Here is a 72,089-nt window from a genome sequence, read left to right on the forward strand (position 1 = left end):
TCAGAAGACCTGTCCAGAGGACAAGTTGTTTCTGGCAAGTATGTCCTGGGTAGGTTATCAAGTTCCAAGCCACCAGGCAAGGGAAGATAGATGGGGCTGCAATTTCTAAGGAAGAAGAAAGGATATCATTGTCCCAGAGGCATATAGAATGGACTCAGGGTGAAAGTGAAATCAGGAATGACCCCCTAAAATCCTCACCAAATGTGGCCCCTTAAAGTTCCCCAGAAGTTCTATCTGGGGTGCCACATATGCTACCAAAATTTGGGATGCCATACGATTTCACCATATGCTTACTAATAAATCCCCAATATTAATAAGCCCAAGAGGGTTCTTGCCTAATATTTAGAGAAGAATTTTAAATACCGGCACAGATAAATGAGGCATCATGGTACATTTTAAGCTTTATTTAGTGTGAAAGATGCACAGGACAGTGAAAGCTTTATTAAGAGAGAGAGGTAAACCTGGGTTCATACCGAGCACCAGGAACCAGCCATGTGGAGGAGCATCTAGGCCAGGAAGCCTAGAGCACATGGCAAGCTAGACAGGACATTAGGATTACAAATCTGACTTTTTGATGGGTTTTGTCCCTGCCTTCTGATTGTTAACTCCTGCTCTGTTTTTTTACTTTCCTCAAAGAACTGAATGACTCAGACCCACACAATGCAGCAAGTCTACCTCTCTTGGCAGGAGGTTTCTGGCTTAAATAAATCTTGCTTTTCACTCTGCTTTGTCCACATGGAAATTCTTATTTCAGGTGGGATGTGAGACAAAGATCTGAGATAATCTTTTCTCTGCCACCCTTTCACCCATAACAATACTTCCTGGGACAACTGGCTTTTAGTTTCATTCCTGCCCTTCAGCTTGCTCCTCTAAAGCAGGGTGCTGAAAATCTGCAAATTAGATTTCTAGGTTTCTTTATTTGCTGGTTTCCAGTTCGATTCTGCCAAAGCACATCTAGTGGAAAGACTAGAAGGCAGAAGGGAGAGAAAAGTCATCTTTTCTCATTTTCTCTCTCTGGATCTGGCAGTAACAGCAGGCAATCTTGGCAATGAATCCAGTCACGGGGTAGTGGGCAGCCTCAGTAACAATGCAGATTCTTAGCCTCGTGAAAGATAACTGTAATAACAGTTTATTAGCAGCAGGAGCAGCAACCACCAAAGCCCCTGGAAACTTCAGCAGTATAGACCCTGTGAATTCTGGGTACCACCTCTGGTCTTTCTAAACCCCCATGGGTTTTATTCCTTCTGTTTGAAATGCCTAGCATAATTCTGTTTATGTTCTTAGAAACCAATAACTAAGTGGCTTAATACTAACTTTTGATGATAATATTAACACATGAATATAATCAGCAAAATGCAATGCAGTTAAACAGATCTGTTGTTTAATCCTGGCACTATTACCTAGTAGCAATGTTATTTTGTTCATGTAACTTAACCAAACCTCAGTTTCCCTCACATGAATATAACACAGATTAAATGATATAATATTGTATAAGTGATATAATGTATGTACTGTACCTGGTACTTAGGCAGTTTTTCAACTTAAGCTGTTACCCTCTCCTGGCACATGCCCAAGCATGGTGTGGGTACATTAACATAAAAAGACTCCACAGATTTTTACTTTATAAAACTTATCTCAAGAACTAGGATATAACATAAATGGATTTTATGATGAAGTCAGCTATTCAGGGGGAAATTAACTAGTTGCTGTCAAGGAGGGCGATTAGTAAAATGGTTTCATCTTAAGCTCCAGGTGCTATCTTAGGCTCTGGCCCTGTCACCATGTGGTGCAATAAGCTTTGATCCTAAGCTTAGCCTGGCTTACTAGAAGTCTGATGATCAAATGGCCCAACCACAAGTGTCAGCTCCACCCCACCCTAACAGGATTTGCTGCTCCCACTTCCTTACCTCTGCAAAGCTATATAAGACCTATTCTAGCATAGGCTTGCTGTTCTCTCATGCATGGGAAGGCAGCCTGTCAGGTTTCGCCACCCAACAATAAACCTCCCTTACTCTGATGTCTGGTGTGTTTTCTGGTGATCTTTCATTGGTGCCAAAACCCAGGACCAGACTCTCCCATCGACCTTGCTCTCCCCTTGGGGATCTGAGCTGCTTTGGGATTCCGGACTTCTGCCAACCACAAAACTCACCCCTGGCCTCCCTTCACTATTGAATGCTCTGTGATTCCCATCTACACGCTGGCCCTTCAAAATCCTGAGGTAAGATGGGTCGGGCGGAGGATCCTCTCTTCGTGACTTTCTACGGGTTGTAGTTCTACGTGACTTTGTCCCCGAAGTCCTGGTACCAGGCACCACAGCTCCTACAGCCTTGTACCTATACAGACTCTGTGTCCCAGGCAACAGTGGCTATGGGTGACAACTCAATCCCCTATTTCTCTTCTACAGGCTTCATGCCCTGGGCTCCAGTGGATGTGGGTGATGACCCCACTCCCCACTCCCATACTCTCCTGGTCAGATGGCCATGATTTTGGGCACAGAAATGATTTTGACTCCACGGGTTGCCATGGGAACTTCCTCATCTTGCGTTCCTTCCATCCCTCCTCTCAGCTGTCTCCTAGCTTGACAGCTAGTCCAAATGGCTGCTTAACGGCACATTATTCAGGATATTTACCACTTCTGTGAACATTCAGAAAAGTGGAAGGAGATTCCCTATGTCCAATCCTTCACCTGTCTCTGTTTTAAACCTTCCCTCTGACCTCATGTTCTCCTTTTAGCTTCCAAGTTTCCCACTAAACAGCCAAAACCCCTTTCTTCTACATTTGCTGGTCTCACTGTCTCACTCACTGTATCCCTTCTCATGCCTGGGAATTCTAAGCTCCTGCTCACCCTTATCTCAGAACAGCCCTTTTCCATATCTATTCACCCTGCCTTTATCTATAATCCTTTCTAACACCCTCCACCCAGAGAAGCAAATGAGAGTTTGGGAACCGGGCCTTCTCCATGCCCTCAACCTCTGGCCCAGTCTGCCAACTAGTCTTCTTCCTTCCCCCCTCATTATCTGATTTTACCACAAGAATAGCAAGGGAGTAGCAATTCCATCCTTTTGAGCTCACAGTTTACTGTAAACAAGTCGCCTATTCCCACCCTTCAGGCGGCTCTTTGTTCTATCCTGAGCAAGCCAGGCAGGATAAAAGATTAAAAATGAAGTATTTTGATGGGTGTTGTTCCCACCATGTAACTGAATGTCAAGCTGACCTCACCAGGTCTCAATTCCTATAAACTCGATTTCCTGATCCCATTAGTAGGTATTTCCTAGATATTTCATTCCTTAGCTCTGGGTTAAAGTCCAATTATCCCATTTGCAGACAGGCAGTTTTTCAATCTAGACTCACATTAGATACATCCCCACATGGCCTGAACTTGTGTAGACAAGTTTCAGCATATCTCTGGTATCCCCTATCTTCCTTCTTAAGTTCCCTCTTTTGGGTCACTTCTGTTTGGTCCTTCTATGTGGTACATACCACAGAGGCATAGCTCAAAAATAAAAGCCACCAAAGGGGGGAAAAATTAACTCTAGAAATGTCTAAAAATAAATGCAGAAACTCTAAAGCAAGAATAAGGAAGACAATATGATGCCCCCAAAAGAAGATAACAACATTTCAATATTAGAATGTAAAGAGGAAGAGACTGATCAAATGACTGAAATGGAATTCAAAAATTAATCACAGGATTACTCAAAAGCAATCAGAAGCAAATCCATGAACTAAAGAAAACCATACATGACATTAATGAAAAATTTCCCTATTAAACAGAGATTTTAAAGAGAAATCAAAATGAAATATTAGAAATGAAGAATTTGGGGGCCGGTGCTGTGGTGTATTGGCTAAGCTTCCACCTGCGGCATCAGTATCCCATATGGATGCCAGTCAAAGTCTCGGCTGCTCCTCTTCTGATCCAGCTCTCTACTACAGCCTGGGAAAGCAGTAGAAGATGTTGCTAGTGCTTGGGCCCCTGTACCCATGTGGAAGACCCAGAAGAAGCTCCTGGCTTCGGATCAACCCAGCTGTGGATGTTGCAGCCATTTGGGGAGTGAACCAGAGGATGGAAGACCTTTTTCTCTGTCTCTCCCTCTCTCTGTCTGTATCTCTCAAATAAATAGATAAAATCTTTTAAAAAATGAAGAATTCAACAGATCAAATAAAAATGCAGTGGAAATCCTTAACAACAGACCTGTTGAGACAGAAGAAAGAATATCTGAGCTAGAAGACAAATCTTTGGAAATCTTTCAGTCAGACAAAAAAAAGAAATTAGAAAACTTAAAAATAGTGTTGGAGATTTATGGGACACTATCAAACAACCCAAAATATGGGTCCTAGGAGTTCCTGAAGGTGTAGAAAGACAGAATGGACTAGAAGGCCTATTTAGTGAAATACAGAAAAATTCCCCAATTTGGAGAAAAAAAGGGACATCCAAGTACAGGGAACACCTTGAATTCTTAAAAGACATGACCAGAAAAGATCTTCACCATGACACATTATAGTCAAACCTTCCACAGTAAAACATAAAGAAAAGATTCTAAAATGTGCACTAGAGAAATGCCAGGTTACTTTCAGAGGATTTACATTTAGACTGACAGATGACTTTTCATCAGAAACCCTAGAGGCTACAAGAGAATGGGGAGACATAGTCCAAGTCTTAAGAGAAAAAAACTGTCAACCCAGAATACTGCACCCTGCAAAGCTCTCATTTATGAATGAAAGTGAAATAAAGACCTTCCATAACAAACAGAAATTGAAAGAATTTGTCTGTAACCACTCATCCAGCATTACAAAAGATGCTTAAGGATGTGCTACACATAGAAACACAAAATGATAGCCATCATTATGAAAGAATGTGAAGGGTACAGGGGCCCAGGGACATAGGCCATCTTCCACTGCTTTCCCAAGCCATAGCAGAGAGCTAGATTGGAAGTGCAGTAGCCAGGCCTCGAACCGGCACCTATATGGAATGCTATACCACAGTGCCATCCCCCCCCCCCCCATGATTAATATTACAGTGATTTTTAGATTCTTTTCTGAAGATCTGAGTTTGCATCTCTCTTTTTTTTTTTTCTCTTCAAACTGGAAGAACCTACTTCAGTATTTGCAGATGTGGGGGTGACAAATTCTCTTAGTTTTTTCTGAATATAGAATTCTGAATTGACAGGTTTCTTCTTTAGTACTTTTGTATTTTTAATTTTACAGGCAGAGTTAGACAGTGGGAGAGACAGAAAGAAAGGTCTTCCTTCTGTTGTTTCACCCCCAAAATGGCCGCTACGGTCAGTGCTGCGCTGATCAAAAGCCAGGAGCCAGGTGCTTCTTCTTGGTCTCCCACGTGGGTGCAGGCGCCCAAGCACTTGGGCCATCCTCCACTGCCCTCCCGGGCCACAGCAGAGAGCTGGACTGGAAGAGGAGCAACCGAATCTAGAACATGGCATTCCATATGGGATGCTGGTGCTGCAGGCAGAGGATTAGCCAAGTGAGCCATGGCGCCAGCCCACTTTAGTACTTTAAATATACTGTTTTACTATTGTCTGGCTTCACTTATTTTTTTAAAAGATTATATATACGTATATATCTAATAAGAGTCTTTACATGATATCAAAAATGATAGAACTAAAGATAGAAACAGATAATTCCACAATAAGTATGGCTGTGGATTTTACACTCCTTTCTCAGCAGTTGGTCATTGAACTGTGAAGACAAAGGATCTCAATAACTCTACAAACTACTTTTTGAAATTTAGAGAACAATACATTTGGGAAGTGGTGATGGTGATATGAAGGAGGATAGAAGCACAGCAGTGGTGACAAGTAATCAAATTTAGATATACTGGGAAAATCACTCAAAATTTCCAGAGCTTGAGTATCAATCAGCAACATAAGGATAATAAGAATCTACCTCATTGAATTATTGTGGGATTAAATGAGATAACATATATGTTACTTAGAATACTCTATGACTCACAGTAAGCAAACAGTTTACTTAGCAGTTAATTTTACTATGAGAATATGGGAAAATCATTCATTCAGAAAAAAATTTTATGGAGCTTCTATGTGCCAGGACCTACCTAGATTACACACAGAGAATACAATTATGAGTACAAGGTTCATCAAGGAGCTTACAGCTTATAGATGAAATGGAAAACAAACACTGCACTTCACTACAGTACCTATAGGAGTATGAATGTGAAGTAACAATAATAATTGGACATAAAAGCTACTATGTTTATATATTAAAATGTTTTCCAGTAAGACACAACTGTCACTTTCTTATAATTTCTGAACCCCTTTGCAGAGTCAGGTTACCCAACAGCAGCTTTCTAAGTCAAGATAAAATTAGAGATGAAATGTATATGCAGGACTATTACCCATTTTTAAATTGGCTTATCCTCCCACTACTCAGTTTTACGAGTCCTAAGGTACTCAACACCATTAACCATAAGGGAAATACAAATCAAAACCACTATAACATACTAACTCACACTCAGTAGGATGGCTATAATCAAAAATTAAAAGATAACAAATGTTGGTGAGGGTATGAAGAGAACCCTTGTACATTGTTGATGGAACTGTAGATTGGTACAGTCAGTATGGAAAACAGTATGAAGATCTCTAAAGACACTAAAAATAGAATATCATATGATCTGGCAATCCCTCTTCAGGGCGTATACCAAGGGGAAATGAAATTACTACCTCATAAAGATATCTAGTTCATTCTGATATTCACTGCAGCATTACACACAGTAGGCAAGATACTGAAATAATCTAAACTTCCTATTAGTGGATGAATGAATAAAGAAACTCTGGAATATACATATAGGGGATTATTATTCAACCCCCCAAAAGAATATCTTGCCAGTTGCCACAACATGGATGAGCTTAAGGACCTTATGATAAATGAAATAAGCCAGACACAGAAAGAAAAATATTCCATGATTTTACTTGTATGTGGAATCTACTTTTAAAAACTTATTTATTTATGATGCAGAGTGACAGAGAGCGAAACACACTCACATCCACCCACCCACCCATCCCCGCACACACACACGGCAGGTGGGTAGGGAGAGGACATTCCATGTACTGGTTCACTTCTCAAATATCCGCAACAGCCAGAGCTTGGCCAGACTAGAGCCAGGAGCCAGAAATTCCATCTAGGTATCCAATATAGGTGGCAGGGTCTCAAGCACTGAGCCATCATCTATCACTTCCCTAGATGCACACTATTGGGAATCTAGATTAGACATGGTGTAACTAGGACTTGAATCAGCACTCTGATATGGGATGCTTGTATCTCAAGTTGTAGTTTAACTCACTGTACCTCAATGACACCCCTCTTCTTTTTAAAGATCATTTTGACTATTCTGAGTTTACTGGAATTCTATATGAATTTTAGAATGAGTTTCTTAATTTCTACAAGGAAGTCAACTACAATTCTCATAGAAATTGTAAAAAGCCTGCAGGTCAATGTGGAGAGAATTGAAATCTTAACCATAAAATGTCTTTCCATTCATTCAGATTTTCACTAACTTCTTTCAGTGACATCTTACAGTTTTCAGTATACAATTCTTGTACTTCCTAATTCGTCAAAGGTACTCATAACTATTTTTGACACTATTATAAATGAACTTTATTTCTTAATTTTTTGATTCATTTTTGTATAGAAATACAACTGACTCTTAAACATTGCTCTTGTATCTGAAATTTTCTCAAATTCATTCATTAGCCCTACTAGATTTATTTGAGAATTTAAAATTTTTTCAGTATTTAGGATCACGTCATCTTCAGAGAAAATTTTACTTCTTCCTTTTCCAATTTGTTTGCCTTTCATCTCTTGTCTTTGTCTATTACTTTGGCTAGAACTTTTGGAACACTGTTGAACAAAAATTGTGAAAAAATGTGTGTTTTGATATTAGAGGGGAAAGCTTTCAGTATTTTACCATCAAGTATAATGCTACTTCGAATTCTCCACAAATGCCTTTTATTGTACTGAGAAAATTTCTTACTTTTCTAGTTTGTTGAATTTTTATTTATCATTAAAGAGTAACAGAGTTTGTCAAAAGATTTTATGCAGGCCGACGCCACGTCTCACTTGGCTAATCTTGCGCCTGCGGCGCCGGCACCCTGGGTTCTAGTCCCAGTTGCTCCTCTTCCAGTCCATCTCTCTGCTATGACCCAGGAAGGCAGTGGAGGATGGCCCAACTTCTTGGGCCCTGCACCCGCGTGGGAGACCAGGAGGAAGCACCTGGCTCCTGGCTTTGGATTGGCGCAGCGCGTCAACTGTAGTGGCCACTTGTGGGGTGAACCAATGGAAGGAAGACCTTTCTGTCTGTCTCTCTCTCTCATTGCCTAACTCTGCCTGTCAAAAAAAAAAAAAAAAAGATTTTATGCATTAAGATGATCATGTGAGTTCCCTCCTTCATTCCATAAGCATGATGTATGACATTCATTGATTTTTCATTTGGTGGAACACTCTTTCATTCTTAGCATTAATCCCACATGGTCATGATGTGGAATCTTAAAATGTTCCTGGACTCATATTACTAGTATTTTGTTAAGGCTTTTTGCATCTGTATTCATAAAGGATATTGGTCAATAGTTTTATTTTCTTATGCTGTCTTTACCATTGATAAAATAGTAGTTGTTGGCTTTAAAGAATGATTAGAAACTATCCTTGCCTCTTATTTTTGAAGAATTGGTGTCAATTGTACTTTAAATGATTCATAAATTTACAAGTGAAGCCATTTTGTCTGTGATTAGTTTTTCTTGGAAGATTTTTAATGATTGATTCAACCTCTTTATTTGCTATAGGTATATTCATATTTTCTCTTTCTTATTCAGGTAGTTTTATATCCAATACTGGAGCACCCAAATACATAAAGTAAATACTAATGGACCTAAAGGGAGAAATAGACTCCGACACCATAATAGTAGGGGACTTCAACACTCCACTTTCAAAATGTACAGATTATCCAGACAGAAAACCAACAAACAGTAGAGTTAAACTTTACTATAGATCACTTGAACCTAACAGACACAATAGAATATTCTACCTAATTGCTGCAAAATACACATTCTTTTCAATAGCACATGGAACATTCTTCAGGATAGATCATAATAGTACTCATAAAACAAGTCTCAACAAATTTAAAAGAAAAGAAATAATGCAAGGGTGGGGAACCCTTTTTCTCCCAAGGGTCATTTGGATGTTTATAACACTATTTGTGTTCCAGAAAAAATTACTGAATCTCATCTGCAGTTGCCTTGGCAGGACCAGATGAAATGATTTTGCAGGCCTTAAATGGCCTTCAGGCCAAATTTTTCACACCCCTGAATTAAAGAGCATCTTTTCTGACTAAAAAGCAATAAAACTAGAAATCAATAAAAATAAAAATTATATAAATACATAGAAATTAAATTACTTTTGAATAATCAATGGGTCAAGAAAAAATTAAGGAGGGATTTAAAAATTTCTTGAAAAAATGAAAATAGACACACAACATATTACAATCTTTGGGATACAACAAAAGCAGAACTAAGAGGGAAAATTACAGCAACCAAAGCCTGCATCAAAAAAGCAGAAAGATCTGAATCAACCAACTTCTCACCACATCTCAAGGAACTAGAAAAGCAAGAGCAAATCAAATCCAGAATTAAAAGGAAGAAAGAAAGAATAAAACTCAAGAGCATAAATAAATTACATAAATAAAATATTTAAAAATCAATTAAATGAAGAGCTTGTTCTTTGAAAAGGTAAACCAAATTGACAAACCCTTACCTACGCTAAGAAAAAAAGGGAGAGATTAAAATACTTAAAATCAGAGTTAAAAAGAGAGATGTTATGACTGATGCCACAGAAACACAAAGGATTGTTAGATATTATTATCAACAAGCATATGGCAACAAACTTGATAGTGTCGCTCCCCCTCTTCGTGGAGGAGCAACACAGGACCCTGCGCTGTTCTTTCGTCTGCTCGGCCCTCCCCGGGCTTGCTGCTGGTTCTTCCCGGGTTGGCTACTATCCCTTCCACCTCCGTGGAAGGGCAGTTCCCCCTGGCCGCATTCCCCACTTCCGCAGGGGAGCGGCACACCACCGGCCGGTTCTCTCGGGGGCTGCACGGGTTCCCTCAGATGTTCCCCATAGATGTTCCTCGTGCATGCCGTCTCTCTCCTCCTTTATAGTCCTCCTCCGCCAATCCCAACTCGGCTGAGTACGCTGCTCTCCAATCAGGAGCAAGTCCTACAGTTAATTGGTTGAACTGGAGGCAGCTGTGCGGAAGCTGTTTACTTCTCTCCCAGCGCCATATTGTGGGAGAGCAGATGCACAGAACAAGTCTTAATTCGAGTAACTTAGTCTAGTCCGGATTGCTCCCCACAGATCCCCCTTTCTTTTTATTTTTTGGCGTTGATACGCGCCTGTCTTCGGTGTCCCGCAGCACACACTCTGCTGTACTTGCTAGAGTTGCCACAGGCTCTTACAAGTCCTATCAATCAGGAAAACCGAATCCGGGTCCTCTCTTCGCCATGTTGTGAGGAGGTTTTTAGGCGCTGATGCGTGCCTGTGTTCAGTGCCCTGCAGCGCATACTCTGCTCTGCTAGAACTGCCTGCAGGTGTTTACAAAACCTATCAGGCAAACCGAATCCAAGCCTTCTCATTGCCTTATTGTGGGGGAGACTTATTAGTGTTGGTTCGTGCCTATCTTCGGTGACCTGCAGCTCATACTCTGGTCGAGCTTTGCTGGCGCTTACCGCCTTAAATCGGGCAGACCGAATCCAAGCCTCCTAATTGGCATGTTGAGGGGAGGCCTTATTTTTCTCTATTTCTCTATCTCCGGGCATTTCTATTTCTCCCATTTTACTTCTGTCTGCCAACATTCCTATTTCTCTTTTACTTCTAAACTTCTGTTTCTCTTATCCCCGCAGCTTCCCGCTCTCATTCCATTTCTAAACTTCTGTTTTCTCTTATCCCCGCGGCTTCCCGGCGCCTCGCCCTGCCGGCAGCTTCACGGCTCCGCGCAGCTTCCCGGCGCCTCGCCCCGCCAGCGGGCTCCGCCCCGAGGCTGCTTCTCCGCGCCTCACCGGCTCTGAGCCGCTTCAGCCCGCGCCTCATCTGCGCGGCTTCCCGGCTTTGCGCGGTCCGCGGTCTCCACGCTTAACCCTTTCGCGTCTGAACCACGGCCTACGCCAGCCCCGTTCCCTATCTACTCACGCCCCGTGCTCTCTCTGCACGCGGCGGCTTCCGCGAGTAACACAGCGTAGCTTGCGTCTCCGCCACTAGGATTCAATCTAAGTTCCCCGGGCTAGCCTGGCGAATTCAACCCAGCGTACGTCTCCGCCCCACGGTTTGGCTTCCCGTCCTTTGCTCCCCGGGCTAATCAGACGGATCCCAACCTGGCTCACGTTTCAGCTTCTGGCTTCAACTTTTCGCCCCCTATTCCCGGGCTAACTTGAGAACCCCAAAGTGGCTTTCGTTTCCGCCTCGGCCTGCCCCCCGCGGCTTCAATTTCCCTAACATTTTTCTCTACCCGGTATGTTTCCCCAAACTTTCCTCCAACGATATTCCTCCCTCATTTCTCCTGGCCTCTCCCCACAGTCCACGTCCGAGTCTGTTTGTTCTAGCTTTCACTTTCGCTTTCGACCTTAGAGATTTCTCCCAGCTTCCCCCCGTAGTCCGAATCCGAGTCTATGCCTAGGCTTTCAATAGCTTCTTCCGGCTCCTTTTTCGTCCGGCTTTTCCCTAGGCTGTTTGCTAGTCTCTCTCTCCGGTATTTTCCTGCTTCTTCCCGTTTCTTCCCTCCTAAGTTTGCTATCCGTCCTAAGTTTCCTATCCGAGTCAGGTTTCCTATCCGAGTCAGGTTTCCTATCCGAGTCACGGCACCATTATGTCGCTCCCCCTCTTCGTGGAGGAACGACACAGGACCCTGCGCTGTTCTTTCGTCTGCTCGGCCCTCCCCGGGTTTGCTGCTGGTTCTTCCCGGGTTGGCTACTATCCCTTCCACCTCCGTGGAAGGGCAGTTCCCCCTGGCCGCATTCCCCACTTCCGCAGGGGAGCGGCACACCACCGGCCGGTTCTCTCGGGGGCTGCACGGGTTCCCTCAGATGTTCCCCATAGATGTTCCTCGTGCATGCCGTCTCTCTCCTCCTTTATAGTCCTCCTCCGCCAATCCCAACTCGGCTGAGTACGCTGCTCTCCAATCAGGAGCAAGTCCTACAGTTAATTGGTTGAACTGGAGGCAGCTGTGCGGAAGCTGTTTACTTCTCTCCCAGCGCCATATTGTGGGAGAGCAGATGCACAGAACAAGTCTTAATTCGAGTAACTTAGTCTAGTCCGGATTGCTCCCCACAGATAGCATAGAAGTGGACAAATTCCTGGATGGATAGACCTTACCAAGAATGAATCATGAAGAAACAGAATACTTAGACAGATCAATAATGGAGACTAAATTATAGGTGAATAAGAGTAAGAAGTTTGGCCAGTGCCACGGCTCAATAGGCTAATCCTCCACCTGAGACGCTGGCACCCCAGGTTCTAGTCCCGGTTGGGGCGCCGGATTCTGTCCCGGTTGCCCCTCTTCCAGTCCAGCTCTCTGCTGTGGCCTGGGAGTGCAGTGGAGGATGGCCCAGGTCCTTGGGCCCTGCACCCGCATGGGAGACCAGGAGAAGCACCTGGCTCCTGGCTTTGGATCAGCGCAGTGCGTCGGATGCAGCACACCGACCAGAGCGGCCATTGTGGGATGAACCAATGGAAAAGGAAGACCTTTCTCTCTCTCTCTCTCTCTTACTGTCTACTCTGCCTGTAAAAAAAAAAAAAGAGTAAGAAGTTAAGAAGCTCTAGAGCCTGTTGCACAGTAGGGTGATTATGGATAATGTGAATGCACTGTGTATTTCTCTATCTTTAAAAGCAGGAAGATAGGATTTTGAATGTTTTCACCATAAATAAATATTGAAAATTTAAGAGATTGATGTATTTACTCTGACTGTATATTAACACAATGTATGTGTGTATCAGAGCATCACATTGTATCCCATAAATATGTACAATATTTATGTCTTTTAAAAATTAAATGAGATAAATAAAAGTTATAATATTCAGATATCTTCAGATAAATATTAATAACATCCTTTGAAACAAATCTACTTGAGACTTTAATGATGCTGTTAAAAACACTTTTTCCATTTTTTCCATAACATTTAATTCTCTATGATGATAAGCATGATATATTTTAATATTCCAGAAATAAATATGGAAAGTATCGACATTTCTGTTCCACCCTTTACTAAAAGTTGGGAAACAGCATTCTACAGTTCTTTAGATTTCACATAGTCATATGCCAAATCAAAAACAAAACATTGTCCAAATTGCATTGCCTGGGCACCCTTCCAGGCCATTGCAATGTTCATATTCCTACCCCAAAGTCATAGAAAAACAAAGTCTACCTGCTTATCTTTCCAAGTGGTTTCTGGCAACTTGCTTTTGCTTTTTTTTTTTCTTCCTACTTTGCTACTGCTTTTTTTTTTCTTTTTTCACTTGGTTAGCTTCTTTCACTTTTTATTTAATATATAAACATTATAAAAATTCTTTGATGATTTTGAAGCGCATTCCATACTAGTTTCTGAGAGCTTCAGGGCTGTGGTACGGCAATCTCCATGTCTCACTGAACTCCCTGGTAGCAGTTAGAAGAACTTCATTCTTACTGCCTGAGGTTGTTGAGACATCTTGCATACAAGATTTCACTGCAGTTTCCCACCCATCCAATTTTAACTGTTCAGGAGGAAATGTACTCCCGTTGTTAAGAGAGGACACAGCTGGCATTTTGGAAGTCATGTATCTTTGCAGAGCCGCTCATTATAAACTCCTTCTCTCCCTGTGAAGGGTAAATGGCACAAAAAGCTGGCAAAAGGCCTTAAAGTGATACCAACGCTCATTCTTAGGAAAGCAAGTATTTAAGAAAACCCCCTCAATCTCAGCACTGACCACAGTATGATGAAGACAGTTCAATTTATAGAGCTCTAGCTAGTGAATGGGTGAGCTGGGCTGGTCCTTTATGTAACTGACCTTGGTAAGATGGAACATGGAGTGAAAATCTGACAATTATTAATGATGCTTTTCTCATTTTTAAAGATTTACTTATTTATTTGAAAGAGAGAGAGAGAGAGAGAGACAGAGACAGAGACAGAGAGAAAGATTTTCTATCCCCTGATGCATTCCTCAGATGGCTACAATGGCCTGGGCTGGACCAAGCCAAAGTCAGAAACCAGGAACTTCATCCAGGCCTCCCATGTGGGTGCAGGAGCCCAAGAACTTGGGTCATCTTTCACTGTTTTCCCAGGAACATTAGTAGGGAGCTGGACTGGAAGTGGAACGGCCAGACTAGAACCAGCATCCATAAGGGATGCCAGCATCGCAGTTAGCAGCTTTACGTACTAAGCCACAATGCTGGCTCCTGTTTTTCTCATTTTTAAAAACTTTATACTTTAGATAATAAATTGTTTGATCACGTGAATAAAGTTCTCATAACCTTACTCTTAGTCCTTCTGCCTCCTCAAACCCTACTTCCTCTGTATACAACTCAAGTAGCAAGAGATTTTTACTTCAAAGTGGAATGGACTACCTTATGGCTTGCTCATTGTTATGGCTGAGAATAATCAAAGAGAACAGGTTAAAAAAAGAGAGAGGAGGATAGAAGGAGAAGAAATAGAGAAAAGGGAGAAGACAATGAAGAGGTGGAAGAAGAAGAGCAAGAGGAAGAGGAAGAAGAGGAGGCTGAGGATGAGGAGGAAGAAGGGGAGAAGGAGGAGGATATAGGCTGAGGAGGAGGAGAGAAAGAAGAAGAGGAAGAACTAGATTAAAGACAGGAGAAAGCTATTGAAACACTGAGGATGATGGGTGAGGATTCCCGAGAGATTAGCTAACAGGCAAAGCTACTTTCTGTTAACAGTTGCAAGGGCAACTGACAAGTCTGCAATAGGAAGCTGGAAATCTTGGCAGGAGGCTACTGTTAGCAGACAGAGAAATTGGAAAAGACTTCAATGGTCTTGTAGGGTTGGAGAGACAAAATTGGGGACTGGAAGGGCCAGGATCCCAGTAAGAACAGAAGGCTGGAGAATTGAGCTTTCTCCTCAAAACATTTACCAAATTGTGCAGTGAATGTCTATATTATTTGAGAGGCAAAATATCAAAACTCAACAATATATTGCTTATAAAAGACAAATCTTAAATATAAGGACAAAGATGGGTTGAAAGAAAAAAGATGAGCAAAAACACATTATTCAAATACAAACTCAAAAGAACACTAGAACAGTTCTAATAACAAATACAATTGATTTTAAAGTATGAAGTGTAGTGAGAGATTAAGCCTTTCCTCTTTTAATCCCTCAGTGTTTGCAAACATTTCCAGAGTAGAGCATGCTAAAATTCCTTTGGTTGCAACTTGTCACTTCTTCCCATTTAGCTGCAAACAGCCAATTCCTGATCGGCACTGATCTTGACATGGGGGAGCTAGGCAGAATCAGTTGGGAATAAATGAGCTGGAAGGTTTTCCCACAACCTCTGTCTCTTGCAGCCTTGCATTTTAACTCCACCCTTTTACATGTCAATCCAGTATGCTCACTTTCCCACCATGTACCTGAGTCTCATCTGGGACTGGGAAGGAAGAGACACCACCACGATGAATACGTGGAAGTTAAACTCCATGTGAGAGTGCTATAAAAACTCCCAGAAAACCTCACTCACAGTAAACTCCACCCAAACTCCACCTCATTTGTATATTCAATTAGGGGACCACCCTTCTACTCCACAAAGGGAACTGCTAGATGGGGGAGGTGCCTTTTGGTCTCATTGCTTTGGCCCTTTTCTTGCCTTCTCTCACACACTCTCTGGCCCTCTTATGGTGAGTCTCTCTCCCTGTGGGGTTGCCATCACTTACACATGAATGTATACTCACTCTCTATAAAAATCCTGCTCTTGTGGCTGGTGTAGCAGGTAAGTCTCTACCTGTGGTGCCAGCAATCCATATGGGCACAGATTCAAGTCCTGGCTGCTCCTCTTCCAATCCAGCTCCCTGCTATTGTGCCTGGGAAAGCTGTGGAAGATGGTCCAAGTACTTGGATCCCTGCATTCATGTGAGAGATTTGAAAGAAGCTCTTGGCTCCTGACTTCGGATCAGCCCAGCTCCGGCCTTGGGAGCCATTTGGGGCATGAATCAGTGGATGGAAGATTTCTTTCTTTCTTTCTCTCTCTCTCTCTAACTCTGCCTTTCACAATAAATAAATAAATCTTAAAAAAAAAATCCTGCTCTCACTGTGTACCTTACTTATGCCTCCACTTTGAATTCTTACTGCACACAAAGGCAAGAACTTAAACACCAGGAAACATATATCCATAACATTCTCAGTATCTTGTTTGCCTTCTTTCTCTGGTGCTGTATCCCAAGGGTGGAGACAGCTATTTTCCTTCCTTCCTTCCTTTCTCCCAAACACAACACTGAGGCTGGTAACACATATTTGCTCCAATGTGGGGAACGTGAAATGATATTACTACCCCTAAAAGAAAACGGATTTAAATTGGGTAACAGACCTCAAATATTTCTTGGTTTCTTTGTTGTTTTTTACCAAAGCGGACCCCATCATAATCATATCTTTCCCAAGCCCTGGGTTGCCAGCTACTTGTTGCTATCTCATTTTCTCTTTCCTCTGGATTTCAGAACCTTAATGTCCCTCAGTATGCCAAGAGAAAAACTAAAAATTTCTTGTTATGTCATTTTACAGAACATTTTTTCTGTCCCTTTGATTCAAGCCCACCCTTCCAAACTTGTGGGTCAGATGGCTGTGGAGATTTGATAGACCTGTTTGTATGTGTAAAGTGCTATCCCGATAATCAACAGTTTTTCATATAATAACACAATCTTAGGATGTAGTTATAGCCTCTGCCTTAAAAGAACATCCCTTTGTTTCCTGTGACAATTATAACATAGATGCCAAAAGAAATGGAGACAGAACGTGTAGGAGTAAAATTTCTCCTGAGGTAGTATGATGGGATCTACAGCACAGGATTTGTAGCAAAAGTCTTGCCTTCTGTGAGATACTGGGGACACATGAAAGGATAGATAAAACTGGGAAGCAGGGAGGGAGGTCAGGTATGTTGAGATGCACAGAGTATCTGATGATATTTGCTATGAGCTTCATATTACTGCTATGCAAAGGGGGTAACCCCACTGTAAAGAAATTTGGAAGAGCAAACTGAACTCATAGTGAAAGTTGTAAACTAAGAAGCCAATGGTTGAAACTGAAAATGTAAATGTCAAAAAAAATTTCAATTTGAGCAATACTGAAAGTAAAGTTTCAGAGTTTAACTTGGAAGTTTTCTAGTTTAGGAGCCAAGCAGTGAAGGTGAGAGGTAGAGGAACAGTTGGAAAATGGAGACAGGCAGGGGAGGAGAGTTGTGTGTGAGGGAATTCCAATCTGAGTTGGAAGCAAAAGTAGAGATAGATAGATAGATAGATATATAGATAGATAGAACAAGAACATAAAATGCATAATTGCTGGTTACATTTTAAGCAACACCGGGGAGAAAGCAGAAAGCAACACTGCCAGGATTGTAACTCTTCTGGCTCTCTATACATGCTCAAAAACTTGATAAAATTGCACCGCCCAGAACTGCCTTCTAAGGCCATTCGGTTCTCTGCCAAATTTGGGTAATAAAAACAATCTGCAGGCTCTCTGGAAACAAAGTTGATGCTATTTAGGCAAGGAAGAAATTGAAACAGGATCCAAGGTAAGAATGAAAGCAATACTCTGGGTTTTGCAAAAGAAAATCTTGGGAAGCATGGAAAACTGTTGGTTTTTTAATTTTTACAAAATAAATCATTAGGCTGTTTTGTTATTATTAGTACCAAAAATAGAAGTTGATGATAATATTTTCTACTAGTTTGTAATTCTATTTTGTTTTCCTTTTATGATTTGTAAAATTATTAATGATTGCTTAGATAGACTATAATTGTCTATAATAAATGTTCCCTTCCCCTACACAATACCCCTAATGCTTATTCAAGGCAATCCTACTCACAATTGTTTACAAGTGGTTTTCAGTAAAAGGGAGATAAATAGAATAACTGAGAATTGTCACTCCCTCAAAAATAAACTATTTGTGAAAATGTAAGGAAGTGACAATATAAATGAGTAGTTTTAAAAACTCATTAATTTTGCTGCTATGCTTCATTTAGAGACTTGACTTTGAAGATTGTTTTCTTTCTTTACTCCTTGCTGTCCGCCTCATGGCATTTTTTCTCCTTTGGGTTTTTCTTTGCCTCATCTTATCACAGGTGAAAATATGTCTCCAGACTATTTTAACAAAGAAAACAGCATCACATCTGAAAGTACATACTGTGACTGCAATACGAGCTGTAGATTTGAGGGTGGCGTGTCCAGGGCTAGGTGCTGCTGGATTTTCTTCTCACTTTTGCCTCTGTGCTTGAATCACCCTTGGATGCCACCGTGGTCCTATGCTGTTCCCAGCATCCCTATCTACAGCTGCCCACATTTCTCTATCCAGTACTTGACCCTCCTCTTTTGATTTCCTTTCAGAAGTAGCACAACTCTATTTTTCAAAGTTTGAGGGCTTCAAGTGAATCACACAGCTGGATGATATCCTTAAACAAGCATGCTTAGCTAACAAGCATCACTCTCTTCAGCTGAAATTTCATATTTTCTCTATTCTTCTAAGAATGTGGGTTATGCTTCTGATCTCTGGTGACTTTTTAATTGATTTTCTCAATAATCTAAATGTTATCTCCTATCATTGTATAACTACCCTTTATCCTTTCCCATTTTCAGAATTCTGTCAGAACTTTCACTTAGGGATGAAATAATCAAGGATGAAAATAAAGGAAGGCATTTAGCATTGGAAGCTTCCATTTCTGTCCAGGTTCTGCCAAAGACTGAAAAACAGAACATGCAATTGATTGGGTCCTTACAACTAAGTCCCAAGAATGTACATAAACTTCAATTATGAAAAGTTCAGTTGTACCATGGAATTAAATCCTTACAGGGAAATAGCACATGGGAAGCAGCACTACAAGAAGAACAAATATATGCCAAGGAATACTATTATCAGTAAATATAGCAGCACAAGTCTATTCTAGAGATTTTTATATGGCATTAAATCACTATAAATATTGTGTGGGTAGCATTAGAGAAGAAAACATAGACAACAAGGATTATTTATGCTAATAAATCTGATTATATGTGGTCTTTTTTTAGAGATATGAGTGTGACTGTGCCAAAATCAATATATATTTTATTCAACAAGTTGAAATTTTGGCAAGCATAGTGGGAGTGAAGAGTGTCAGAATTCTCTTTCTTTGCATCTCAATTTGCAGCAAGGATATTTAGACTAGAACCCGGTGTGTGGAGCCGCAGGCGGAGGATTAGCCTATTGAGCCATGGGGCCGGCTTTTTTTTTTTTTTCTTTTATTTAGAAAGACTGAGATCAATAATTAATTCCTTGGACAGCAGAAAGAAACCCTAATCCCATCAACATCAACAACAGGATAATTGACTCAGGGACTTCAGGAAAATGTGGTAGAAACTCTAATCTCTTTGGTTTCCCTCTGGGTTCCTGGAGCTGATATCTGCATGCAAAAGGAACTTTTTAGGAGATTCAATTTAGAGGACAAAGTTCATTATGGCAAGGAATAAGGAGGTATGTATGGAAGGATCTGAGGCACTTCCCCCGGTAGAAGTCTCCTGGTGCATGCTGCCCTCACTGTTGGTGGACTACACTGTACCAATGAAGGTGTTTTTGTTTTATTTTGTATTTTTTAAAGGGAAGAATTTAATATAGCATAAAAAAACATTTCTAGGGGCAGACGGGACTCAAATCCATTATTGGTCATTGACCAGCTATGTGATTTGGGATCCCACTTATCTTTTCTGAGCCTAATTTTTTTTTCCTCTGCTATAAAATGTGAAAAAAAAACAAAACAGCAGCAACAATAAATTAAGAGAGAGATCTTCCTTCCATCCCCTAGTTCACTCACTAAATGCCTACAGGAACCAGCACTGGTGCCAGGAACTCCATCTGCGTCTCCCACATGGTTCCAGAGACCCAACCACTTAAGCCATCTGCTACTTCTCAGGGTACATTAGCAGGAAGATGAACTGGAAGTACCAGGTACAAAAACTGGCACTGTGATATGAGATGTGGGTGTCCTTAACCCACTGTGCCATGACACCTGCATCAGTAGCTTCTTTCTAAAGAGGGGACTATGTACTTTTTTCACTTGTTATTTCACTTGGGGACTTTTTATACCCAAACATGCAGGCATCCCAAGCAGAGGCTTAACCCATTGCTTGCCCCCAGCTTCCTGCATTTTCTCCCATAAGAAAAAAAGATTCACATTACCTGAATGTATGTATAGTAATATTTTTAATAAAGGGGGTACATATTTTTTCCTTACTCACTCTAGAAACAAATGGTTTGTGAAACTATAATCCTAATTGTCACTATGTAGTAGTCATTTAATATAGTAAGTTGGATGCTACTAACACAAGAGAACATAGCTGTTTTATCAAGAGGGTACCTGTAATGCTTACACCTGACTGTTCAATTATTATTAACTCCCATTATCTCAATCACAATTTCTCCTTAGTGTCATGAAGCCCATGAGAGCAGACTCAAAACACTTAGCATTAAAGTTATTTGCATTGAGACATGAGACTTGGTTAAAAAAAAAAGAAAGAAAACACATTTTCAGTCTTATCTTTAAGAGATATTTTCAACAGAATCTTTTCACTTTTTAATTTTCACCCCAAGTACAGTTACTCATTAACCAAGGCTAAGCCAAGTAAAAATCTCACATAAAGTTGGTGAAGTCAGCAGTTTGGGAGTAGATGGAACAGCCCATGGAGTAGGAAAGGTGGGAGACAAAGTCTTCTCATATGAGGATGGTCAAGTTTCCATACCTTTTTTTTAAAAATAAGATTTACTGATTGATTGATTGATTGATTGATTTGAAAGGTAGAGAGACTGAGAGAGATCTTCCATCCACTGATTAATTTCCCAAATGGCCACAGGCCAAAGCCAAGAGTCTTGGCCTGGGTCTCCCACATGGATGGCAGGGGCCCAAGAACTTGGGCCATCTTCCACTGTCCTCACAGGCACACTAGCAGGTTTTGGATTGGATGTGGAGTAGCCAGGACTCAAACCAGTGCTCCAATATGGGATATCAGTGTCACAAGCAGAGATTTAACCCTCTGTACCACAATGCCTGCCCCATCTTCTTCTGATTCCTTGTTCATTTCTAAAGCTGCCTTCAAAAGAAGCTTCTTAGCTTCCAGGATTAATTCCAGAAGTATCTAGTAACATTCTTATGCAATGAAAATAGAACTTAGGCACACTTTTATCACTAGCTCTAAACATGTATGTGTGGTAACTGGATTAAGTTTCTTCTTATTAATACGTGTTTGAGAAATATGTCATACCCAAATCAGCATGCATGCTTCTCTACAAATGAACAAATGTAAAGGCATACATTGCCTTCTACCTTAAAGAATACTTTCAAAATCCAAAGTTTTGCTTTATGAACATCTCATACTTCTCTTAAAAAATAAATCAGCTGATATAATTTAGTAATTTAGGATTCTGCAAATACTAAATTGTTTAAATCATATTAGGCTTTGGAATCTGAGTTCTATTCCCAGAGTCAACGTTGACATTAGTAAGCAAGGTATCACCTTCAGTTAAGCAATCAGTTGTGCCTGTATTGTTGCCAATTACAAATAATTCTCACACTTGGCATACTATTTATCTTGAATTATGCAATCATTCAACTTTTCCATAATACGTGAACACACATGAAATACTATCTTTTAATGAATAAATACATTGGCATAACCTTGCAAATTGCTTTACTTCATGCTCTAGGATATAGGGTTTGTTTGTTTTTTAAACAGACTTACAAAGGTAGGTCTAAAGCAGTGAACTGAAGCAAAACAGATTATAGATTTTTTTGTTCACTTGTGTGAACTGAAACATGACGCAATGTAGCCTGACACCTGCTTTTCCCTTCAGTATTTCTTTTTTTTTTTTTTTTTTTTTTTTTGACAGGCAGAGTGGACAGTGAGAGAGAGAGACAGAGAGAGAAAGGTCTTCCTTTGCCGCTGGTTCACCCTCCAATGGCCGCCGCTGCAGCCGGCGCACCGCGCTGATCCTGGCAGGAGCCAGGAGCCAGGTGCTTTTCCTGGTCTCCCATGGGGTGCAGGGCCCAAGCACCTGGGCCATCCTCCACTGCACTCCCTGGCCACAGCAGAGAGCTGGCCTGGAAGAGGGGCAACCGGGACAGAATCCGGCGCCCCAACCGGGACTAGAACCTGGTGTGCCGGCGCCGCAAGGTGGAGGATTAGCCTATTGAGCCACGGCGCCGGCTCCCTTCAGTATTTCTTTAGGAGAGGTTTGCATATGGTGAAATTTCCTCCACTGATTCGTCCCCTGTTGCCTTCTATAAAGTTCTGTGCTAGAATTCTTTTTTCGGTGATTCAGTTTAATCACATTTCTACAGCCATTCTCACTGTATCCTCAGCTGTCTTAAAGGCCAGAAGGAAACATGTCAAGGCTGCATCTCTTGCACCCAGCCAAAAATGTGAGCAGCTTCATTGGTTTCTGCAGATAGGACACTGCATTGTGTAGGAATGTCCCCAAAGAGGTATGAAAGTCCAGGCATGACACATAAGGAAAGCACCAAAAGGTTCCTGGATCAACTGGAACTGTACTTCTCTGCATACACTGGCTTTCTTTGTTGTTGTTTAGTATTTTGAAGAAACACCGGCAGGACAGAAGAAAGAGCAATCACAGCGACTGCTCTGTGAGCTGAAAGATCTGAAATCAGGCCCTGGTTCTACCAGGTGCCCACTCACTATCTGTGTGACTTCAGATAAGGTCCTTCCTCCTCTGTAAAATACAGAGATTTAGGCTGCCTTTGAGGTTTTTAATAGTACTCAAAGGACTGCGGAGCTGCTTCGGTGGTTCTCAATTATCTGATGTTAATTCCACAGGTTCTGGGGCTATTCTAACACCATAAATATCCATCCCTGAGCCCACTCAGATCTTCTGGGGTTTTCTTTTTATTTTTTTTTTTGAGGGGGCAGAGGCACATAGCATAGTGGTTAAGATGTCCATGACCCCCAAAACAAAAAAAGATGCCCACATCCTACATTGGCTCCCAGGTGGGCATTTGGAGAGAATGAAACAACCCAATGGAAGTCTGTCTATCTTTCTCCTTCTCTCTCTTTTGTTGTGATTTACTGGAATTCTGGGATAAGAAATGGTGAGAATTAGGATCTTTCAACAATTCTGGAACGTTCTCAGTCATTGTATATTCAAATATTATTCCTTCGTACTCTGGCATGTCCTTCCATAATTCCAAATAGATTCCAGATTCACATTAAACTCTCTCAGTATGTCCTCCAAATATCTTACCCCCCACCTTTTTTTTTGACAGGCAGAGTGGACAGTGAGAGAGAGAGACAGAGAGAAAGGTCTTCCTTTTGCTGTTGGTTCACCCTCCAATGGCTGCCGCGGCCAGCGCACCGCGCTGATTCGAAGGCAGGAGCCAGGTGCTTCTCCTGGTCTCCCATGGGGTGCAGGGCCCAAGCACTTGGGCCATCCTCCACTGCACTCCCAGGCCATAGCAGAGAGCTGGCCTGGAAGAGGGGCAACCGGGACAGAATCCGGCTCCCCGACCGGGACTAGAACCCGGTGTGCCGACACCATTAGGCGGAGAATTATCCTATTGAGTTGCAGTGCCGGCCACCACCTCTACATGGTTCTGGGTGGTATTCTAAAGAAAATCTTCAGACATGTTTTCTAAATCACTGAACACTGTCACCTTTCCGATGTTTAATTGATCCACTGAATTATTTTGTGATTTTCTTATTGTAAATTTTGATACTAGGTATGACTGAATTGCCCTTAGGCTATGTAATAACATTTAAAACTTTTAGAGTTATTCACTCTAAACCCTGAAATTTAAAAAAGAATGTAAGTAAATAAACATTTGGTATAAGTTGTTTGAAAATAATTCTTAATGCATCATGGAAAATTGAATTATTTGTATAAAGGGAACAGATTTCATGTATTTCAAATATAGCTTTAAGAACATAATGATTGGGCTGGCACTATGGCGCAGAGGGTTAAAGCCCTGGCCTGTAGCGCTGGCATCCCATATGGGCACCCGTTCAAGTCCCCGCTGCTCCACTTCTGATCCAGCTCTCTGCTATGGCCTGGGAAAGCAGTAGAAGATGGCCTGGGTCCTTGGGCCCCTGCACCCACATGGGATACCTGGAAGAAGCTCTTGGCTCCTGGCTTCGAATCAGCTTAGCTGTGGCCATTATGGTCATTTGGGGAGTGAACTACCTCTCTTGAACTCTGTTTTTCAAATAAATAAAATAAATCTTTCTTTAAAAAAGAACATAATGATACTTCCAACCATCCCTTTCTTCTCACCCTCTCCCCTCCTTCCTTTCTTACTTTTCTTTAGATTTTCTTCAATGACCAAGTTTCTTATTTTTTTAAGGTTTATTTCTTTATTTGAAAGTCAGAGTTAGAGAGAGAGAGAGAAACAGAGAAAAGAGATTTTCTATTTGCTAGTTCACTCCCTAGATGGCCACAATAGCCAGGGCTGGGCCAGCACAAAGCCAGAAGCTTCTTCCAGGTCTCCCATGTGCATAGCAGGAGCCCAAACACTTGGGCCATCTCCCACTGCTTTTACCAGGGAGTTGGATTAGAAGTGGAGCGTCCAGGATTTGAACTGACTTGCTATGCCACAATAGTGGCCCCTGGATAACATACTTTCAATTTATAATCATAAGATTAATCCTCCACTAAATAATTCAACAAGTCATAAACAGACCACTGTTCCTAAGGAGTATAGGCAAAGGCTACAAACAATAATATCTCAAGATGACAATTCCACTCAACACATTACTTTTTTGTACTCCCTGTATTAGTTACCACAAATTAGAGAAAAGATATTTGTCTCTTTAGGACAGTCTTATTTCACTAAGCATAATGATCTCCAATTGCATCCATTTTCTTGTGAAAAACAACACTTCATTCTTTTTATGACAAAGCATTATTCCATCATGTATATATAAAACATTTTCTTTATCCATTCATCAGTTGATGGACATCTGGGTTGATTTCATATCTTATGTATTCTATGAACTAAGCTGGTATAAACATGGGTGTATAGATAATTCTTTGATATGCTGATTTCATTTTCTTTAGGTAAATCCCTGAGAGTGGGATGACTGGGTCATTTGGTAGGTCACTATTCAGATTCCTCAGGAATCTCCATACTGTCTTCCATAATGATTGTACTAGTTTACATTCCCACTAACAGTGTATTAGAGTACCTTTTTCTCCACATCCTCGCAAGTATTTGTTATTTTTTTATTTTTGGATGATAGCCATTCTAACTGGGTGAGGGGATCCACTGCATTTTAATTTCAATAGTATGTTTTTAATTCCCAGAAATTCTATCTGGATCATCTCAAAGATAGTTGTTCCCCATTTTCTATCATTTTAAGAACCTATCTAAACATATTATGATCAATTATTTAAGATGACATTTCTGATTGTTCTAAGACATGAAGCCTTGGGTTGGTTTCTATTACCTGTTCCTTCTGTGGACTCTCACTATGGTGTCTCATATTCTTGCTTGTTTATAAATTTGGATTGTAAAGTATTTATTTGCCCTGGAAATTTTTCAAAGGGAATACTTGATGATTTGGGTTGCAGCTGAGTTCTTCAAGATAAGATTTGTGTTTTCCTTTCTCATTTGTCTTAGGACACTACCACTATAAAACCACTTTATAGTTATTCTCAATTTCGATCATTTGGAGGCATCAGGAAGTATGATTTCAAACTGTAAATCTATGGAGGAAGCTAACTTGTCATGAGAAGATAAATTTTCAGAGAAAGTGTTTCCTTCCATCCAGGGCTGGAGTGGGAATAAACAAGCTTCCTATTTATTTTTTTCTGTAAGTGGGGCTCGTTTATCTCAGTCACTTTTCCATTGTGAATTTAGTCCTTTGGGAGTCTAGGTTGATGCAGCAGTTCCCATATCTTCTCCATTTTCATGCCAGCTCAACAATGTGATTGTTTTTTGAAATATTTCATTTAGTACTTTTGTTTCAGCATATTCTTTTTTGACAGGCAGAGTTAGACAGTGAGAGAGAGAGAGACAGAGAGAGAAAGGTCTTCCTTTTTCCGTTGGTTTACCCCCCAAGTGGCCACTACGGCCGGCGCACTGCACTGATCCGAAGCCAGGAGCCAGGTGCCCCCTCCTGGTCTCCCGCGCGGGTGCAGGGCCCAAGTACTCGGGCCATCCTCCACTGCCCTCCCGGGCCACAGCAGAGAGCTGGACTGGAAGAGGAGCAACTGGGACAGAATCTGGCGCACTGACCGGAACTAGAACCCGGGGTGCCGGTGCCGCCGGCGGAGGATTAGCCTAGTGAGCCGCGGTGCCAGCCTGTTTCAGTATTTTTACAGGACAGTTTTTCATGGTAACCTAATACATTATTACATTGAAAACAGACTCTCTTGATTAATTGACTTAATAATAAGCAAATGTAAATTTTAAATTATAAACATTTATACTAATAAAGGAATTAATTTTGTTATTTTTTAAAAAGATTTATTTTATTTATTTGAAAGAGTTACAGAGAGAAGTAGAGACACAAAGAGAGGTCTTCCATCTGATGGTTCACTCCCTAGATGGTCACAATGGCCAGAGCTGCGCCGATCCAAAGCCAGGAGCTTCTTTCAGGTCTCCCACATGGCTGCAGGGCCCAAGATCTTGGGCCATCTTCTACTGCTTTTCCAGGCCATAGCAAAGAGCTACATCTGAAGAGGAGCAGCTGGGACTAGAACCGGCACCCATATGGAATTCCAGTGCTTCAGGCCAGGACTTCAACCCCCTGTGCCACAGCACTGGCCCCAATTTTGTTATTTTTTAAATCTACTATTGCTCTTTGTAATTTTTTTTTCAGAAAAGGATTCTACTTCATAAAAAGGTTTTTTAAACTCCTTCCTCCAGCCATAAAGGTAATAATTTCTTCTTTTGATGTTGCTATATCTGTTCAGTAGCCAGACTGCCACAAGTGGTGTAGCAACTGGGCCACAGTCTAGTAACCTCTCTTCTAGGATCAAATTATGGCATGCACCTAATGCCATGCCTTCAAACTTTAATTTACCTAGTAGCAAAATCTCTTCTTTTAAAAAGATTCTATGTTATTTATTTGAAAAGCAGAGAGACATAGAAAGAGGGAGAAATAGAGAAAGAAAGAGATCTTCCATTTGCTAGTTCACTGCCCAAATGGCCACCAAGGCCAGGGTCAGGTGCTAGACCAGGCTGTATGGACCGTGAATGATATTATAAATATCCAAATGGCTCTTGGCAGAAAAAAAAAGGTTCCCCATATCTGCCCTAGAAGCATAGACCATAGACCATCCAGAAAATCAGTCGCTTTTTTTTTTTAAAAAAAGATTTTCAATTTGAAAGAGTTACACAGAGAGAGGAGAGGAAGAGAGAGAGAGAGGTCTTCCATCCAATGGTTCACTCCCCAATTGGCCGCAACGGCCAGAGCTGCACCGATCCGAAGCCAGGAGCCAGGAGCTTCTTCCGGGTCCCCCATGCAGGTGCAGAGGCCCAAGGACTTGGGCCATCTTCTACTGATTCCCCAGGCCATAGCAGAGCTGGATTGGAAGTGGAGCAGCTGGGTCTCAAACCAGTGCCCATATGGGATGCAGGCGCTTCAAGCCAGGGCATTAACTTGCTGTGCCACAGCGCCAACCCCTGATCAGCAGCTTTAAATGCATCAGAAAGTACATTAGCCCAAGTAGAAAACCTGGGTTCTGTGAGGCTAAGCCATATAAAAACTGTCAATTGTTACTGCAAGTTCAGTCCTATCAATGGCGCCAAGTCAAAATAACAAAGGACAATGTTTGAGGATAAAGGAAACAAAATTTATTCTATTGACAGAATGAGGAGGCAGCAGACAGACCTATCAAGAACTACCATCCTCCAGAGTAAGGACAGTTCATGGTTTTTAAGGAGTTCAGACAGGGAAGCTGTGCTTGGAAAAACATGACAAATAACCGGTGCTGTGGCACAGGTTAATCCTCTGCCTGTGGTGTCGGCATCCCATTTGAGCACCAGTTCTAGTCCTGGCTGTTCTTCTTCAGATCCAGCTCTCTGCTATTGGCCAGGGACAGCAGTGGAAAATGGTCCAACTGCTTGGGCCAATGCACCAACCTAGGAGACCCAGAAGAAGCTCCTGACTCCTGGCTTCGGGTTGGCTCAGCTCTGGCCTTTGCAGCCATTTGGGGAGTGAACCAACAGAGCAACGACCTTTCTCTCTGTCTCTCCCTCTCACTGTCTGTAACTCTACCTCTCAAATAAAGAAAATATATAAAAAAAAATTAGAGATGGGGCCCAGGAATAAATATCCAAACACTGAAACTGATTGTGGATCCAACAACAGGATGTTTTTCATAAATCTCAAACATCAGTGCAGTTTCTTGAGGAACAAGCTTAAGGAGAACTGATGGCTTGGTCTTAACATGGGTGAAACATAACAGCACCTTCTGCAAGGTGAGGAGCTGTACACTCTTTTGCTAGAATCTGAAAGAAGCAAAGGATTGTGTGAAGAGATTCTATGTTTCATTAACCATAATGAGGCTCATTCAGTTTATGATTAGTAAGGTTTATTGTGCCCTTAGTCACCTGCATTCATTATACCCTGTTAGTCTATAGGTCAAAGGTGATGAAGTAATGCCTATTTCAGACAGGCCACCCCAAAGCTCCAACTCCACTGCTCTTTAGATCTTTGTTGCTCAGGGAAGGTCCCCACATCTGTCCAGTGGTTGACATTACCTAATTTACAGGGACTTTCCAAAAACTGATCCAAATTACATACCACTGAGCTTTTGATAATTTCTGAGAAAGAAAAATGAGTAAGACATAGTCATCTAGCAGTTCCCAAGGAGCTAGCAGTCCAGTGGAGGAAACAAACAGTGTTGGATATAGTTAAGTTCCTATAGGAGGAAGCAATAAAATCTGTTGATTTTGAATTGTTATGGACATAATAACATTTTAATTGGGCTCGAGAGAGGAAATACCTAGAAGTGGAATGGAAAGAGGCATCGGCAGCAAGGAAAACAGCCAAAAAAGGTAAGGAAGTGTGAAAGTGCATGGCGAACTGAGGAACAAGGCAATCTTGTGGGTCTAAAATGTAGTGTGGAGAGAGGGGAAAGGTTTGAAAGGCTGACAGGGCAGGAGGTGGCAATATTTTAAAAAGATTTGGGGGGGCCAGCGCTGTGGCGTGGCAGGTAAAGTCACTGCCTGCAGTGCTAGCATTCCATATGGGCACTGATTCAAGCACCAGCTGCTCCACTTCCGATCCAGCTCTCTGCTATGGCCCGGCAAAGCCTAAGCCCTTGGGCCTCTGCACTCACATGGGAGACCCATGGGTGTTAAATGAAGATTGCCTATTTACAGCCAGTCTCATGTGCAAAATCTTCAATGGCAGGTAGTTGAAGACTCCTATTCTTTGTTTGTTTAAAGATTTCTATTTATCTGAGAGGTAGAGTTACAGTCAATGAGAGGGAGAGATGGAGAGATAGGTCTTCCATTTGCTGGTTCAATCCCCAAATGGCCACTATGGCAGGCGCTGTGCCGATCCGAAGCCAGGATCCAGGAGCTTCTTCCTGGTCTCCCATGTGGGTGCAGGGGCCCAAGCACTTGGGCCATCCTCCACTGCCTTCCTGGGCCACAGCAGAGAGCTGGACTGGAAGAGGAGCAATCAGGACTAGAACCCGACGTCCATATGGGATGCCAGCACCACAGGCGGAGGATTAACCAAGTGAGCCACAGCACTGGCCCCCAGAGAAAATGTTTCAAATAATGCTCTGCACAAGTAGATACCAAGTACTGAGGTAACACTAATATGCTGGTTTTATTTTGTCTAAGACTAATTATGCCTTATGGAAAAAGTTTTCAAGGTCATTTTTAAAAAGTTGGATTTTCAGATAAATCTAGGAAATATTCTAGTCTATATCCTATGTCATGGAGAGTCAGAGCTCACATTAATTTAGCAAAGTTTTTGACAATCCTTCATTGAAGAATCATGAATACCTTTAACTGATTTTTAAAATAATTATGTGATATCATGACCTCTCCCAGTATTTCACAGATTAGCTTCCCAGAACATTTGGAAGAACTCTGCTCCATACCAACAATACCTATTATAGTTGAATAACGTACACAAGAAGCTGAACCTACCATATTTATGATGGAGTCATTGACATGGAGAAAGCTGGAAGTTGTTTTAGAATTATATAAGTGAAAAGTGTAATCAAGAAATATTTTCAAATCCCATTCGGAAAAACAAAACATCTTTTAAATAACCTACACTAATGTTGGGCTAGTTCTGGCCTCACGGCACTTTGTCTGCGCTATTATAATTGACGGGCTAACTTAAGGGTGGGTAATGTTCAGCCCATGGGGAGCATAAGGCCCACGAAATCATTTGCTTGGGCCCCGCCAAGGCAACTACAAGTAGGACTCAAAATTCAATAAATTGACAGCAGGCTAATTTTTAAGTTGATAATTTTGTTTGTCCTGTAAATGATGTTGTAAATATCCAAATGGCCTTTGGCAGAAAAAAGATTCCCCACTAATCTTTGTTCTCTCTTCTTTGCTTCCTTCTGGATGATGTTTCACACAGTCATAAAATCATATTCATAAAACACATGCTAAATGATGTTTAAAACTTTCTGTAAAAGCTTTCAGAAGATTCCTGTCATGTATAGGATAAAATTCAAACTCCTCACTGCAGCATTTGCAGCTCTCTCCATGTTGGTTCCAGGGTAAAATATGGTGAAACTTCACTCATCTAAATTAGGTTAAAAATGTAGCCTGGATAAACATTTAGGAAGAAAAACTCTCCATTTTATTCCATATACTAAAATAGTAATGAATCAATCAAGTATAATAAATACAATAATATCTTGAATAATAAAATCTTAGAAAATAGCAGAAGTAAATTTATTTATAATCTTGGAGAAGCAAAGAACTTTTGTAGCAGGACGTAAAACCCAGAAATCCTAAAAGAAAACTTGAATAAATTTTTCCACATAATATTTGAAAACGTATGCTTTGGTATGCTATTAAAAAGCCTAATGACAAACAACACTGTAGAAAAAGCTATATCACATATCTTAGCCAAGTATTTAATTTCTTTTTTTTTGTTTGTTTTTATTTCATAAATTATTTTTATTTTTTTTTAACTTTTATTTAATGAATATAAATTTCCAAAGTACGATTTATGGATTACAATAGCTTCCCCCACATACTGTCCCTCCCACCCACTACCCTCCCCTTTCCCACTCCCTCTCCCCTTCCATTCACATCAAGATTCATTTTCGATTAACTTAATATACAGAAGATCAGCTTAGTATACATTAAGTAAGGATTTCAACAGTTTGCTCTCACACAGAAACATAAAGTGAAAAATAATAGATGATTTTTTTTAAGTGATGATGAAATCAGAGCAGACCTATTGTCATGTTTAATCCCAGTGAGAGTCAAGTTGGGAGTTGATAATTTCTTTTTTTTTTTTTTTTTTTTTTACAGAGGATCAGTTTAGTATACATTAAGTAAAGATTTCAACAGTTTGCACCCCCATGAAAACACAAAGTGAAATATATTGTTTGAGTACTCGTTATAGCATTAAATCTCAATGCACAGCACATTAAGGACAGAGATCCTACATGAGGAGTAAGTGCACAGTGACTCCTGTTGTTGACTTTACCAATTGACACTCCTGTCTATGGCATCAGTAGTCTCCCTATGCTCCGGTCATGAGTTTCCAAGGCTATGGAAGCCCTCTGAGTTCTCCGATTCTTATCTTGTTTAGACAAGGTCATAGTCAAAGTGGAAGTTCTCTCCTCCCTTCAGAGAAAGGTACCTCCTTCTTTGAAGACCTGTTCTTTCCACTGGGATCTCACTCACAGAGATCTTTTGCCAGAGTGTCTTGGCTTTCCATGCCTGAAATACTCTCATGGGCTTTTCAGCCAGATCCGAATGCCTTTAGGGCTGATTCTGAGACCAGAGTGCTATTTAGGACATCTGCCATTCTATGAGTCTGCTGAGTATCTCACTTCCCATGTTGGATCACTCTCCCCTTTATTTATTCCATCGGTTAGTGTTAGCAGGTACTAGACTTGTTTATGTGCTCCCTTTGACTCTTAGTCCTTTCATTATGATCAATTATGAACTGAAATTGATCACTTGGAATAGTGAGATGGCATTGGTACATGCCACCTTGATGGGATTAAATTGGAATCCCCTGGTATGTTTTTAACTCTACCATTTGGGGCAAGTCAGCTTGAGCATGTCCCAAATTATACATCTCTTCCCTCTCTTATTCCCACTCTTATGTTTAACAGGGATCACATTTCAGTTAATTTTTAACACTTAAGAATAACTGTGTATTAATTACAGAATTAAACCAGTCATATTAAGTAGAACAGACAAAAAAACTACTAAGAGGGATAATGTATTAAGTTGTTCATTAACAGTCAGGGCTATGCTGATCAAGTCACTGTTTCCCATAGAGTCCGTTTCACTTCAGGAGGTTTCCTTTTTGGTGTTCAGTCAGTTGTCACCGATCAGGGAGAACATATGGTATTTGTCCCTTTGGGACTGGCTTATTTCACTCAGCATGATGTGTTCCAGATTCCTCCATTTTGTTGCAAATGACTGGATTTCGTTGTTTCTTACTGCGGTATAGTATTCTAAAGAGTACATATCCCATAATTTCTTTATGCAGTCTATCGTTGATGGGCATTTAGGTCGGTTCCAGATCTTAGCTACTGTGAATTGAGCTGCAATAAACATTAGGCTGCAGACCGCTTTTTTGTTTGCCAATTTAAATTCCTTTGGGTAGATTCCAAGGAGTGGGATGGCTGGGTCGAACGGTAGGGTTATATTCAGGTTTCTGAGGAATCTCCAGACTGACTTCCATAGTGGCTTGACCAGTTTGCATTCCCACCAACAGTGGGTTAGTGTCCCTTTTTCCCCACATCCTCGCCAGCATCTGTTGTTGGTAGATTTCTGAATGTGAGCCATTCTAACCGGGGTGAGGTGAAACCTCATTGTGGTTTTGATTTGCATTTCCCTGATTATAATTTCTTTTTTTTAAAATGACTTGGCCAGCCCAGCTCAACAGGCTAATCCTCCGCCAAGCAGCGCTGGCACACCAGGTTCTAATCCCGGTCAGGGCGCCGGATTCTGTCCCGGTTGCCCCTCTTCCAGGCCAGCTCTCTGCTGTGGCTTGGGAAGGCAGTGGAGGATGGCCCAAGTGCTTAGGCCCTGCACCCGCATGGGAGACCAGGAGAAGCACCTCGCTCCTGCCTTCGGATCAACGCAGTGCGCCGGCCGCAGCGCGCCGGCCGCGGCGGCCATTGGAGGGTGAACCAATGGCAAAAGGAAGACCTTTCTCTCTGTCTCGCGCTCTCTCTCTCCTCACTGTCCACTTTGCCTGTCCAAAAAAAAAAAAAAAGACTTAAAATTCTTTAAACTTTCTGAAGAAAGGCAATTAAAATGGTCTATGACTTTATATCCTCTATATTGTATAAAAAGCACTACATAGAGCCCATGTCATAAAATTTTTATTAAAAAATTAATGATTAACCAAATCTAAATCCTTAAAAATGCTACCACAAAAATAACCTGAAAGCTCTGTTTAGAATTTGGGGATATGCTGCCATACATTCTAATCCATTCAATGAGCTCTATTTGCGTTACCATATTCATCACATGCTGTCACCCAATGTTGCTTAATCTGTGTGTATGCATATAAATAGAATTGTAATGAAACTGCATTAACTACTACCAAGTATTTCCTGAGGGAAACCGTAGAATATCAGACAGTCCTTCAGATTTGTAACTTAGGTAAGTATCATAATCAGTGTGCAATAATTTTTGCTGCATCTCATTGCGGAAAAATAGCAAAAAGAAACCAGTGATATTGATATTGTCATGTACTAAAACATTTCTGATATAAAAATAGGGGAGTAAGCAATAAGTATTAGTCTGACAACTGGTAAAAACAGTGTTTGTGTTTATCAAGGTAAAATAAGATAAAATTTACCTTCTAATAAATCCTTTAATCCAAGAACTCCATGGTTCTCTCTTATCCTGCTAGAAGAGCTGATTGAGAAGATGTTTTAAGAGATTTAAATTATAACAACACCTGGAACAATTTTTAATATAGCAAAACAAAAGACCAATGCTTTTTTAAAAAAAAGGTAATAATTACTGATAGAATTTCAAGCAATACCAGAGAAGATTTAAGACTGGAGGGGAGGAGTGGATATTTAGCTTAGTGGTTAAGATGGACTTAAGCCCATTTCAGAATGCCTAGGTTCAGTGCTCAGCTCCAGCTCTTGACCCTGCCTTCTTGCTTGTCTGGACCCTGAGAGCAGCAGTGATGATTCTAATGGTTGGATTCCTGCAACACATGGAGACCTGGGCTGGGTTCTCAGTTCCCAGTTTTTGCCTGGCCTACCTCTGGCCATTGCAGGAATGTAGGTGTTCCTTTGTCTTATTGTATATGCTTGTCTAATTTCCCCTAAAGTGCAATACCAATATTTATTTGTTTTATACTGTAGTATAACAAAACAATCTCAGGATTCCTGTACCAATAGTACCATTAACAATAAATTCAGGGGCCAGTGCTATGGTGTAGTGGGTAAAGCCGACAACTACAATGCCAGCATCCTGTATGGGCATCATTTCGAGCCCTGGCTTCTCTACTTCTGATCCAGCTCTCTGCTATGACCTGGGAGAGCAGCAGAAGATGGTCCAAGTCCTTGAGCCCCTGCACCCACATGGGAGATCCAGAAGCAGCTCCCGACTTCTGCCTTAGGATAGGTATAGCTCTGGCCATTGCTGCCATCTGGGGAGTGAACCAGTGGATGGAAGACCTCTCTGTCTCTCTCTCTACCTCTGCCTCTCTGTAACTCTGTCTTTTAAATAATTAAATAAATAAATAAATCTTTAAGAAAATAAATTTACTTAGTAAAGTTTTAAGTTTTTTTTGCGGTTCTTCTTGTCCTATAACTATATGCTAGTATGAATATAGCCAGAATACTATGCTCAAATTTTACCAAAATAATTATTTTCTTTATTGGGTTATGTTATCAATTTCATACTGAGCTAGCCACAGGTTTTATTCTGTTTTCAAATTGGAACAATTGAACTAATATTATATTTTAATCCTGCAGAAACCTAAAAGATGACTAAAACGAAGTATGCAACCATCGAAAATTCCCGAGCAAGGCCAAATGGCACATCAGGCAATGGCTTGGTAAAACCTGCCAAGCTGAGAAGTAAGGACTTAAGCATTCCTGAGTGTTTTACATGTTTTTAAAATTTGTTATCAAATCTTTTTCTAATATTCATAATGCTACCTTACCCAAACTTATATGTAGGAGCTGAAATAAAAAGGGATGGCCCAAAGGGCACAATATGTCAGCACTTACCAGTTTTGAACAGACTATATACAATGCAACTTTTACTTATTTGATATATCATGGGACAGAAATAGCTTAGATAACGTGACCTTTAAATAGTGATACATTTGAATGTAACTTTTTATATCAGTCCCTTTGCTCTATATATCTCCTGCCACCAAATCCCCAACACTTTTTCTCTGGTTAACTAACAAAATTCTACACTGACTTATTTTCATTTAACAAACATTTATTAAGGCGGAGGATTAGCCTATTGAGCCACGGCGCCAGCCATGCCAGTGGTCTTTCTCTCTCACTGTCCACTCTGCCTATCAAAAAAAAAAAAAAAAAAAAGACCACTGGCATATCAAGTACATGGTCTTGCGACTTGATAAAGGCAATAATAACAAATGAATATATCTGAATAATCCAGGCTCCAAATAAAGCAGAACTAACCAAATAATGCTTAAGTCTGTTCAGTTGCAAACCCAAAGAGTTTATAATAGGATGAATGGTAAACAACATCAAATAGTAGCTATAGCTCTGAGGTGAAAGGGCTATATACATCATTGACTCTTCAACCTATCCTAGGATGGAATGATATAAATTTATACTTATATTTTTCATATAGGAAAAGTAAAACAAAAGTAATAGAGCCCTAGTGGACTGAAGACAATATGGAGGATGAGGAATGACACATTCTGAGTCTCTGGCTCACCAACACTGTTGCTTGGTAGCCAGAGAAAACACCATGGTTTCCTTGTTAACTGTGGTTCTTTAATTTCCAGGAAATAATAGTTATGTTAGTTCTTTGAAAATGCTCTGGCAGAAACACCGATTCAATGGAAGTGACTGCACATCCCCAAACTCTTTCTCAAAAAATAATGCATTTTCTTTGTGTCTCAGGAAATGTGAGCTCTCCATAGGTACTGGAATGAAAGTAAGCCGGAGTTTATGCCAGATTTTCTGGTATTCATGCAAAAGTTAACAAGCAATCTCTCCTTTAGGGTTCAGTGACCCTAATGGGTTACCTATACCATTAGAAGACAGTGATGAAGATAATATCCAAATCATTTATATGATTTTCGAAGAATATTGAGTCAGTTTAATACTACTTCTCAAAATTCAAAGTACTAGAAATATTATATCTTATTTTTCTAAATAAATTTCTCTCTGAGCCCTCAATCAACAAGGCAAGAAAGTACACTTAATCCCTTCTCCTCCCTTAGGGTACATCATCTTTGGCTCACAAAGCCTCAAATCTAAATATCCAAGTACTACAGGCATAAATATGTCAGTTACACATTAGTTCTCGTCATCCTGAAGGCATTTCACCTCTGGTTCCACAAGGGTACAGGACTTCATGATAGGCAGGAAAGCTCCCTCCAAACTCATTCCCTTCCCAGTTTCCAGCAAGCTCCTCTGTAGTGGTCAGATTCTTTTCTTCTCCTCTCCTCTCGCCCACATCCATAAACAAAGTTCTCTTCCCCAAACAACCCATCTTCTTTCATTCATGGATCTAGTCAGGAGTTACAATATGGAAGCCTTGGGATAGATTCATTTAGAAGTACTTTTTTTTTTTTTGACTGAACAGTACTATTGCTATTTTTGTAGCTGAAGCAAATTTCTAAAATTAAGAAATTTTAAATAAAAAATCTACATATATGGTTTCTGTCAAAAAATGTAAAGATCATTGAAATGCTAGGCCCATATCCCTGCATGGTAACAGCTGATCAAAACTAAGCAGCAGTCAGCTTCTATAGCTTGAATTCATCCATGGAAGATACATGGTTATAGTGCAGTGGTTTTGACTATCCAGTGGACAGTAGGGAACCACTAAAAATGTTTAACTGGGTAATGATGAGATATTTTTACCTTGTACAGAGATTGCATTGGTGATGGTGTGAAGACAGAGGGGGCAAAAGAAGAAAATGGTTAGAGGTCTACTTCATTTATTGAGGGGAACAGTGATGAAGGCCTGACCTAAGACAACAGAAAGGAGAGGAAAGAGTAGACCTCAGATACATTTGAAAGGTGAAGTCAGTGGGAATAAACTGAATAAACTGAGGGATGGAAATAGAGGGGAAAATTGAAAAATGCACATTTGCTATTAGGAGTATATTTTGGTTTGCAGTAGGTCATCCAGGTAGAGATGTCCAGTATTTGGGAGGATATATATAGATATGGAAAGAAATGCTTTAAAATAGCTGATTTTTTTTTTAAGATTCACCTATTTGTTTGAAAGGCAGCTACAGAGAGATCTTCCAGCCACTAGTTAACTGCCAAAATGACTGCAACCACTGGACCTAGGCTGATCCAAAACCAGGAGCCAGGAGATTATTCCAGGTCTCCCACATGGGTACAGGGGTCCAAGTACTTGGGCCACCTTCTGCTGCTTTCCCAGGCACATTAACAGAGAGCTAGATTGGAAGTAGAGCATCTGTGTCTTATACCAGCACCCATACGGGATGCCAGCACCACAGGCAGTGGCTTTACCTGCTATACCACAGCACCAGCCCAAGAAAGCTGATTCTAAACACCCTATGGAGCAAGGGTAACAGGCAGAAAGCTCAAAGAAAAAGATCAAAGATTGACTTAGAATTTGGGGAGTTGTGAGCCTCTAAAAATATAGTTGAAGTTATGAGAAAGCAAGATTTCCTAAAAAGGGAGTCTAGTGGGAGAGGAGAAGTCAAAGGACAAAACCTTGAGCAACATTAACCTTTTAGGAACAGAGGAGAAGTAAGAGACTGAGACGGATTAATCAGAGAGAAACAAAAACAGCCTACGGGGACTGGTTGCTACCCTGAAGTCAGCCACCACACACACATCAAGGGCAGTCAGCAGTGAGAAGGAATCTTGGTGAATTAGGGGTCTGAAGAGGAAATGAAGGTGCAGTGATTCACATCCGTAGTTTCTGTCCGGCATATCAGAACGATTTCCAGGCCCCGCCCCTTTTACTCACCAGAAATGCCTGAGCAAATATACGCTGCGGTCACGGTCAGAGTGGCTGTGATAACCTCCTTCAAAGCCATCCAGAGCCTCTGCGCTCAACAGATAGCGGGCAAGAAACAGGAAGTAATTAGCGGCCTTCAGATAAACTTGAGCTGGCTCTCTGAACCCAGGGGAGTGCTCTCCCCATCTCCATGACAGCTTTGTTTTTTCCATTCCAAAACACAAATTTCAGCGGTGAGACATCAAAGTATACTTTTTTCCAGTATAGTCTTTTCAATACTTTGTATGTAGTCATCCTCCCCATGAAATATTTATATGCAGTGTTTTTCCCACTAGATTTTAGTCCCTACTCCTATTATCTGTAACTGCCTTCTTAATTCCTTAACCCCTTAAAATCATAGTTCTAGATGGTACAGCAATGTTAGGGAGTTCAAAGCTGGATGTGAATACAACTAAGTGGTCTTCCTCTGTTAAGATAGTTAAAGATACTCACAGTCAGCTGCTCTTCTGAACTGAAGCAAGAAATGAATAATTCAGGGATTGGCGCTGTGTCGAAGTAGGTTAAACCTCCTGCCTGTGGCGCTGGCATCCCATGTGGGCGCTGGTTTTAGTCCTACTGCTCCTCTTCAGATCCAGCTCTCTGCTATGGTCTGGGAAAGCAGTAGAAGATGGCCCAAGTGTTTGGGCCCCTGCACCCATGTGGGAGACTGGGTGCAGCTCCTGGCTTCGAGTCAGCTCAGTTCCAGCCACTACAACATTTTGGGGAGTGAACCAGCAGACGGAAGACCTTTCTTTCTGTATCTCCTTCTCTCTGTTCCTAACTTTACCTCTCAAATAAATAAAATATTTTTTAAGAAAATAAATGGATAATTCAAAATAGCTGATAATAGTTCATTCCACTTGACTTTAAAACATATTATCAGGAAGGTAAATCTTCTGGAGGAGCTTAAAAGTCATACAATCGATCTCAAAATCAAAAGTAATTCTTTTCTTTTCTTACTGTGAATGTTTAAAATTTGACTATATTATATAAATTTTTTGGTAATTCATTTACTATAATGTTGAAAATAGATCCTATGACTCATGTGTTAAGATTTTCGGAATTACTAAGTATCAAATTTAGTTTACTATTTGAGACTTAAATTTTTCTGGCTAAATGAAATAAGAATTAGTGAATTAATAACTTCTTACAAATAATAGTCATTTTAGAAAATGAATATTATGTTTTCATTTAATTTCCATTAACTTTCAAAAAATATTTTAAAAGCAAAGTGATAGAGAGAGAGGGAGAGACAAAAAAAAAGAAAGCGATCTTCTATCTGCTAGTTCACTCCTCAAATACCCACAAGGGCCAGGGCTGGGGCAGGCTGAAGTCAGAAGACCACAGTTCCATCCAGGTCTCCCACATGGGTGGCACGGACCCAAGTACTTGGGCCATCATTTGCTACCTTCTCAGGTGCATTTGTAGGAATCTGGATCAGAAGTGGAGTAGCCAGGGACGTAGCCAGGGACGGGAAATAGCATTCCCATATAGGATGTGAGCATCTCAATTGGTGGCTTAACTTCCTGTGCCACAACATCTGTCCCTATTTATTTATCTTTATTTATTTGAAAGGCAGAGAAAGAGAGAGATCTTCCATCTGCTGGGTTACTACCAAAAAATCCCATAACTGCTAGGGCTGCGCCATGCCAAAGCCAGGAGCCTGTAACTCCACAGGTCTCCAATGGGCATCAGGGACTCAAATACTTCAGCCATTATCTGCAGCCTCCCAGGATGCATATTAACAGGTAGCTGGAATGGAAGCAGAGCAGCCAGGACTTGAACCATGCTCTTGATATGGGACATGGGTATCCTTAACCCGCTGTCCCTGATTGGCTTTGTTACTTCATATAATTTAACTTGAATTTGCATTTTATCAGTTCCTCAAATCACAATATAGCATTTTCTAAGATGGAAACAGAATAAAAAGAACACCTTGAGCAAATGTCATGACCACAAAGAATCTCAAATGATCATCTATAAAATGGGGATAATAATGCCTACTATTAGCCTAGTGTTTGGCTCACCTTGGATACTTAGTATATGGTTGTTATTTTAATGTCAATAAGCTTAATAGACTATCCCTCCAAAGTGTACCCTACAAAAGTAGGAAAGGTATCAGATTTCATGTAACTATAATAGTTCCTCCTCAAAGATTGATACATGTTGGATGTAGGCACATCATCACTCATGTGGAATTCTGAAAACCAACATTTTTTTTCTAGAGACCCAAAATTTTTTAGAACTCATTTGACATCAAAACATGGCCTAGGCCGGCGCCACGGCTCACTGGGCTGGTCCTCTGCCTTGCGGCGCCGGCACACTGGGTTCTAGTCCCGGTCAGGGCACCGGATTCTGTCCCGGTTGCCCCTCTCCCAGGCCAGCTCTCTGCTGTGGCCAGAGAGTGCAGTGGAGGATGGCCCAAGTGCTTGGGCCCTGCGCCCCATGGGAGACCAGGAAAGGTACCTGGCTCCTGCCATCGGATCAGCGTGGTGTGCCGGCCGCAGCGCGCTGGCTGCGGCAGCCATTGGAGGGTGAACCAATGGCAGAGAAAGACCTTTCTCTCTCTCTCTCTCTCTCTCTCTCTCTCACTGTCCACTCTGCCTGTCAAAAAAAAAAAAAAAAAAAATGGCCTGAACTCATTTGTCAGTTAAATCCTGACCTGAACTAAAATGAAGTCTATTCTGCTTTGTGTGAGTTTTCCTATGTTTCACTATAAAAGCAATTAATTTTTAATCATTTATTGTTATTTTAGTTGTACCTAGTTATGGAGTGGTACACTCAGGGTTTGTAAAAAGATGGATGGACAGAAGGAAGCAGTATCACATTTTTCTCAATTGTTTATAGGGTCCCAACAGAAGGCTGCAGAAGAAGTCTGCCAAATATACAATATGAAGCTACGCTCTGGCCTTACCATAGAAAAGAAGGCCTGTTACTTTAGGAGAGGAATCACCAAAAAGCCAGGTAAGGGTAAAGGTACATTTCCTAGCAATAGTGATGGGCATCTATTTACCTTCAATTACCACAAATAAATATGTAATTTTCCCCCTCACCTGAATTTTCTTTCTGTAAAGGAATAAGGATGATGAATTGTTATTTGGCCATTTTATAAAGGGCATATAAAGAATTTTTACTAGCATGTGAGAATTGGTTATATTATGATGTTAAATGAAAAAAAGGATAAAAATTATATATAGATAAGTTTAAAATATTTTAAATTGGTTTTAAAAATTCAATGTAAATTAAAATGTTAACAGGGGTTGTGTTTTGAGTGTTGAGACTATAAACGCTTAGTTTTCTTCTTCCTGGTCTGCTCTGCTGAGTTGTATTGTAGAGGCGTTACTGATCCCATCAGACCATGAGTGGTTAAAACCCTGTAGTCAGTAGCATTGTCAGCAAGCAGTCTTGGCAGAGACACATCAAAAGGACGTGGGTGCAGAGTGGGAACTGACAGTTCACTTCTACCCAACCCCTATTCTGCAGATGGAAAATTCCAAGTCGAAGCTTTGCGGGGACCGTCCTTCACTGAAGCAGGCAGGACTGAAGAATACTTGGAACATACGGGAACACAGGCTGCTCTAAGTAGTTTCCTAGGTGTGACTGGTCACAAGGGTGGTGTGGAGGTTTAGAGGGAGGTAAGACGCAGACTCCTGGTAGCCCCAAGTCTGTGTCTTCATATGTGTCAGAAATTTCTACCCACTGTAACTGATGTGCACAGTTAGTGTGTTATCTTAGGTGTAAGATAGCCAATCACAACAGTGCACATGCATTCTGTAGTCATACACCATTGTTAACTGGAAGTGCTTGCTTTGTATTAGAATTCTATATATATTATTCCTGGTGAAAATATATTATTCTTTGAGTTAAAAAATATTATTCCTCCAAAATGCCAACATTTTGACCATGAAGGGAAGGAAGAGCTATTATATTTTTCAAAATATAATTTTAACACAATGTATCTTAAAGAGTGTTTAAAATGGTTTTAAATATCACAACTTATTTCTGCAAAGTTCCAAATTGATAGTGACTACCAAGAAGTGGAGAGATAATCATAATAAAACCTGGATAAGAATTGCATGTTACAAAATCCAGGCATTTTTCCTAATATAATATCTTAGGTTCCCAAAAGCAGTACTACTGTTTCTCACTGTTTTAAAATCATTTTTCAGAAGTTCACATACAAATTCAATGTTTAACATTGCTCTTACTATTTTGTGTATTACTGTTCTTAGCATTATAGAATTCTATAATATAAAGAAAGCACTTCTTTTTTCTAGGCTTCATATTGGTAGCCCTTCAATTTGCTCCAGTTTCTCCCAACATACTTTAAAAATATTAACATTTTCTATGTGTGCTGTGAGCTCTGCTCTAAAAATGTCCCTGTTCTTTAGCCCAAGGATAGACTGAGGCTCACACTTGTATTTCCCTGAACTACTGGAAGTCTCTGAGTGATTCCACCCCTTCTAGATGGGCATCATATGCCTATAATCTATCAAACAGAGCCCTTCTTACCCATAGTCCCTAATCCCGGGGAACCAGGATTTAAAGATTTCCTCAGCCAATGCCTGTCACTTTTCCAGCTTCTTTCTTCCCACCAAACCCCAGAAGCACATTAACATGGTTTCCCAGGGCCTTCACTCAAACTAGTACCTTTAATCTCATTCAGGTTCACACTTCAGCCAAAATAAAAATCTTATGAGGAAGCATTTCAAAACATAGTTCGTGAAAATAACTGTTCATGGGAACTACTATTTGGAATTCTTATGACGGTAATTTCATTTGTTACAGAATATCCTGCCTCTCTGAGCACATACAACGATAAATCAGTTACTTTTACTTTGGTGGATAAAAGTTATGTGATCAATGTTGGAGACAAGGGGAAGAAACAAAAGAAAGGTAGACTATTTCTTTTGTCTATAATGATGTAATGATGACAAGTAAAAATAAATAAATAGTTAAATAAATAAATCAATGCCAAGCCATAAATAAGACAATAACTCAGACACAGCAAATGGATTTTCATGCTCTGTGCTAACTCGAAGGCACTGGCAATGGACACCTGAACATCACTATGTTGAGAAGGCTTCATAAGCTTAATCAAGGCTCATGAGGGAAGAACACTGATCCTGAGAAGTGGCATCTCTTGTGAAATATAAAAGGAGGGACCATATATTTGCTATCACTTAAATTATTCACTATATCTTTCCGGTCTTATCAATGCATAACCTTTGTAGAAGAATATGCCAGGGATAGCAGCAGCATTTTAAATGTTTTAGTAATAGTTTCGTTGCAGAAGTCATCAGAGCATACTCATATCTTAACACCTTTCTCAAGATCATAAAAGTTTTGCTTTTATTGATATGTAATAAAAGGGAAGACAGTCTGTTGTTTGATACTTATCTCCTAGAACTGAAACTTTTTGAAAAAATTGCTTCTCATCCAAATGATCTGATGCGTTCTCTTTCAGACAAGGTGTTACTGCGTTACTATGAGTCCCCGTACTCCTCAAGTGAATCAGGTAATTTGGAGGCTGGGTAGCTACGGGGCTCGAATTCTTAAGTTGATGTAAATATGAATGAAAATGCTCCATGAGGAAAGAAGGCAGTCTCAAAATGACCCCTCCAATTCAGGCTCGTGGTAAAATCTTAAATTCTTAGAAGATATTACTCAATCCCATCAATTTTATAGTTTAACAGGACAAAGGTTTACTTATATGTAATAAAGATCCTAAATAATGGTGGCTTAAACTAGATGAAACTTGATTTCTGTCTTAGCCATGGCTGGAGTGGCAGTTCTGCTGACAAGTTGTGTAGGGATCTAGGTCTTTTTGTCTTGTAATTTTGCCAACATCTGTATGAATCAAGATGACCTGCCACCATGACAATGTCCAGTCAGCAGGACGAAGGCAGGTGTGGGGGTGTGTGTGTGTGTGTGTGTGTATACACTTTTCCCTTTAAAACACAGCCTGAAAATTGTATATGATATTTCCACTTCACATTGGTCAGAGCTTAGTCCTAATATTATACTCAGTCACAAGATGGCAGGATGGGAAATGTTCTATTATTGCATGAGAAGGGGAGGTGGATATGGGCCATGGGGGCAACAACTATTAATGGCTTTCCACAAAGAAACCAAAGCTGATGTCCAGAAAGTGTCTTAAAGAATCACAATTCTCTATTTAAAAAGCATCTCTAGGGGCCAGCAATGTGGCATAGTGGGTTAAGACACTCCCTGTGATGCCAGCATCCATGGGTGCTTGTTCAAGTCCCAGCTGCTCCATTTCCTATCCTGTTCCCTACTAATATACCTCAAAAAGCAGTTGAAAATTGCTCCAATGCTTGGGACCATACCATCCATGTGGTAGGCCTGTATGAAGGTCCTAGCTCCTGCCTTTGGCCTGGCCCAGCCTTGGCTATTGAGGCCATCTGGGGTGTGAATCAGCATATGGAAGAGCTCTCTCTCTATGTCTCTCCTTCTCTCTCTGTGACACTGTCTTACAAATAAATAAATAATTTTTTTAAAAAAAAGAAAGCTTATTTTAAAAAAACTAACTTCTCTCATTCAAGGGATTTAGAAGTACCCACTACTTATCTAATAATGTCTCCTTAATTTCATTTGGGTGCAAATATTTCTGAGATTTCTTGATGAATGAAGTGGTTTTCACATGACATCTTAAATTCATTTTCTGGGTGTTAAATTCATTTAAATTAAGAGGAGTTACAAGTCTTACTTTTATAATTTGCAGATAAAATAATATCTACCATGTACAAGTAGATTTTTTAAGTATATATTATGGAATCATTAAATCTAGCTAATTAGCAAATGCATTACCTCACATAGTTTTTATTTTAATTGTAAGGTGATGGCGTTGATGGTAAGATGTTAATGGTAAACATGAGTCCAACAAATGACGCACATCTCTTGCTGCATGCCAACAAGAAGAAGCACTCCGTAGAGGTAACAGAAACATGATTATGTAACTGCCTTGAATGACTTCATTCATTTGTGTAGATTTCAGTGTTCGGGGACTTTTTTTCTGTTTGGTATTGTACATAAAACATAAGCAGTTACTACTAAGGACTTGCTTCTGAAGGAGGGAAAGGAGGAAAGTATAATATATAGTCTTGCTACTAAAACTCTGATTTCCTTCACCAGCACAGAATCCCTGAGAGCTTGTTAGAAATGTAGAATTATGGCTCCCCAATGACTGAATCAGAATTAGCATTTTAACAGATGTCCAGGAGATTCATATGCACATTAAAGTTTGATAAACACTGCTGTGTAGAATGATCTGAAATCCTTTCTATTTAGCTTTAGGAACTACTATGTTCTTCCAGGAAGCGTTTCTTCATGAAATACAATTTCCTTAGGCAAATACAAAAATAATTTTAGATTCCAAGTCTGAAAAAAAGGAGGGCCATAAACATTTCTACATCCAAGAATTTGGCTAGCCAACAATCTACATTCTGATCACAATATTCACTGTACATTCTTAGTAATTGGCAGCATTATACTGGTCATAAGGACAAATTATAAATATCTTAAAGAACAAACAAGCCAAAAGTAGATGCAAGGAAGAAAACACAACAGCATAATATAGATGATAAATTATATAAATAAGTGGGCCAGTGCTGTGGTGTAGTGGGTAAAGCCACCATCCGCAGTGTCGGCGTCCCCTATGGGTGCCAGTTTGAGTCCCAGCTGCTCCACATCCAAACCAGCTCTCTGCTATGGCCTAGGAAAGCAGAAGAAGATGGCCCAAGTCCTTGGGCCCCTACACCCACATGGGAGACCCAAAAGAAGCTCCTGGCTCCTGGCTTCAGATTGGCTCAGTTCCGGCCATTGCAGCCACTTGTGGAGTGAACCAGCAGATTGAAAATATCTCTCTCTTCCTCTGCCTCTCTGTAACTCTGCCTTTCAAATAAGTAAATATATCTTTTTTTAAAAAAGTATATAAACAAAATTATAAAGCTAACTAATATCGCTGTGTAAGGCATTGTTAACATATATAGTGGATGGTTACCAGAATTTTCATTAACATACTATTCCTAAGTGTACATAACAGAATGTCTGGTATATGTAACTACTGAATAATAAGAGCTAATATTGAGCTCTATTTATTGCATATAAGGTGCATGCTAAATGTTTTCCAATGAGTATCTCATTAATTCTCACGGTAACTCCTTGATGGAGTTATATTGGAGAGCTATTGCTGCATAATAAACCATCCTCAAAACATAGTGCTTTAAAATAATGATCAGTCATATTACTCATATATATATATATATATATATATAGAGAGAGAGAGAGAGAGAGTAAGCTGAAAATTGATTGAATTAGAAAAACTGGATAGACTAAAAAGTGAAGACTTGAGAGTTAAAGCAACATGCTCACGTTCTCAGAGAGAGTATGCAACAAAAGAGAACAAATCCAGGATTGCTAAAAACAGACCCAGTCATTTGAAGCCATACTACCCTTCTAAGTATACTATCAGTGAATCAAATCAAATCCTGCCCTCTACCCTTTGCCTTTGAATCATTTCTTCTTCCCTCCCCTCCTTTACTCAGTAAGCAGACCTGCTAGAAATACCATAAACAATTATTCCCAATTATAGGATCTGAACAGGAAGGGGGAGTTGACTCTGGATTCCCACTTACATACTGATGGCTGTTTCTTCAGTTTCACAGGTATGAAAACAGATTATCAGACCTAGCTTTCTTTGTCGTTCACAAGGAGTCTTCGGAATGTGTTTCATTCGAATGTAAAAGCCATCGCGGAACATATTTAGGAGTAAAAGATAATCACCTTGGCCTAATACAAGGAAAGAATCCAGGCAGTGAGAATATTCTGTTTAAGCTCTCTTAGACGTAATGTAATAGAAAACTGGATCCTAGCTTCAGTAGCCTACATACTACCACTGGAGGAGGAGTAAGAGATAAAGAAACACACAATATCTAAGAAGAATGAAGAGTACTTCGAATGATGTGGAATGGTTTCTTTATTATGTGTGGAATTTTTTCTAATCCTTTAGTTCTGTGTTTATATCCCTGTGTATCACTATATATTCAATACAAGTATGATAGTATTAAATAGGGTATTGAGGGGTGGGTGTTAGGAAACAGCAGTTACGTTGACACTTGCAATACCCACATCCCATATCAGAATCCCTGGGTTTGAGTCTCAGCTCTGCTTCTGATCCAGCTTTCTGCTAATTCACACCCTGAGAGGCAGCAGGTAATAGCTCAATTACTTTGGTGTCCGCCACCCACATGGGACACATGGATTGAGTTTCAGTCTCCTGCCTTCAGCTGGGCCCAGCCCTGGCTGTTGCATGCATTTGTGGAGTGAAACATTAAATGGAAGATACCTCTCTCTCTTCCTCTTCCTATTCCTACATCTCTTCCTTCTCCTCCTCCTTTTCTCCTCCTCTTCTCTGCCTCCTCCTCCTTGTTCTTTTCTCTCTCTTTCTCTGTCTTACTTTCTCTTTTCAAGTAAATAGTATATTGATAAAGAAATTTGCCAAAGAGATATAGATTGACCTTTATTTTTTTTCTACCTTGAGTCCATGAAGAATTTTACATTTAGAGCTGACACCTCCAGGAAAAAGCAAGGTTCATAGCTGAAGTCTCTCTTTATATAGGGGTCCATTTTAAAGAGCTATATAAGGATATCACTGTCCTTGGTTCCAAACAATAGATTCAAACACTAAAGCTGCTACTAAAAAGATTATATGCAGCACAGCTTGACCATTTCTCAACTAGAATAAGACACTAAGTTAGTTTATAGATGTTCTAAGTAACACTCCGATTAACAGTTTCTAGCTTTCAAGGATTTGCAGAACTTCAAATGTCTACATGTCTAGGTAGGTATTATAAATGTATGAAAAAGTAAGGATAATTGAAAAATTATGAAAAATAAATCCAGCTTTATAAAGTGATAATTTTACCTCTTATTGTTTCAGTTTAGATCATGATTTTATACACTGAGTTAACTTTAAGCAAACCATTCTTAGAATAGGAAGTGAAATAAACTTTAATTCACAAATATCATTGAAACTATTAGAATAGCTAACATATAAAAACTTTTTATAAAGAGTACTGAACCACAACACATATTAGGGCATACAAGCAGCAAGGGATCAAAGTAAAATGGTGAGGCCAGAAGTCCCCTAACCTACTACAGCTCAGATGAGATACATAATTAATACTAATGTTTCAATAATTGGATATCCCTCATGTTTGTAGAATATCATGTCCCTGTGATGCTGGTTTCCAGGGATCTATGACTTTATATTCATCATTCCAATCAAAATTTGTTCTAATCCTTGTACAACACATCTCTTATTTTTAAAAATGTATTTTATGGGGGCTGGCATTGTGGCATAGTGGGTTAAGCCACCACCTGCGATGCCAGCATTCCATATGAGCACTGTTTCAAGTCCCAGCTGCTCTACTTCAACCCAGCTTCTTTCTAATGAGCCTGGGAAAACAGTGGAATATAGTTCAAGTACATGGGCCCTTGTTTCCCACATGGGAGACCTGAATGGAGTTCCAGGTTCCTGGCTTCCAGTTAGCCCAGCCTAAGTCCACAACAGTCCCAGGCCAGGCCAGAGGCTAAAAAGCAAGGAACCAGGAACCTAATCCAGGTCTCCCATGTGAATCAGGTGGATGGCAGGAACCCAACCACTTGAGCCGTCACTGCTGCCTTCCAGGATCTGAGCCAGAGCCAGGACTTGAAACAAGGTACACTGGGACCCGCACTGTGGCATAGCAGGTAAAGCCACCACCTGGAGTGCCAGCATCCCATATGGGCGCTGTTTAGAGTCCTGGCTGCTCTGTTTCCAATTCAGCTCTCTGCTATAACCTGGGAAAGCAATGGGAAAAAGCCTGGGAAAGCAATGGATGATGGCCCAGGTCCTTGGGCCCCTTCACCTGCATTGGAGATCCAGAAGAAACTCCTGGTTCCTGGGTTTGGATCGGCTCAGCTCCAGCCGTTGCGACCATTTGGAGAGTGAAGAGCAGATGGAAGACTTTCTCTCTCTCTCTCTTTCTCTCTTTCTCTGCTTCTACCTCTCTCTAACTCTGACTTTCAAGTAAATAGATAAAATCTAAGAAAAGAAATGAAATGAAATGAAACGAAATGAAAAGAAAAGAAAACGAGGTACTCTGATATGGGATGCTGGCACCTTCACTCATGTGTTAACTGTTACAACAAACGCTTGCCTCATACAGATCTTTTGTTCCCAGCTTCTTGGTGACTCTGCTCACTGTAGAATATTCATTTAACTTCTGTCCCTTCTTCAGTTCTTTTGACCAACTTTCTCCTTAATATGTATTTTGTATCTACTGAGCTTCATTTTCATTTAGTCAGACCTCTAGAGGGCCAATAACCAGGTTCTGCTTTGTCTACATAACATTGTTAATGTTACATAAACTACCGATGGCAATAGTTTTCAGTAAATATCTTTGTGTTTTACTCTTACTAAGGTAGCAAAATCTATACTCAACCATATCATAGCTTTTCAACTACTAAAGGAATAATTTTTGCTTAGGTAAAACTTTATTTTAAAGCAATTTCTATAATAATTTTAATAGACAACATTTAACTGACAAATGTAATAACAAGAAACTGAGGAAACAGGATATTTTCTGAAAGTATAGGTTTTCAAATTCCTAACTGGTTGTGACTTATTGCATATATTTGTTGCTGGTCTCTAAGATAAAAGTGCTTAGAATTATTATACAAGATTGCACAATTATATAAAACTACTTTGCCAACAACTTTACTATAAAGACATAAATAAAGGAGAACCTGTATTATCTCCTCTGAAAAACACTAAATATTGATTATGCCTCTGCACTGTATATTAAAATGATTATTATTAAGTAACTAAATATATTCATTATATTTTTATATTCTTGAATAAAAAGTATTTTTCAAAATTATGTGTGGCCATAATTTTTATCATAAAATCACTCAATATTCTGAAATCCTTAAGTGAAAATAAGCATACTTCAATCTATCAATGTTGGTATCTAGAGTATATTAGTTTTCTGATATTTTGGTGATTCAAAACTAAGTACAATTATCCAGAGAAGGTACAGTATCATTTCTTTGGTTGGTTGGTTTTTATATTTTGGTGTTCATTCCCCTGGTGCCCATAATGGTGGCTGGCATAAAGAAAGTTTTAGTGATTTTACCCAACATCAGCCAGCCAACATCTGCCCACATCAGAATTTAACTTGAGACTTCTGAGTCATTTAGACATATTTCAACTCAACTATCTTACTGTGTTTAATTTTCCTTTTTTTAAAAAAAATATTTTCCATCATCATTCTACTAAGTGTTACTTGATTTAAATGCTTAAGTGTATAGTGGCATTTTGCCACTTCCTTGCATGTGTTTGATAATCCATTACATACATTATTGGAAGAAATTTGTCACTGGTCACATCGTAGTCACCTTAATTTCTTTGAGCACATTGTAAGAGGTTCACACAACAAAATTGTTGAAAGACATGTTTCTCAGAACACATTACCAACATTAAGCAATACATTACCAGATTTAGCATTTAGACCTGCTCTTGGGAACAGTATTGTGGCATAGCAGGTAAAGCTGCCACTGGCAATGCCAATATCCCATATGGGCACCAGTTCAAGTGGCCACTCCACTTCTGACCCAGCTCCCTGCTAATTTGTCTGGGAAAGCAGCACAGGATGACACAGTGCTTGGGCCCCTGTATGCATGTGGAAACCTAGAAGAAGCTCCTGGCTCCTGGCTTTGACTTGTTCCAGAACTGGCCATTGCAGCCATATAGGGAGTGAACCAATGAAGAAGATCTCTCCTCTCCTCCCCTCTCTTCCCCTCCCCTCCCCTCCTCTCTCCTCCTCTCCTCTCCCCTCCCCTCCTCTCTCCTCCTCTTCCCTCCTCTCCCCTCCCTTCCCCTCCCCCTCTCTCTTTCTCTTTCTCTCCCAAACTCTGCCCTTCAAATAAATAAATAAATAAATAAATCTTTTTTTAAAAAAAAATACATGATCTTTTTCCCACTGTTGATTTTCCAAAAAGTTGACTTTCAGTTCAAAGTTAGCATCCTAATAACAATGGTCTCCAACTGGAGCATATTAGTGGTCATTTAAACTTTTCAAACAGGTAATTTTCATATAAGTATATGTGAAATTTTGTGCTGAGGAGTTAAAATTGTATATGTGCGGGTGTAAAAAGTTAAGCTTAAGCTTGATCTTCTGTATATTAAGATAATAGAAAATGAATCTTGATGTGAATGGAAGGGGAGAGGGAGTGGGAAAGGGGAGGGTTGCGGGTGGGAGGGACGGTATGGGGGGGAAGCCATTGTAATCCATAAGTCGTACTTTGGAAATTTATATTCATTAAATAAAAGTTAAAAAAAAAAAGTTAAGCTTAAGCTTACAGGTTTAAACCTTCCTGGTGCAGCTGTGAAAATAAAACAGAGTGAAGTAGCACCTTGACAGTAGGGACTCCATTTTGGAGCACTTGAGACTCCATTCTGGGAAAGCACCCCCCCCCCCCCACCGTGAGACTCTGGTCTGAAACTATGATCTCAAACAGTCGGACAATAGCAGTGCACTACATCACCCTTGGCAACGCACAAAAACCCCCTAGCATGATTGCTCAAGTTTAAAAGTAAAAAGGTTGCACCTGGGTTACCTGAGCTAATAATGAAGATGTGATCTGTCTATGTCTTAAGATCATAATTGCTGATTGTAAGATATTAGCAACCGCTTAGCAACCGTGTATTCTCTCCCCCCTCCCGATTTTGCGGGTTTTGCCTTTATAAACCCTATGCTGTAGTTCCTCGGGGCTCCTCTGTCCTTGTATGTTCAGAGGGCCACAACATGTTGGATCAATAAATTTAACCCTTTGCTGGTTGCATGAGAGAAAAAGTCTCTTGGAGTCGTTCCTCGGGCAGTGGGCTTTTTCGGACCCTAACAGTGCAAATAACAAGGGAAAACAGTGGGCTAAATACACCATTCTAAACCATAGGTAAGTAAATCTAGCTTCTATATATTTACATATTACAAAGCAATCTGGCTACATAAAACTGTGTTCTTCAAATTTTTTCAAATTCCCATGCTATTACTGATGTCCCAGGAATATCACTTGTGCTTTAGGGAACTATATTCACAGAGACACTTGTGAAGAAAGGTACTGGAGGACAGAGTGGGGAAGGGAGGGAGGCAAGGGAATCTTGAATTGTTTCACTTCTTACATCTGGCATTTCTGCAGCTCTTCATGTCTCTTTGGATGTGCAGTGGCCACAACACATGGTATGTGGCCTCTGAGGTCATACATTGGTTTCCAGGATCCACCCAAAATGCCTCCTTGACCACAGTAGACAGATCGTCTCATCAGGGAAGGATGTACTCTTTGTGGGTCAGTTGACAATTCTAAGACCATTATCCCAGAAACAGATGTTGAACACCTTTTCTCCCCAGTGAAATACCTTTAGGATCATACCTATATCCTCAACCCTAATGTAAGCCACCACCTCTCAGATTTAATTTATTATAATAAGTTTGTTAATAAGCATTTAGCAAATGTCAACTTGTGAAAATCCCACTTCCAGTCCCTGAAAAGGGTGGAAGGAGAAGGAAGAGGAGAGAAAAGCCATTCTCCTAGCAGCTATAACAATAATCTATAAGATATGGGACATATAAATAACACAGGACAAGACCCACAAAGTTAAGAAAATAGGACCACAATAAACACCATTGGGATGTGACAGAGCTGGAGACTGATCAGGTTAGACAAAACAGGACTTTGAGGCCTTTTTTAAAAAATCTGAATGAACACAAAAGAAAGAGTAAAGAATTTCAGCTGAGAGGAACCTGAAAAGCAAAAGAGGCAGAGGAATGGGCAGTTAGCCTAGGAATTAACACACAGGCATCCCACACTGGAGTGCCTGGGTTCAATTCCCAGCTCCAACTCCTTACTCCAGCTTCTGAGGTGTCAGTAATCTACAATGGAGGCCGGCGCCGTGGCTCACTAGGCTAATCCTCCGCCTTGCGGCACCAGCACACCGGGTTCTAGTCCCAGTCAGGGCGCCGGATTCCGTCCCTGTTGCCCCTCTTCCAGGCCAGCTCTCTGCTGTGGCCAGGGAGTGCAGTGGAGGATGGCCCAAGTACTTGGACCCTGCACCCCATGGGAGATCAGGAGAAGCACCTGGCTCCTGCCATCGGATCAGCGCGGTGCGCTGGCCGCGGCGGCCATTGGAGGGTGAACCAACGGCAAAGGAAGACCTTTCTCCCTGTCTCTCTCTCTCTCACTGTCCACTCTGCCTGTCAAAAAAAAAATCTACAATGGGACTCTCTTGTGAAAATGTGGTGTTGATGAAAGGCTACAGACAAGAAATAAGTTTCAGGGACAGTGGCCAGAAAGGTCAGTTGTAAAGCATGAGATGATGACTACTACAGAGGATTCAGGAAGGAAAGGAAGAGCACCATGATCCATTTTTGTAGGGCTCCAGCATTGTGGTATTAAGGTAGCAATGACAGATTTTAAAGACCACGTGGACAAACATGGCTATCTTCTGTTCAAAATCTACTGCTTTGCTTAAGGAGCAGAGGCAGAGGAACACTCACAGGACAGTGTGGTGGTAAAGAGGCACACAGAGGAGCATCTGTACCATGTGCAAGGGCAAAAAGTTCTATTTTGTGCTATTTTTTAATTTAAAAAATATTTATTTGAGAAAGAGATAGAAATAGAGCTCACATTTGCTTATTCACTCCCTGAATGCCTGAAATGACTAGTGGCGGGCCAAGGCAAAAGCCAGGAGGTAGGAACTCAATGCAGATCTTCCACAGAGATGGCAGGAACCCAATTACTTGTGCATCACCATAAGTCTCCCTGGGTCTGCATTTACAACAAGGAGGAGCTAGAGCTGGAGGTGGGTATCAAACCCAGACATTACAACACAGAACTCAGACATCTTAACCAGTGCCCTAATCGCTAGGCCAAATGTCTGATCCAGCTTTGTGCTATCTTTAATGAACCAGTTCAGGTTTCTACATGCTTAATCATGACTTTTATCACATCCAAGACAGCCCCCAACTCCCAGCCATGTACAGAACATGGAGACAGTGATTTTCCTGGCTGAGGCTCACACAGAGACTCATTCTGCCACTTTGGTCTGTTTGGTTCTTGGCCTCTTAGACTACATCAATCACTAAGATTGGCTCCCTAATCAGAGAAACCTACCCACCAAACAACCTACAGCAAAGACCCAGGTAAACAGTTCTTACTAAGGGTAACTTTCAGTTCCTTCTCCTTGCTCTGCATAACTCCACAAGAGTCCTCCAAATTCCTTTTCAGTAAGTCTAAAAGGCAAGTAAAAATCTCTGTCCTTCCTCACACTTTGAACAAGATCAGATTGTTCAAAAGGGAACTTACAGTTATTTCATAAAAGTCTCATTCCTATAAGGAGGATCTTACCTTTAATAGGGAGATTCAAAAGTTTTATCTTAAAAAAACCCTATTATGCCAATTCAAATTTTGATTTTTAGTTAGGAAAAGAATATTGAATAATCTGTTATATAATCTTTCAAAAAATGAATGTCTGATTAAAGAAAGGTCACTAGACTCATGAATGACAATCATGGGCACAGTAAGCAACTACTTTCCCAGGAAAGTCTTCAACAGAGAGAAAAAATAAAAAGCTTATAAGAAAATCAACCCTGTGTATACACGTGTGATAGAGTGGATCAAGCTGCTGCTACCTTAGATGCCTGCATCCAATATTAGAGTTCTGGTTCATCTCCTGGCTACCCTGCTTCCAATCCAGCTTCCTGCTAATGTGCCTGAAAAGGCAACTGATGATGGTCCAAGTATTTGGGTCCCTTCCACCCATGTGGGACACCTGGATGGAGTTCCTGGATCCAGGCTTCAGCATGGCCCAGCACTGGCTCTTGAGGGTATTTGGGGAGTGAAAAGTCTAAGATCTGTCTCTCCCTTTCTGTCACTCTGTCTTTCAAATAAAGAAACAAAATAAACTTTAAAAAGAGCAACTGAAAATATTTTCAGTAATATGAACTTCTGTATGGAAGAAGGTTGTGAGTTGTACCATGCAAACAGGATCTGTTATTGATTTATTTGAAAGGCAGAGTTACAGAGGCAGAGACAGGGAGAGAGAGAGAAGTCTTCTATCTGTTGGTTCACAACCCAAATGGCCAAACTGGCCAGAGCTGGGCTGATCCAAAGCCAGGAGCCTGGAGTTTGTTCCAGGTCTCCCATGCGGGTACAGAAGCCCAAGGACTTGTGGCCATCTACTACTGCTTTCCCAGGCAATAGCAGAGAGCTGGATCGGAAGTGGAGCAGCCAGGACTCGAACCAGCATCCACATGGGATGGCTGCACTGCAAACAGCATTTTAGCAGCTACACCACAGCGCCAGCCCCATAACTTCAATTAAGCAAAAAAAAAATCAACATTTTTTGCCAGAACAGTTTTTGATCTTAAGAAAAACTGAGACATAGAGTTCTCTATACTAAAGAATCATTTTGAACTAATATTTATTTCTTCATATGACTATGGCACAATTGTTATAATCAATTCATCAATATTAACAAATCATTATTAAGATACATAGTTTATTTTTATTTCCTCAGGATTTTTTTCACTTTTAAAATTTATTTATTTTCACTTTACTTGAAAGTCAGAGAGAAAAAGAGCGATCTCCCTCGGAGTCGGTGAACTCAAAAGGCTTCCAGGCTGGCACCGCGGCTCACTAAGCTAATCCTCCACCTTGCGGTGCCGGCACACTGGGTTCTAGTCCCGGTCGGGGCGCCGGATTCTGTCCCGGTTGCCCCTCTTCCAGGCCAGCTCTCTGCTATGTACCGGGAGTGCAGTGGAGGATGGCCCAAGTGCTTGGGCCCTGCACCCCATGGGAGACCAGGAGAAGCACCTGGCTCCTCCCTTCAGATCAGCGCAGTGTGCCGGCCGTGGTAGCCATTGGAGGGTGAACCAACAGCAAAGGAAGACCTTTCTCTCTGTCTCTCTCTCTCACTGTCCACTCTGCCTGTCAAAACAAACAAACAAACAAAAAAAGGCTTCCATAGCCTTGGCAACTCATGACAAGAGCCTAGGGTGATTACTGATGCCATAAACAAGAGTGTCAATTTGTTAAGGCAACAACAGGAGTCACTGTGCACTTACTCCTCATGTAGGATCTCTGTCCTTAATGTGTTGTGCATTGTGAATTAATGCTGTAACTAGTACTCAGACAGTATTTTAACTTTATGTTCTGTGTGTACAAACTGTTGAAATCTTTACTTAATATATGCTAAATTGATCTTCTGTATATAAAGAGAATTGAAAATGAAACTTGATGTGAATGGAAGAGGAGAGGGAGTGGGAGAGGGGAGGGTTGCGGGTGGGAGGGAAGTTAAGGGGGGGGGGAGCCATTGTAATCCAAAAGCTGTACTTTGGAAATTTATATTTATTAAATAAAAGTTAAAAAAAAAAAGAGCAATCTCCCACCTGGTGGTCTACTCCCAACTGTCCCAGGCTGGGCCAGGCCAAATAGGAGCCTAGAACTCAATTCAGGTCTCCCAAGTGGGAAGCAGGGGCCCAAGTTCTTAAGCCATCACCTGCTGTATCCTACAGTGCACATTAGCAGGAAACTGGACCAGAAGCAAATCTGGGAAAACTGAGCACTCCAACACTGCATTGGGTATCCCAAGTGGTATCCTAATCACTGAGCCTACTATTTGTGTTCCCCATCCCTCGTACTTTTTTTGTTTTGTTTTGTTCTGTTTTTGACAGGCAGAGTGGACAGCGAGAGAGACTGTGGCCGGCGTGCTGCGCTGATCCGAAGCCAGGAGCCAGGTGCCTCTCCTGGTCTCCCATGTGGGTGCAGGGCCCAAGGGCTTGGGCCATCCTCCACTGCACTCCTGGGCCATAGCAGAGAGCTGGCCTGGGAGAGGAGCAACCGGGACAGAATCCGGCTCCCTGACCGGGACTAGAACACGGGGTGCTGGCGCCACAGGCGGAGGATTAGCCTATTGAGCCGCGGCGCTGGCCTCTCATAGTTTTTAACTAATATCCTTTCTCTGTTCCAGGATCTCATCTTAGATATCACAGTACATCTAGTTACGTCTCCTTAGGTTTCTCTTGGCTGTGATAATGTCTCAGACTCTCCTTGTTTGATGATTTTGACAGTTCTGAGTAGTACTCATCATGTACATTGTAGGATGTGCCTCTAGAGGAATCTGAGACTGGGACTGAATTGTGGTTATGGGTTGTTGATAAAAAAGATCACAGAGGTAAGGTGTCATTTTCTTCACATTATGCCAAGTGTACATACCGTCATCCTGATTCATGACTTTGATTACTTGGCTGAAGCAGTTTGCTAGTTTCCTTCACTGTGAAGTTATACTTCATTTTCCTCCTTTCCATACTATACTCTTTGGAAGACAATCACTATTTATGGTCCACATAATTTACTTGGAATTCTTATGCATGGGAGATTTGCTTGCTCTGCCCCATTTGTTAATTTAGCCACTCATTCATTTATGTAGGAATGAACTCTTGGATATGTATTTTATTCTTTGGATGATGAATGAATAATACTTGATTTGCTCCTGTTTCAGCTCTTTTTCTTGTCTCCTACATCTCTTTGGCAAAACTTCATATTTCTGCATTTTGTGTTTTGGTTGCTATTTATTTTAAGTAATTCCTTACTTTCTGGTATGACAAGCTGTTCCAGATTCCATGTGTCTATTTCTGTGCCACTTCTATAATCAGCCATTTTTCCAAGAAACTGTGCTCATTTTTGTTGGAGTAATATTAGAAAACAAGACCTGGGTGTGATTGTATTTTCTTTTCATACTAAGATGCTTCTTTTAAGCACTTCAATTTTTCTAAAAGGATCTTAAAAGACTATTTTCTAAGGAAAGCTAGACCTTAACATTCTCCCAACAGGTTTCCACTTCACCTGATCACATTTGCCTGTTTATGGACAGAGTGGGTGAGATTTGGATGTTCCCCCCATCATCCAATATTTAGCTCCACTAACCTCACTATCATTCTAAACTTGAAAGTCTGTTTCCAATAAATTTTTCACAATGTAAATTCAAGATCAGCCAAAATTTCTCGTGTTATAAATCATCTGCTGGCTTTTCACACTTCACAGTACAGATCTGCTTTAAAAGTTCATTAAACTCTTCCAGTAAATGATTCTTTTCTCGTGGGATCTTGTGAATGCTTTTGAGAGACCATAAATAATAATAATAATAACAAGCCATATTCCTCACTTTGAGTCATTTTCTCAGTCTGGAGCTTCTTCCTTGACACTGGATGCTACCATACCCTTAGGGATGTCTGACCTCAATGTGCACAGCTACATGCTCCAGGGATCGATGTGCATCTGCACAGAGCAAAGAGCACCGAGCTGAGCTTGCAGATGAGTTCTGGTGCCGGCTGTGCTTCTGAGAGACCTTAGGCTAACGGCATTTAACTCTCTCATTCTATAAATAGTCAATGGACATTAAAAATACACCTGATATTGGAGTAATTCCCTCATATGTGAAATTAAGGAGTTAAACTGGAGAACTCTGAAAATTTTATGACTCAAATCCATATCTTACAGACACTGTAGCCTAATAATAATTTCACAATTTTTACTCTCAGCACAAAAATTATATTTGTCCTTGTCAGAAACAGGGGTAAATAATTAACCAAATTTTATGAACTGCCATTTCTATCCTATCATTTTATATTTAAAACAAATATCTTTTTCTAGACTATGACCTTGGCAGATTTGTTGCCTAGATCAAAGTTTACAAATTTCTCCTCAGCTAGCTAGCTAGCAAAAAGTCAGAGGATGGGGCCGGCATTATGGTGCAGGGAATAAAGCTGCAGCCTGTGATGCTGGCATCCCATATGGGTGCTAGTTCAAGACCCGGCTGCTCCACTTCTGATCCAACTCCTTGTTAAGGTGTCTGAGAAAGCAGTGGAAGATGGTCCAAGTGTTTGGGCCCCTGCACCCACATGGGAGATCCTGGCTCCTAGCTTTGGCCTGGCCCAGTCCTGGCCATTGCAGCAATTCGAGGAGTTAACCAGCAGATGAAGATAGAGTTCTCTCTTCCTCTCTCACTCTCTTCCCCTCGCTCTCCCTCTCTTCCTCTCTCTGTATAACTTGAATTTTCAAGTAAATTTATTTGTTTATTTATCTTAAAAAAAAAAAGAAGTTTCAGCTAAATGGTACATAGACCGCAGTGTGCCCTGAGGGATATACAAGACTGAGGAACTTGGAGGCATTCCAGGATAAAGTAGCATAGACTGAAGTACATTGGGGCATTCATTATGACGACTGTCACTGGACAGCCTGCCTTTCCCACTTTTACCATGTTTAGATTTACAAAAGAAATGAACCCTAGGATCTTTAAACTCTCTAGCCAAATTAGGATATAAAAATCAACTGGTTAAGAAATGTTAGGAGAGTAGTTATCAGGTTATGATTATATATGTACTTTCACCTCCCACCATGTTCACTTAGTGAACTTTTAAATGTGTTTCCTGCAGTCAGGAACAGTGAGGGCAAGAATCCAACTCATGGCTGAGAAAGTTAGAGTGAACTGGGGTATGACCCCTGCCTGGGGAATCTAGAGAGTGAAAAAATAGACTAAATGCTTCTGGTAGCAAGTTCATGAGAACATGGTTACATAAAGATCAGCCTGCATTTCCAAAGACTATCTAGGCAAGATCTGAGTGTTTGAGGTTCAACTGTGAGGAATAAAGAAATCCAGCTTGGATTTCTTTCGCTCTGGATAGTAGAGCCACTTTACATCAAGGTGGTACAAAATGGCTGGTTCTATATTACCAGATACCCAGGGGCAGTGGACAGTACTGCAAGGTTCACCCAAAGTAACAGAGATGCATTTGTCTAGGACACAGGGGAGACAAGAGATGGAGGCCTAGTTGGGAATCTCGGAAGAGCAAATAAAAGTATCAGTTTAAGAGATTCACCTTTCTTTAAAACAGATTTATTTATGGGACTAGCACTGTGGCATAGTGGGTAAAGCTGCTGCCTGCAGTGCTGGCCACCCATATGGGCACTGGTTTGAGTCCCAGCTGCTCCACTTCCAATCCAGCTCTCTGCTATGGCCTGGGAAAGCAGTAGAAGATGTCCCAAGACCTTGGGACCCTGCACCTGCGTGGAAGACCCAGAAGAAGCTCCGGGCTCCTGCCTTTGGATCAGCTCTGATCCTGTCATAGCAGCCAATTGGGGAGTGAACCAGCGGGTGGAAGACCTCTCTCTCTCTCTCTGCCCCTCCTGCTCTCTCTGTGTGACTCTGACTTCAAAATAAAAAAATAAATCTTAAAAAAATAGATTTATTGGCCGGCGCCGTGGCTCACTAGGCTAATCCTCCGCCTTGCGGCGCCAGCACACCGGGTTCTAGTCCCGGTCGGGCGCCGGATTCTGTCCCAGTTGCCCCTCTTCCAGGCCAGCTCTCTGCTATGGCCCGGGAGTGCAGTGGAGGATGGCCCAAGTACTTGGGCCCTGCACCCCATGGGAGACCAGGAGAAGCACCTGGCTCCTGCCATCGGATCAGCGCGGTGTGCCGGCCGCAGTGCGCTGGCCGCGGCGGCCATTGGAGGGTGAACCAACGGTAAAAGGAAGACCTTTCTCTCTGTCTCTCTCTCTCACTGTCCACTCTGCCTGTCAAAAAGAAAAAAGAAAAAAGAAGAAAGAAAGAAAGAAAGAAAGAAAGAAAGAAAGAAAGAAAGAAAGAAAAGAAAAGAAAAGAAAAGAAAAGAAAAGAAAAGAAAAGAAAAGAAAAGAAGGAAGGAAGGAAGGAAGGAAGGAAGGAAGGAAGGAAGGAAGGAAGGAAGGAAAGAGAAGAGAAGAGAAGAGAAGAGAAGAGAAGAGAAGAGAAGAGAAGAGAAGAGAAGAGAAGAGAAGAGAAGAGAAGAGAAGAGAAGAGAAGAGAAGAGAAAAGAAGAGGTCTTCTATCGGCTGGTTCACTCCTCAGATGGCCAATCTTCTAAGCCCAGTGGTGCAATGTGCTGAAGAAACATGCTGCCCTTCTTTCTGTTGATGACACACATCTTTGAACGGGAAAACTGGTAGCAGAGAAAAAGAAGGAAGTAGAAGAACCAGGGCTTTTTTTTCCATTACAAGTCATGATCAGAGTCTGGATATTTTAATTAGTGAACTAAGATAATGTTTCTGATTAAAAGTTCATTCAATAAAAATGAACTGAAAATCCATGAGAGCACCTCAAGCATTATCCAGAGGAAAGGAAAGAGTAATCACACTAAGCAGAGTTTAAAGAGATGATGAGACAGGGCCAGTGCTGTGGTGCAGAAATCCCATATGGACATTGGTTCAAGCTGTTCCTCTTCCAATCCAGCCTGGAAAAGCAGTGGAAGATGGCAGACATGCTTGGGCCCCTGCACCCATGTGGGAGACCCAGAAGAAGCTCCTGGCTCCTGCCTTCAGATTGGCTCAGCTCTGGCCATTGCAGTCACCTGGGGAGTGAACCAGCAGATGGAAGACCTTTCTCTCTCTCCCTCTCTCTGTCTGTAACTCTACCACTCAAATAAATAAATTAAATCTTTAAAAATAAATAAATCTTTAAAATAAATAAAGAGATGATAAGAGACAAAAATAATGTTTAATTTTATCATACTACCCTCAATACAATGAGCGTATTTTAGAAGGTTCTAACAATGTAGTGTAAGTCTCAGTAGGAGGCTGTAACACCTAGATGAATACCATTCCCCACCCCATTTTCCTCTGTTGACAGCTGCATTTCTGTTTTAGTATTACACAAGAATACTTCAAAAAGTTCATACAAAAATGAAAAGTAAAGACAAGCTTATTTTAGCACAAAAGTTTTTTTTGAAATTCATGCATATGAGCCGGCGCCGTGGCTCAATAGGCTAATCCTCCACCTTGCGGCGCCGGCACACCGGGTTCTAGTCCCGGTTGGGGCGCCGGATTCTGTCCCGGTTGCCCCTCTTCCAGGCCAGCTCTCTGCTATGGCCAGGGAGTGCAGTGGAGGATGGCCCAGGTGCTTGGGCCCTGCACCCCATGGGAGACCAGGAAAAGCACCTGGCTCCTGGCTCCTGCCAGGATCAGCGCGGTGCGCCGGCTGCAGCGGCGGCCATTGGAGGGTGAACCAGCGGCAAAGGAAGACCTTTCTCTCTCTGTCTCTCTCTCACTGTCCACTCTGCCTGTCAAAAAAAAAAAAAAGAAATTCATGCATAGCTTATTCATAAGAAGCATTTTCCATAAACTGTTCGAAGACATCTCATGGGGCAACTGAAAATTTAAATGCATCCACCAAGTGGCCCCTCCTCCTAATCTTCTACTGTCCTAGAGAGAAAATCAAACTCACTATTAAGTAATGGAACTTATTTATCCTTCAGAATGAAGGATCAGGGCCGGTGCTGTGGCGCAGTAGGATAACCCTCCACCTATGGCGGCCGCATCCCATATGTGTGCCAGTTCTAATCCCAGCTGCTCCTCTTCCAATCCAGTCCTCTGCTATGGCCTAGAGAAACAGCAGAAGATGGCCCAAGTCCTTGGGCCCCTGCGCCCACGTGGGAGACCTGGAAGAAGCTCCTGGCTCCTGGCTTCAGATGGGCTTAGCTCCAGCCATTGCAGCCATCTGGGGAGTGAACCAGCAGTTGAAAGACCTTTCTCTCTGTCTCTCCCTCTGACTGTTTGTAACTCTACCTCTCAAATAAATAGATAAAATCTTTAAAAAAAATAGAATGAAGGATTAGCTAATGGAAACAAATACATCAACAAATACATCAACCCTCACCCCCCCTTTATGTTTCCACCCATATAAAAAGTCAACTCTAATATCACTTCATAAAAATAATTACAATAAATATTTTGGTATATATCTTCTCAATTATTTTTACAGGCATGAATTCGTATTCTTTTATAAAATACACATGAAATAAACTAAAATACATGCAAAACTTTATGTATATAGCAAATACATAATAAAATCTATGCACATGCATATATACATATATAAGAAATGGAAATGTTAACCATTTACAATTATGTATAATTTTTAAACAGAAATGACATTATAAGACAGTGAAAATTCTTACAATGTTTTGCAATTATCTTTCATCACCATTATATATTCTATTATGACATTTTATTTGCATTATGAACTATGGAAAAAGGACATACAGTGTAAATATAGAGTTTAGTGGACTGTTGGAAAAGTACTCTGTTGAGATCCCTCCACTCACAGTTCAAGAACAAAATCAGCACTCCAGAAACCACCCCCTTCCTTGGCCACCACACACATATCCTTAGTGATCACAATCCCATTTCCCAGCAGGGAACATGATGCCAATTTTGGTAGCATTTACTCTCTTGTTTTTCTCGATGGCTTCACTACCTAAACAATACAGTTTAATCTGTTTGATTTTGAGCATTATACGAATGGAATGAAACAGTGTAGATTTTGTTGCATATGATTTCTTACATTGAACATTATATTTTCAAAATTTACCCATGCTATTGTAGGTATATGAAGTTCATTCAGTTTTATTTAATTATAAATTGTTCCATGGTATAAACCACAGCTTTTATTCATCCTACTTTCAATGAATATTTGGTATTACTACAAGCAATTTTACTATGAACCTCCTCGTACACGTGCATTCCTATATGTGTATCCTGTATAGAAGATGCATTTCTGGGGCCGGTGCCATGGCTCACTTGGTTAATCCTCCACCTGCGGCGCATCCCATATTGGCGCCAGTTCTAGTCCCGGTTGTTCCTCTTCCAGTCCAGCTCTCTGCTGTGGCCCGGGAAGGCAGTGGAGGATGGCCCAAGTGCATGGGGCCCAACACCCACATGGGAAACCAGGAAGAAGTACCTGGCTCCTGGCTTCAGATCAACACAGCATCAGCCTTAGCGGCCATTTGGGGGTGAACCAACGGAAGGAAGACCTTTCTCTCTCTCTCTCTCTCTCTCTCTCTCTCTCTCTCACTGTCTATATCTCTACCTATCAAATAAATTTTAAAAAAAAACAGCTGAGTTTTTTATGAAGAGCTATGGGTTGCTTAAATATGTGCTTATTCTAAAGCATCTGAATAATCATTTTGCATCAATGATCAAATTTGGTCCATATTATGTCATGATGTAAAGGGATCCTATTTCAACCAGGTATTTTGAGCTTTAACTAATACGGCTATTTGGATTATATTAAAGGTACTGTAAAGATGTGAAGTGGTTGGCCGGTGCTGTGGCTCACTTGGTTAATCATCAGCCTGCAGCGCCGGCATCCCATTATGAGCACCGGGTTCTAGTCCCGGTTGCTCCTCTTCCAGTCCAGCTCTCTGCTGTGGCCCAGGAAGGCAGTGGAGGACGGCCCAAGTGCTTGGGCCCTGCACCCACATGGGAGACCAGGAGGAAGCACCTGGCTCCTGGCTTCGGATCGGTGCGCCGGCCTTAGCGGCCACTTGGGGGGTGAACCAACAGAAGGAAGACCTTTCTCTCTGTCTCTCTCTCACTGTATAACTCTGTCAAATAAATAAATAAATAAAAAGATTTGAAGTGGTGCTAAATTTTGTTATGATAAAGTAAAATGCTACTGATACAAATGTCCAAAATTCTAATGATCTTGTGTTGTTATCAGACATGATGATTATCTTAATGAAAAAGGCCCAGAGGCCTAAAAGGGTTAAATGTTTGATAAAATCCTACAGGTGCTTTCAAAAATACTGCGTGGAATAAGCAAGTGCCTATTCTTGGTTGGTTAATGAGTTTATAATTTTAAACATGGCTATTTAAATCCTTTGTCATCTACAATTTTGTATTCTCCAAACCTTAAAAATTAGAATTACTGCTCATTAAGTTAAAAGATTGTTGTTCTTTGTTTAACTGTGTCCTTTCAGATTACAAAGGACCTGTTTTTCCCTGATCTTTATTGTGTTCAATACTCTGGGACAGATTTGTAAGCAGATAAAACCAATAGTGAGCCGGCGCCACAGTTCACTAGGCTAATCCTCCACCTTGTGGCGCCGGCACACCGGGTTCTAGTCCCGGTCGGGGCGCCGGATTCTGTCCTGGTTGCCCCTCTTCCAGGCCAGCTCTCTGCTGTGGCCAGGGAGTGCAGTGGAGGATGGCCCAAGTACTTGGGCCCTGCACCCCATGGGATACCAGGAGAAGCACCTGGCTCCTGCCATCAGATCAGCACGGTGCGCCGGCCGCAGTGCGCTGGCCACGGCGGCCATTGGAGGGTGAACCAACGGCAAAGGAAGATCTTTCTCTCTGTCTCTCTCTGTCTCTCTCTGTCTCACTGTCCTCTCTGCCTGTCAAAAAAAAAAAAAAAAAAAAGAAAAAAAGAAAGAAAAAAAACACAATAGTGTGCTACAGGTTCAAATTTTTAAAAGTATGGTTAACTCAGAATACTAAGAGCAGAAAGTAATTCTAATTGGTTGATGGTAATAATTAGTAATAAAAAACAGCTAAAGATTTTAGAAAACTGTTACTGAAGCTGCTCTATTGTTCTATCTTATATGTTATATTATACATGTGCAAATATTGTATGTCTACATGGGAAAAATTTATTAAGAGTTCTGTTTTAATCGGCTTATAGATAAAATATTGCTCATAAAATCAAACTGCTAAGTTAATCAAAGGTACTTTTTTGCTTCATGTGACCTAAATTTCTGTACCAGATGTTATAAATTTGTTAACAGGTTTGCACTTGGTTTGCTGGTCAAACAAGTTACACTTGTGTTACATATTTAAGCAATGTTTCCAAAGACCTACACTATTGTCTTGAAATTTATAGAAGGCATTGGACCTTCAGGTAAATGTTTTCATAAGTTACTTAACAGTTATGCAGGCATGGTTCAAGATTCGCAAGTTAATCAATGTGATACAGCACATTAACAAACTGCAGAAGAAAAACCATATGATTATCTCAACAGATGGAGAGAAAGCATTTGATAAAATACAATACCCTTTCATGATGAAAACTAAGCAAACTGGATATAAAAGTAACATTCCTCGGCCGGCGCTGTGGCTCAACAGGCTGATCCTCCGCCTTGTGGCACTGGCCCACGGGGTTCTAGTCCCGGTCGGGGCGCCGGATTCTATCCTGGTTGCCCCTCTTCCAGGACAGCTCTCTGCTGTGGCCAGGGAGTGCAGTGGAGGATGGCCCAAGTGCTTGGGCCCTGCATCCCATGGGAGACCAGGAGAAGCACCTGGCTCCTGCCTTCAGATCAGCGCAGTGTGCCGGCCGCGGTAGCCATTGGAGGGTGAACCAATGGCAAAGGAAGACCTTTCTCTCTGTCTCTCTCTCACACTGTCCACTCTGCCTGTCCAAAAAAAAAAAAAAAATAATAAAAAGTAACATTCCTCAACACAATCAGGGCAATTTATGACAAACCCACAGCCAGCATCATATTGAATGGGGAAAAGTTGGAGGCATTCCCACTGAGATCTGTTACCAGAGAGAGATGCCCACTCTCACCATTGCTAGTCAATATAGTATTGGAAGTTTTAGTTAGGGCCATTAGGCAAGAAAAAGAAATCAAAGGGATACAAATTGGGAAGGAAGAACTCAAACTATCCCTCTTTGCAGAAAACATAATTTTTTATTTAGGGGATCCAAAGAAGTCCACTAAGAGACTATTGGAACTCACAGAAGAGCTTAGAAAAGTAGCTATTTAAAATTAGTTCACAAAAATCTACAACCTTTATATACAGAGACAATGCCATGGCTGAGAAAGAACTTCTAAGATCAATTCCATTCACAATAGCTACAAAAAAATCAAATACCTTGGAATAAACTTAACCAAGATGTCAAAGATCTCTATGATGAGAATTACAAAACTTTAAAGAAACAGAAGATACCAAAAAATGGAAAAATCTTCCATGTTAATGAATTGCAAGAATCGATATCATCAAAATGTGCATTCTTCCAAAAGCAATTTACAGATTCAATGCAATACAAATCAAAATACCAAAGACATTCTTCTCAGATCTGGAAAAAAAATGATGCTGAAATTCATATGGAGGCACAGGAGACCTCGAATAGCTAAAGCAATCTTATAAAACAAAAACAGAGCCAGAGGCATCACAATACCAGATTTATTTTTTATTTTTTATTTTTTTGACAGGCAGAGTGGACAGTGAGAGAGAGAGAGAGAAAGGTCTTCCTTTGCCATTGGTTCATCCCCCACAATGGCCACTGCAGCCAGCACGCTGTGGCCGGCACACCACACCAATCCGAAGCCAGGAGCCAGGTGCTTCTCCTGATCTCCCATGTGGGTGCAGGGCCCCATGAACTTGGGCCATCCTCCACCGCACTCCAGGGCCACAGCAGAGAGCTGGACAGGAAGAGGAGTGACCGGGACAGAATCCGGCGCCCTGACCAGGGCTAGAACCCGGTGTGCTGGCACTGCAGGCAGAGGATTAGCCTATTGAGCTGTGGCGCCGGCCACAATACCAGATTTTAAGACATACTACAGGATAGTTATAATCAAAACATCCTGGTACTGGTACAAAAACAGATGGATAGGGTCAGCACTGTGGCACAGCGGATTAACACCCTGGCCTGAAGTGCCGGCATCCCATTATGGGCTCCTGTTGAAGACCCAGCTACTCCACTTTGGATCCAGCTCTCTGCTATGGCCTGGGAAAGCAGTAAAAGATGGCCCAACTCCTTGGGCCCCTGCAGCAGAGTGGGAGACCTGGAAGAAGCTCCTGGCTCCAGATTGGCACAGCTCCAGCCATTGCAGCCAATTTGGGAGTGAACCATTGGATGGAAGACCTCTCTCTCTCTCTCTCTCTCTCTCTCTCTCTCTGCCTCTCCTCTCTCTGTGTAACTCTGACTTGCAAATAAATAAAAATAAATCTTTAAAAAATATATAGACCAATGGAACAGAATAGAAACACTAGAAATTAATCCAAACATCTACAAATAACATATTTGATCAAGAAGCTAAAACTAATTCCTGGAGCAAGAACATTCTATTCAACAAATGGTGCTGGGAAAACTGAATTTCCACATGCCGAATTGTCGCTCCCCCTCTTCATGGAGGAACGACACAGGACCCTGCGTTGTTCTTCTGTCTGCTCGGCCCTCCCCGGGTTTGCTGCTGGTTCTTCCCGGGTTGGCTGCCGACCCTTCCACCTCCGTGGAAGGGCGGTTCCCCCTGCCACTTTCCCCACTTCCGCGGGGGAGCGGCACACTGCCGGCCGGCTCTCTCGGGGGCTGCACAGGTGTTCCTTCAGATAGATGTTCCCCTTAGATGTTCCTCGTGCATGTTGTCTCTCTCCTCCTTTATAGTCCTCTTTCACCAATCCCAACTCTGCTACCCACACGCCGAGTACGCTGCTCTCCTCCAATCAGGAGTAGGTCCTACAGTTTATTGGTTGAACTGGAGGCAGCTGTGTAGAAGCTGTTTCTCCCTTCTCAGCGCCATATTGTGGGAGAGCAGATGCATAGAATAAGTCTTAATTCCAGTAACAGTCTAGTCCGAGTTGCTCCCAGTTGCTCCCCACACCGAATAATGAAACAAGGTCCTTACCTTACATAAAAATCCACTCAACATGAATTAAAGATCTAAATCTACGACCTGACACCATCAAATTATTAAAGAACATCGAGAAACCATGCAAGATATTGGCACAGGCAAAGACTTCTTGGAAAAGACTCCAGAGGCACACGAAGCCAAAGCCAAAATTAACAAATGGGTTTACATCAAATTGAAAAGTTTCTGTACTGCAAAATAAACAGTCAGGAAAGTGAAAGGCAACCGACAGAATGGGAGAAATTATTTACAAATTATGCAACTGATAAAGGATTAATAACCAGAATCTACAAAGAGATCAAGAAACTCCACAACAATATAAACAACCGACTTAAGAGATGGGCCAAGGACTTAAACAGACATTTCTCAAAAGAGGAAATCCAAATGGCCAACAGACACATGAAAAAATGTTCAGGATCACTAGCCATCAGGGAAATGCAAATCAAAACCACAATGAGGTTTTACTTCATCATGGTTAGAATGGCTTTCATTCAGAAATCAAAAAAACAAATGCTGGTGAGGATGTAGGGGAAAAGGCATCCTAATCCACTGTTGGTAGGAATGCAAACTGGTAAAGCCACTATCGAAGACAGTTGGAGATACCGCAGCAATCTGAATATAGCCCTACCATATGACTCAGCCATCCCACTCCTCAAAATTTACTCAAGGGAAATTAAAATGGCAAATAAAAGAACTATTTACACCTCCATGTTTATTGCAACTCAATTCACAACAGTTAAGACACGGAATAAACCTAAATGTCCATCAACGGAAGATTGGATAAAGAAATTATGGGATATGTACTTTATGGAATGCTACACAGTGGTAAACATAAAAATGAAATCTGGTCATTTGCAACAAAATGGAGGAATCTGGAAAACATCATGCTGAGTGAAATAAGCGAGTCCCAAAGGGACAAATATCATAGGTTCTCCCTGATCTGTGACAACTAACTGAGCACTTAAAAGGAAACCTGTAGAAGTGAAACGGACACTATGAGAAGCAATGACTTGATCAGCCCTTCCTGACTGTCAAGGAACGGCTTACTATTTTATTCTTTTTAGTATTTTCTTTTTCTACTTAATACCATTGGTTGACCTCTTTACTTAACACTTAAGTATACTTAAGAATAATAAAAATTATTCTTAGGTGTTTAAATCCAATTGAAAATTGATCCCTGTTAAAAATAAGAGTAGGAATAAGAGAGGGAGGAGATGTACAGTTCGGCACACATTCCCACACACTTATCCCTAAGAGTAAAGCTAAAAACTTGCTATGGGACTCCAAATCCCATTTAGTTGGCAGGTACCAATGCCATCTTACTAGTTAAAGTGACCAGTTTAAGTTCATAATTTATCATAAAGAGAGGAATAAGTGTCAAAGTGATCACATAAATAAGACCAAGTGTCTGCTAATAATAATAGATAGAATTAAAAAGGAGAGAACAATCCAACATGGGAAGCAGGCACACAGCAGACTCATAGAATGACAAACACCCTAAACAGCACACTGGCCTCAGAATCAGCCATTAAGGCATTCGGATTTGGCCAAAAAGCCCATGAGAGCATTTCAGGCATGGAAAGCCAAGACACTGTGGTAAAAACGACCTACATGAAAGATCTCTGTGAGTGAGATCCCGGTGGAAATATGGGGCCATCAAAGGAGGAGGTACCTTTCTCTGACGGGAGGAAAGAACTTCCTCTTTGATTATGGCCATGTATAAATAATGTCAGAGTCTGTGAACTCAAGAGGCTTCCATGGCCTTGGCAGCTCAAGACAATAGCCTTGAGTGATCACTGATATTATAAATAAGAGTGTCAATTGTTAAATCAACAACAGGAGTCACTGTGCACTTGTTCCTCATGTAGGACCTCTGATATTAATGAGTTGTGCTATGAGAATTAATGGTAAAACTAGTTTTCAAACAATACTTTATACTTTGTGTGTCTATGTGGGTGCAAACTTTTGAAATCTTTACTTAGTATAGAGTTGATCTGTATATAAAGATAATTAAAAATGAACCTTAAGCCGGCGCCGTGGCTCAATAGGCTAATCCTCCACCTTGCGGCGCCGGCACACCGGGTTCTAGTCCCGGTTGGGGCGCCGGATTCTGTCCCGGTTGCCCCTCTTCCAGGCCAGCTCTCTGCTATGGCCAGGGAGTGCAGTGGAGGATGGCCCAGGTGCTTGGGCCCTGCACCCCATGGGAGACCAGGAAAAAGCACCTGGATCCTGGCTCCTGCCAGGATCAGCACGGTGCGCCGGCTGCAGCGGCGGCCATTGGAGGGTGAACCAGCGGCAAAGGAAGACCTTTCTCTCTCTGTCTCTCTCTCTCACTGTCCACTCTGCCTGTCAAAAAAAAAAAAAAAAATGAACCTTAATGAAGAATGAGATGGGAGATGGAGTAGGAGGTAGAATGGTTTGGGGGTAAGAGGGCGGGTATGGGGGAAGAACCACTATAAACCAAAAGTTGACTTTTGAAATTTATATTTATTAAATAAAAGCTTTGTATAAAAAAATTCTGTGGAAGGAGGAGAGACACCATGGAGCAGCGTGGACAGTGCAAACACATAACAGTGAGTGGGGACACCACAGGTTTCTCCCACTACTAGGGGCTGGAGGAGACACCTCCTTCTTAAATTGAGTAAGAGGATACTGTGGTAGCCCGTATCAGTGGTGATATTGCCTGAGTAATAACCTTGTAGGACTACGCTGACTTTGAGTCCAGCCTTGAGTGTAGCGGGGGCATGGTTTCCACCTAACCCTGTGAAGGGAGAGCACTTTTTTTCTCCCATCCCTGCACAAGGGTGCCCAGCAACTAGCAGGGAGGGAGTGCTATCTTAATTATGTGAGTTTAGGCTGTGGTGGCTCACATGCACGTGACTAGGGAATTCGATAAGTGGGATAAATCCACGGCCATGACTGACTTTGAGTCTAGCCAGGAGAGGTGGTAGGGGACAGGG

General features: G+C 41.1%; 1 protein-coding gene across 11 annotated transcripts; it reads left to right on the forward strand.

Annotated features, from left to right (window-relative positions):
* The first annotated feature begins 1,946 nt into the window (after positions 1-1,946).
* IL33 (interleukin 33) lies at positions 1,947-50,511 on the forward strand. Of its 11 annotated transcripts, none has more exons than XM_070051851.2 (9): positions 1,950-2,218; positions 27,045-27,099; positions 35,347-35,451; positions 41,414-41,530; positions 42,050-42,160; positions 43,355-43,462; positions 44,034-44,084; positions 45,426-45,523; positions 47,246-50,511. In XM_070051851.2, exons 3-9 carry the CDS (start codon positions 35,358-35,360, stop codon positions 47,429-47,431), a joined length of 765 nt encoding a protein of 254 aa, XP_069907952.1. In that variant the 5' UTR covers positions 1,950-2,218; positions 27,045-27,099; positions 35,347-35,357; the 3' UTR covers positions 47,432-50,511. The 11 variants fall into 11 exon arrangements, with proteins under 11 accessions (XP_008253216.2, XP_069907952.1, XP_069907973.1 ...); XM_008255000.5 differs by lacking the exon at positions 1,950-2,218 and adding an exon at positions 17,718-17,769; XM_070051852.2 differs by lacking the exons at positions 1,950-2,218; positions 27,045-27,099 and adding exons at positions 17,720-17,769; positions 20,046-20,166.
* The last annotated feature ends 21,578 nt before the right edge of the window (positions 50,512-72,089 follow it).

Source organism: Oryctolagus cuniculus, chromosome 1 (genome assembly GCF_051225735.1).
Source record: "Oryctolagus cuniculus isolate XC-2025 breed Fujian yellow rabbit chromosome 1, ASM5122573v1, whole genome shotgun sequence".
In the NCBI taxonomy this organism is placed as follows: Eukaryota; Metazoa; Chordata; class Mammalia; order Lagomorpha; family Leporidae; genus Oryctolagus; species Oryctolagus cuniculus.

Excerpts from the sequence above, each read along its gene's own strand:
- IL33 (XM_008254994.5), top strand. The coding sequence starts at position 35,358 with ATGACTAAAACGAAGTATGCAACCATCGAAAATTCCCGAGCAAGGCCA. Across the intron at positions 43,463-44,033 it reads GGGGAAGAAACAAAAGAAAG|ACAAGGTGTTACTGCGTTAC; the intron begins GTAGACTATTTC and ends GTTCTCTTTCAG. Across the intron at positions 44,085-45,425 it reads GTACTCCTCAAGTGAATCAG|GTGATGGCGTTGATGGTAAG; the intron begins GTAATTTGGAGG and ends TTTAATTGTAAG.